The sequence below is a fragment of the Cinclus cinclus genome, chromosome 1, assembly GCF_963662255.1.
Source record: "Cinclus cinclus chromosome 1, bCinCin1.1, whole genome shotgun sequence".
NCBI lineage: Eukaryota > Metazoa > Chordata > Aves > Passeriformes > Cinclidae > Cinclus > Cinclus cinclus.
The window spans coordinates 47708760-47769707 of NC_085046.1; the positions used below are offsets into that span (position 1 = coordinate 47708760).

At 39.0% G+C, this 60948-nt stretch overlaps 2 protein-coding genes across 5 annotated transcripts; one reads left to right on the top strand and one right to left on the bottom strand.

The window, feature by feature from the left end:
- Positions 1 to 13094: 13094 nt before the first annotated feature.
- On the top strand, positions 13095 to 38036 carry STARD3NL (STARD3 N-terminal like). The gene is made up of 9 exons (XM_062497369.1): positions 13095 to 13277; positions 24618 to 24914; positions 27678 to 27755; positions 29561 to 29638; positions 31374 to 31427; positions 31519 to 31636; positions 33131 to 33229; positions 35928 to 35997; positions 37405 to 38036. The coding sequence occupies exons 2-8, from the start codon at positions 24690 to 24692 to the stop codon at positions 35978 to 35980; spliced, it is 705 nt and encodes a 234-aa protein (XP_062353353.1). The 5' UTR covers positions 13095 to 13277; positions 24618 to 24689; the 3' UTR covers positions 35981 to 35997; positions 37405 to 38036.
- A 3996-nt stretch (positions 38037 to 42032) lies between these two features.
- Positions 42033 to 60163, bottom strand: MLH1 (mutL homolog 1). 4 transcript variants are annotated; one of them, XM_062497382.1, is made up of 19 exons: positions 60057 to 60163; positions 58796 to 58886; positions 58568 to 58666; positions 56757 to 56830; positions 55612 to 55684; positions 55252 to 55343; positions 53907 to 53949; positions 53188 to 53276; positions 50854 to 50966; positions 50188 to 50281; positions 49501 to 49654; positions 48419 to 48777; positions 47498 to 47646; positions 45933 to 46041; positions 45153 to 45216; positions 44426 to 44590; positions 43424 to 43516; positions 42939 to 43052; positions 42033 to 42422 (listed from the first exon to the last, which is right to left on the bottom strand). In XM_062497382.1, the coding sequence occupies exons 1-19, from the start codon at positions 60161 to 60163 to the stop codon at positions 42255 to 42257; spliced, it is 2250 nt and encodes a 749-aa protein (XP_062353366.1). In that variant the 3' UTR covers positions 42033 to 42254. The 4 variants fall into 4 exon arrangements, with proteins under 4 accessions (XP_062353366.1, XP_062353383.1, XP_062353375.1 ...); XM_062497399.1 differs by lacking the exon at positions 44426 to 44590; XM_062497391.1 differs by lacking the exon at positions 43424 to 43516.
- Positions 60164 to 60948: the final 785 nt, after the last annotated feature.

The following is a 60948-nucleotide window of genomic DNA, read 5'->3' on the forward strand; positions in this document are numbered from 1 at the left end:
TTTTGCATTAATCACCTTGAACTGCCTTGCTGCCCCTGCCTCAGTCTCTGTCCCAGAGCTGCATAAAGTGTGATCTTTCCATTCTTCATATGTAGCTTTCAAATTTACAATTTTATTTGGTACAAGAGTAAGTTAAGTATTCTTCTCTTCAAATAATATCTCACTTGTTAAAACATTGTTTCAAGAAAAATCTGCCCTTGAAAATTCCTATTCCAGCCCTCCTAAAATCTAGCTATCGCCCTCAAACACAAGTAAATTTGTCTGTGTCTTAAGCAGCTCAGCACAGTGGTTTTTAAATCCTGTATCTTTGAGGAAGGTCATAGGAATGTTTTCTGTCAAAACAATGATTAAAAAAAAAGAGGTGAGGATGTTTTCCAAAGCTTCCCAAGACCTTAAATGAGCCAAGGATGGATGACCTTCCACACCTCTTCACCAACCAATGCATCTGCAGAACACTGTAGGCTTGGTAGTAACACACCCAGGTACCTACCACTTTTACAGGCAACATCTGCTGCCACATATGATCAGACCCCAGCTTTTGGAAGAGCTGCTGCCTGGTGTGAGAAAGGTTTAAGTTGTCAAAGTCATTGTGCAGTGGCAGGTGTCAGCTTGGAGCTGAATAACCACCAATTGCCTGCGTGTTTCTTTCCCTGAAGGATAATCACAGAAAGAGAACAAGGTGGTAATTCCCAGCAATGAAGTAAATGTGAACACACTTGGGAAATAATTGCAGCATGATCCTAATGTAAACAAGAGGAAAGAAGTCACTGAACTCAGGATGAAGAGGTCTTTTCTATCAGCCCTTGATCTGTGAGTGCCATGCCTCTCACATCTTCTCTGGCCCACAGGTGTGTGGCAGGATGTAACCCTGCCCAAGACAGAGGGCTTCAAGCAAAGTTTGATGAGGTGTTCCTGAGCAAAAGAGGCACTTGTGAATGAAACCACAATGCCAGCAACAACTCCAATTGTTAATAAGGTACAAGTGTAAAATCAAAGCATGTGCTCCCAAAAGCGATGCAGTTTTGTAGGCTCAACACCATGAGATGACAATTCAAGAGTTTTTCCTGTGTGCTGGAAAGGGAATCAGCTGTGTTTCCTGAATTAACTACCAGCCAAAACATACCTCAAAAATCAAATCCAGCTCCCACAGTCAATGACAAAGGTAACAGCCCACAGCTGCTTACACTGCTCTACACTCTTCACCTAACAGATGGGATTTTCCACTATAATGAGGACAGTTTTAGATTTTCATAACAGACAGAAAAAAAAAAAAGTATTTCCTTCCCCATTTCTGTAGTACAGAGCAGAGTTTGATACAACATAGAAGAGCACTCTGTCTTCCTTTTTAAGTAGCTCTACCAAGCACCTGGCTTTGCAATTGAAATAATTAGCTTTAACATAAAGCATCTCAAGCTGTCAATGCTTTATGTTTACAGTCTCTTTCAAGTGAGTGGAGCTTCTACGAATTTCACTCATCATGTTTAAGAATTCTTAGTTAAAAATTATTGTTATAAGTGTTTGTCACACACACTGACTCAGAGCCAATTGAACATCAACAAGGGGAATTTATTAAGCAAGTGGTAACAAGCAAAAGCAGCGCTGGGCGTCCGGGAGTTAGCACTCCACCAACGGCACGCACTTTTCTCTCTCAGTCCTTTGGGTTTTATACCCCTTGTTTCTGGTGTACGTGTCCCTTTTGCAATCGTGTCTGCGCTGGCACTGCCTGTTGATAGGGGTCGTACTTTGCTCTCCGGTGGTCGTTGGAATGAAGAAGACTCCTCTTCCCGGCAGAACCTCTGCCTTATCAGTAGATCCTTTTTACACGTTGAACAATGGATACTTAAGTATGGTTAATTAACTCAGCTCAAACTAATCAAGACATTCTTGTGGACTACGGGTGCATGACTTGTGCCCTCTCAGATCTGGTTCTATTCTTTGTTATTTTATTGAACTCTTGGTAGTCCTTCTATTTTAATGAACAATTTTTATGTTGTTTTTATTACAATTATTATCAAGATTTTCTTAAGCTATAGAAAACTTCATTATCTAGAGCTAAGATTAGAATTTTGAAGCTGATGATTTTGTTACCTCTTTAATTTACATTCCTTTATCTATGTGGGAACTATATAAATAGAGTTTTCTCTCTTGTATTATTATCAATATGTGCCAGTAAAAGATTATACAATATACATCACTATGAGAATCTGTATGATTTTAAAATTGCAGAACCATTTATTACAAATAAAATACAGTGGAATGTAACCTTAACATAAAAGGGAATAAAATGTGGTCTCTACTATTACATACAAAACATCTTTCTCTAATACATATGTGAAGAAAGATTATGCTCTCAATGACTGTTTAGTTAATATCTTTATCCAAATTAATCTACATGGGTACAAATTATTGTGAAATGCAATATGCTTTCACTAGCTTAAGAATTCTTTAATGTTTGTAATGCATGTGAATTTGACCTATTCCATACAGCCCTGTTTTCTGAAAATTCCAGTCCACTGTGACACAAATTATGAAAATGCCTCCTCTAACAAAAAGATGGCTGCTTAACACTAGGAGTTTCCCTTGCAGTGTGTTATTTCCTGGAAAAACTCCTGGACAAAAACCTGGAAATAATATTTCCTGTTGTTTTTATAAAGTCTCTACAAGAGGTTTTTGCTCAATTACAACTGTTGTGGGTCTGAAAATACTTTTTAAATTGTCATCGACTTCTTTTGCCTTCTCTTTATAGCTCTGTGTTTCAGGATTGCTAGACTGAACTCTAACAGCAAGAATAGCACAGTTTTTCATCTGGGATGACAACCAAACAAACTCTGACAAGGTATTTCACACATCTGAAGGCCTTTTGTCTGCACGTGCAGTTCTTATGCATCGTCATCTCACTTCCAGCATCCAGCTTCAGCATAAATGAATTTTTGAGTTTCATCCTTTCCAGGATACCTTTTGCTTGCCTTTATATGTGCTTATAAAGATATAACCTGTTTTTGGCAGGGATATATTTAATTTTTATCCTAGTAACTGGTACAGTGCTGCGTGTCTCCGCATACAGCGAGGATGTTTCGGGACCAGAGCCAATACGGCCGAAGGCCGAAATCCGTCTCTGCTTCCTGGGATGCGCTGAAGGGAGCAGGAGGTGCAGCACACCGGCATGCCCAGGAGAGGGGGCTGGCTACCCGACCAGCCAGCGCTTCCCGAACCTTTCCCGAGAGAGCGGAGCGACTGGAAACCTGAGCTGCACCCTACCGGCCGCGGCTCCTAGGCTCCCAGGCATGACGTTATATGCTGCGAAATATCCCTCTAGCCAGTTCGGGTCAGATGTCCTCGCCGGCCTCCCTCCCAGCAGCTCGTGCACCTGCTCCCTGGCAGAGCTGAAAAGTCCTTGGCTCAGTGTAAGCTCTGCTCAGCACCACCTAAAACATCAATCAGTGTGCTATCAATATCAACACTGCTCTCACACTGAATCCAAACCGCAGCACTGTACCAGTTACCAAGATGAAAATTAAGTCTGTGCCAGCCAAAAATAGCTTATGTGCTTTATATTCCACTCAAGCTGGAAGGGTCTTTACAGAGGACTAATCTGAAGACATAGGTGCTGTGCCAGGTCCTGAATGGTAGCTTCAAAAAGAGCATCTCATTTTGGAGTGGCTCACATAACAAGATCCAACTGATGCATCTGATATATCAAAGAAATCAATGTATATTATTTTAGAAAACAAACCTAAACTACATGGAGATTGCACAAGAAAATGCCATTGTAGGATCAATAAAGGAGGTAGTACATGATACCTTTCACGTGAGTTTAAAGAACAGAATACACTTCCAAAAATTTGATTACAGAAAAATCAAAAGATGGAATCTGCAGTTTACTCTGATGGTTTTGCACATATTATTTTGGCAGAAAAGCCTGTAGATATTTTAAAAATCTGGTACCAGTCTATGTGACCATGTGCTAAAGCATGGAAGAAAGCTAAAAATAAAGAACATAGTTTAGTAATTTCAAATGTTCAGTTTTCTTGCCACTTGCACAGTTCTCTTTGTCTCTTTTTTTTTTATTTGCATGATTTAGTATTTTTTTTCATCTATTCACTCAGAATTCCCCACCCATGTTTTTTTCAGAATAACATTTGTCATTAAGACAGGGACAATGTATTTTATAGTAGTGGTGACCTATTAGGTCACCTTTAAAACAACACAAAGAGGAGGAAAGGAAGAGGAAACAAGGATGAGAGGAGGAATGAGGGCTACTCATTCTAAAGCAATTTAAGATTAAAAGAGTGGACAGTAGATACTTCAGCATCACTTTAAATAGTTTCAAATGCTTATTGTCAACACACCCTTCAAAGTCGTACTTCTGGTGAAGCAATGTGTCAGCATTTTCATCCTTTCTATACCTGACACTGCTTTACACCTTATTTCCTTCCTTCCTTCAGTATGTTTAAGTTCAGAAAACGTTTTTGGACATAACTGAAAGCTGATAACTTTGAACTTATGCAATTTATCCATGAAACAGTTGGGGTTTTTTAGTGCCGCATCATTAACCACGTAAATCTAAAATCTGAAGCATTGACTCTGTACTGAGGTGATAATAGTTGTACTTACTGATAGTACCATAACTGCAAATCTGTTTATTGAAGGTTACAATGATACTTTGTTGGTTTGCTATCTCAGCTTTGCAGAATGAGCATTAAAAGTAAACTGGGAAAAGTCCAGTTTGATGTAAATATATTGCTTACTGTCCATTTCCATACAATAATCTAGACATAGTTCCTCCTCTAGCAGAATAAAATGTAACAAAGGGTCACACTTAAAATCTCTAGTCAAGAGTGGTAGGGTTTTTTCCTTTTCCTAGTTTTTACTTTTCATTTTTCACTCAAACATTTTCGTTTCAATAGATCCTGTCACATGAATGACAAAAAAAGGTCTCCCTTTTAAAGCTTCATGAAACTACCAGATGTTTATTTGGTCCTACAAGCACATAAACATATTCCTAAGGTTAACATTAGTAGATATATTTCCACACATGAAGAAATTTGTTTAGGTGGAAACCATGGACAATTAAACACAGAAATATATAAAAACAGATAAATGAAAATAAAGCATATAGTGTAGTTTATACACAAAAATATAGCTAAATATGGGGCAATTATTGATGTATATAAGGATTGCAAATAGAGATTTTTCAGGAAAGATGGGTAGTTTTAGCTACAGATAACGGGTTTGTCATCAGTTTCTAACAAAAAAGAAAATTTAAAAAGTTTCATTAAATGTTTCAAATTGCTTAATTTTTGCTCTCATTAAACTCTCAATGTGAGTGAAAGCACTTTTCCTGGGACAGAGGAACTTGTTATGAAACAAAAAAGAAGCACACTATGAAAAAGATGATGCACAGGTAATCTGTAGATGGAACAGAGAGGAAGTGATGAGGGAAAATGAATCAAAAATAACAATATTAATTAGAAAGATAAGGCAGTAGAGGTGGAAAAGAGAGTTTGCAGAGAGATAAATGAAAGTGTGATTGGCCAAAAAGTAAGAAATTGGCTCATAAATGGCCCAGAAGCATTCCGTGTGCTCAAAGCCCTTTTCAAAAGCCAACAGAAATTCAAAATGGTCTTTGGTTTAAAAGTAAAGAACAAGCATTGCTTTCTTCTTCCCAAGTGAATAAGCTTTTATCTCTAAGATAGAATTTGTCTTGCATTCATGACAGGGAAGAGCTCAAAGAAGAACATTTCTGTCACTGAGCTGACTAGAGAGCTGCTGTGTGTGCTGTGTGTCTAATAAAGTTCCAATTAACATCACAGGGAGTACGATTTTTGGACTGTTTCTTTTCCAGGGAAGGAGAAGTTCTCTTTAGACCGTAGGATCATAAAATAATTATTCATGTGCATTTTAGAAATTTGAAGACTTTTATAATTTGATAAAACACATGTAGGAGGGAGTTAGCTAATTTCATGGAACAAAAATAATACCTTCAAAAGCCACACATCATCCTGTTAATATGGTTACTATGGTTGTTATGAAATATGCTGAACAGTGCTGTTCAGCTGCTGCAGTGAATATTAAACAGCAATCACTGCTTGCACATTATCACATTATCCTGAAAAAAAAAAAGCCAACTCTAAAAAATAATGTTTTATTTCAATACCTGACAAATGTTTGGAGCTTGGCTGCTGGTTTCAGTTAGCCATTTTCTTGCTGCAGGGTAAGCTTAAATTTCCTGCACTGGGGGGTTAGTTCACTTAAACTGAACCATGTAATGGAAGAAAGAATTAACAACAGCTTTAACACTGGAGTGGGGCAGCTAAGTGCTGCCAACTTCACTCTTCTTGAAGGAGAAATAGACATTAAGAGTTTACAAACTAGAGAAGCTGAGGTATTAGCTCAGCTAGCCAGGAATGTCTTTGGCTGTTGGTTTGCAGCTTCAGGTTTGAGAACCACTCATGCACAGGAATATGGACCCCCATCACATTCTGACATGTATTTAACCAATTCCTTTGATGTCAAAGGGGTCTGGGGATGTAATATCTTTTGCACATCTTAGTGTCTATCTTTAGGCACTACATGTAACTACTGAAATGTATGTGTATTCAGTTGCAGAAACCAACATACTCATTTTGACTGTTTACCTCAGCATGAAAGGACAGGAAGAAATAATTGAGACAATTGTATCAGAAAGTGGCTCACCTTATATCCAGAGTCTTGATGTAATGAGTCATGCTAGAGGTAACTGTTGCAGTGCCCGCACTTCATCACCTTAGAGCAGTAGATGCTGTGAGAACAATCAGCTGATGTCCTAAAGCCAGTGAGACCACCAGAGACCTGTGACCTACCTCAAGTCGGAGACCTGTGACTCTGTGTTTAGACCTTCTCACTGCCCAGGTATGGGATCACACTGAAGCAATCACTTGCATTTCAGTGCTAGCACAGGAAGGAAGCTCTTACATCACAACCCATCCACTGGAAAAGCCAAGTAACAAGAAAGCCTTCTTGATCCTTCTCAAACTCTCCTTCACAGGTATTGCAGACTGGCACATCCTCTTTCCAAAGAACAGCATTAATAAGCTCTCATGCATATTTGCCTTCATTTGGCAGCCCTCTTGCCCTACTCCTGCCACAGTAGGAAGCTGAGGAGTCAATAGAAAGTAGTTTACATCATGTGGCATTATAAGATTTTACTTATTATCTGTCAAGTACCAATAGCATTTTTGAATAGGAAATTACATTTCCTTCAGCCTCAAAGAAGTACTCATATTCAAAGTGAAACCTGATGGTCTTTTTCCAGAAAGAAAGAATATAAACCTGAGCATAAGCATATTCAGAACAACACTGAAATATTAACCTGTACTGGTTGCTAACTACTTATTCTGTGAAAGAGCCTATTACTGACACACATTTTTACAGAGGCAGCAGAGCTAAAAAATACTAACTTAAATATAAGCAGCGGAAAACTAAATGAGGAAGGCTTTAGAATGTAAATTATGAGTACTGTTACTGTGCTTCTCTTTCTATTTTTCTTGCTCCAGGGGATTACAGGCAGTCTTTCCTTAATACCCTGTAATAGGCATATGTGAACACAGTCCAAGGTAACAATTTAAGTGGAATGTTGTCTGAAACCTAGGCACAACCTGCTCCACTCCTTTAGATGGTGGAGCAGACGCTCCATTATCTGCACATGAAACTCAACTGCTCACATTCAAACTTCAGCATCAGGACAGAGAGACATGTCTCTGCTAGGAAAGCAGTTGTGATGGTTTTGGCTGGGATAGAGTTAATTTTTATCTTAGTAGCTGTGGTTTGGATTTAATATGAGAATAATGTTGACAACAGGCTGATGTTTTGGCTATTGCCAAGCAGTGCTTACCTTGAGTAAAGGACTTTTCAGTGTCTCAGGTGCACAAGAAGCTAAGGGGAGAGCATGGCCAGGACAGATGACCTGAACTGTCCAAAGGGATGTTCCATATTCTAGAACATCATGGTAAATATTTAAATATGGTAAATATTTAAACTTGGGCAGTTAGATGAGAGCTGCCGATTGGTGCTTGATGATGGTCTGGGCATTGGCCAGAGGTGGTGAGCAAATGAATTAAACATCAGTTTTTTCTCTAGTTTTTTTTTATTTTTGCTTTTCCTTGTTCCTGTTATTAAACTGTCCTTGTCTCAGCCCATGGGTTTTACATTTTTCCAGTTCTCCTCCCCATCCCACTAGTTTGGAGGAGCTAGTGAAGAAGCAGCTGCATGGTACATAGTTGCCAGCTGGAGCATAACCACAACAGCAGTATTGAAGAAACTGCAGAGTCCTTCCTTGCATGACCTAACCTTGTCTGTCCTTCCCTGTGTTCAGATCCACTGACAGTTAGGGAAATACCTCTGCACAGTCTGGAAAAGATAGTCCATTAGTCCATGCTCAGCTCATTTTTTTCAAGTCTGCACTGCTAAATGTCCTCTCTTTGGACAGCATTACAAACACAAGATTACCTGTGCAAATTTCTTCAGGACTTTCAAAGCAAACTTCTACATAAATTAATCTGTCTGAAGTCATGTCGTGAGTGGTTACTGACTGTACATTCCCAAATCTCTCAAATCCCTATCCAAAAGCAGAAAAGATTATCAGCTCCCAAAATTAGGTTGTTGTTTAGCCCACTAATATGATCTGAAATTAGGGCACCCAGTAATAATACTCTGTGTGATACACAATGGTATATTTTGACTCAAATTTCTCAGTTGTAGAGGCCAATAGGCCTGCCACAGCTCTGCCCACAGCCGTGCCCTCGAGGGATGTCCTTTGAATGGACTGTGATTAGCTTATCTCAACCCTCCTGGAGAGATGCCCCTTAGGTGGGCACATTCTCAGTTATGAGTTATCCCAAAGGCTTCAGTTATCCCACAATGCCTTAGTACCCTTTCCCTCTTTGGTACCACCCTTGCTTTCCGCTATATAAACCCAGCCTCTGCCCTGTTCAGACAGGGAGTTGTCATCCCTGGCCCCCTTCACAGAGCCGCTGGATGATAAAGGCTGCCTCTGTGGAATTTGCCATAGGACGCTTCTGTCTCTCTGTTCCTGAGTCCGCCTGGGATGGCCTTGAAAGCAGAGATGAAATCACTGAGCTGAAACCACTGAGAGCTGATCACTTGTGGCCACAGGCTGCAGCTTGCTGAGGTTTATCTGGTGGCTAGGAAACCTGCCAGAAGACGCCCTTAGAAGGCTGTCCCTTGTGAGACCCTCTCTGTGGGAAAGTTGTGGCATTCCGGGTTGGGGCAACAGACCAGACCTCCACAGACCCCCCCTAGTCGCTACACAATAGCCTTAGCATATTGTGCTTTAATTACTTTGTTTGATTACTGTCTGGGTTTAGTACAGCTTAATAAAGCCTATTCAGCATATGCTACTTGAATATCCTTGATTAATGCAAGATGTGATGCCATTGCAGTAGGAACTGAAACAATTCTTCACTCATCAGGATCCCCCTCCATACACCCTGTAGAAAGGGAAAAGCAGAACACACACTTTTTTTCTTCTCACTGAGATTCTGTAAGATAGTATTTTGAAAAAGCTAGCAGAGGAGAGGAGATAGGACACCCAGGAGGGAGAGAGTAAAGCATTAATCTGAGCGATCTTAAAATATCAGTTCTTTATCTGAAGACAGATATTTTTCACCTCTGCTAGATTTGACCCAGGATCCCTTTTACCCCTCCCTTCCATAGTTTAATCATGCCTTTCCCTTAAAGACAATAGCTCCTCTCCCTAACATTCCACGATAGCTTAAACTCTCCCAGGTCTTACCAGTATTCTAGAAGGGCTATTAAGAGGACGAGAAGACTGAGGAGAGAGTCAAGTTGTAATAACAGATACAACTTATTTTTAAAAGGTGTTTTTTTCTATTTATTTCAGTGGTACTTTACTTCTGATGCTGAAAATGTTGTAATATTTGAAAGCAGCAATGTACTTGCTTGACATAATTGTTATGCTGTGAGTAAAACTTAAGCTGAATGCTATGGCTATGTTGTATATGTCACAGATGTATTGCAGTGAAACCTGGAGCTAACAATCTGAATGTTAGTAATAGTTAGAACAGACAAAGCTGGCAGCTTAATTATTATTTAAAAATTAGTAACCAGAGTGGACAGTCCCTAAATTATGGCATATAAATTGTAACTATTACAACATGGACTACAGAACTCGCTGAAACCCCCACCAAAACCAACCTAAGAGAATTAAAAAATTACCATATAGCAATCACTTGGTAAAAAAAACCAAAACAACAAAGGGTGGCAATACCACAGTTCCTAACATGGCTGCTGCTCCAGACTGTCACATGATGGATGGGGAGCTTGCATTATATATGTATTTGCCCAGGGATTTCTTTTTCCATGGTCCTTCTTTTCAGGGACTTGGCTGGAGCTACCAGGTATCATAATTGATTGGTGCCAATAAACCTATCTAATGGAGATCTCCAAAATTTCTACAACACCTAGACTTTAAGGAAATTAGGTTTGCGGATGTTTTGTTCTTCTAATCCTGTGTCTATTGTAGCATAACAACAGAATGGAATAGCTACAATCTATATGACTTTTGTTGCAATCAGCTCTCCATTCTCCCACTAACCAGCAAGCTGGCTGGCTCTGTGAGCATACATGGCTATTAGATTGGATAGCCACATTTTACTGAGATATGAATATCAGCTAGTTATAACAAATCTGTAGTATTTTTAAAATTGGATTCTAACAAACCATTCAGTCAGGAATATGCAGGAATACTGAGGGTTCTGCTTTCCTCATGATGTTAATGCTTACACACAACCTGCACAGCCTTTAGTTATATGAAATTCAACTTGTATTTATTAGCTAATACTTTCAAGACATAACACTCATCTTTTAATATAATTTCAGAACTACAGATGAGGCCTGAATAACAGTGGCTGTTCACATGTTATCACAAATTATGCTGCTAATCCACTCTAAATTTCAACCACATTTTATTCCAAGCTATATTTATCTCAAAACATGCTGTGACAGAGGATTGCTGCCTTTAGTTTGCAATGTGTTAAACAGCTTTTATCAAACCTATTTGGTGACAGGTAATTCAAATACAGACTACCAACTGAGATCCAAGTCTTTCTCTTTACATTTGCATGAAAAATAACAGTAATTAATAAAAACAGTTACCTTACTGAAAGCATGAGGTGATCTTTAGCACAGTAACTGCAAAAAGCACAACAAAACCAAACATAGATAATAAAAATAACCACGAGTAAAAAGCACAAAAGTGCATAAAAAGTGATTGTATTTACAAAGTTATATTAAGAAAAAATGATTAGCCAAAAAAAATATCTTGCAAGGTATTCCTCACACCTACAGAAATTCCTCTTCCTTCCCATTCATGAGAGGTAATACTGGAGAGAACACTGTATTGTGATTTCTAGGTTTGTGAAACAAAGATTAAGCAATTCACCTCAGCTATAATTTACCATAATGTCTTTTTAAATAGTAAATTATTAGAGTATTTGTTTCCAACAGTGTTCTAACTCCCAGCACCACCTTGCTGTAGCTATGCTGCAGGGATATCCATGAAGACGCTGGGCTCTACTGAAGTGAGGAAAGCAGGGTGGAGCATGTGATCTTTATCTTGATATTTCCTGGACCTAGTTGTTTTCACCTTTCTTTTACTGTACCCCTGCAACACCTGTTTCTTGTCAAAAGAGGTGGATCTAGCCTGCAGCACTGAATTGCAGACAACCCTTACATCATATGCAAGCATTTGACAAGCTCTGGGCTTCAATAAGGTTGGAGACCATGTTTCCCAAAGGAATTAATGGTTTCCTTCAGTGGCTGGTTGATTGATTTTCTGTTGTATTTTCACAATGACAGCAATCATGCCTAGATCCTTTCTCTGTTGTGACCAGTGGCAAGACGCAAGAGAATGGCCTGAAGTTGTGTTAGAGGAGGTTTAGGTTAGATATAAGAAAAAGCTTCTTTATCCAGAGTGTAGGTTTTGGGTGCTGGCTCTCCAGGGAGGTGGTCACAGCACCAAACCTGACAGAGTTCAAGAAGCATTTGACAATGCTCTCGGGCACGTGGTTTGACTCTTGGTGCAGAGCCAGGAGTTGGACTCAATGATCCTTAAGGGTCCTTTCCAACCTATAAGTCTCTGTGATTCTGTGTTTTTCTGGTACTAATCCCTGCAAAAATAAGGACTGTGCTATGACAAGACGCAAGTGGAATTCGGCGAACGACAGCTAACCAGTCCCTGTGCTCGTTCCGACGGCTCCACTCCATTTTGGGGGTGTTGATGCTCAAAGAGATTTACATATGGGCCGCCCCCTCTGGCGCTCTGCCCCCAGCGCTTCCTGTCCCCTGAGCCCTCGCACCACACGCGAGTAGGATGGAGACACCAGCCAGTCCCATGCCATTCCGCGCTCCATGAGGGACAAGGAGGCTGAGCCAGGGCCGCCCCCTGCCTCTGGGCCCCGCCCCGCCCCGCCCCGCCTGTCTTTGCGGCCTGCATCGCTGCGCGGTGCGGTAGGGCCGTCTTTGCAGAGGTCGGAGCGACGCGCCGGGGTGAGCTCTCTGCCCCCTCTCCCAGAGCGAGGGGCGAGGGGAACGCGCGGGGGAATAGGCCGAGAGGGATGCGGGGCGTGTTGCTAGCAGAGAGGCGGCGGGGCTGTCGGTGCGGCCCGACCCGACCCGGCCTGGCCCTCCCTCCCTTTCCCTTCCTTCCCTTCCTTTCCCCACTTCCTCTGCCAGTGCCGCCGCTTTCTTCGGGGAGGGCGCAGGTTTGTCCCGCTCGGTACGCAACCCGCTGCCCTGCTGGGGTGAGGGGGGGGGGGCAGGGAGAAGAATAGGAGGAAGGAGGAGAATGACGATCATGTGCCGGCAGGCGGGCGGGGCGTGGTGGGTGTCCGTTTCTGGGAAGGGGAGCCCTCTCCGGGAAGGGGGTACCTGCGGCGCTCGGGGGATGCTCAGCGGGCAGGGCCGCCTCTCCCGCATGCCCGGCGCCTCTCCTGCTGGGGAGCCCGGAGGAGGTTTGCTGTTCCTCTTCTTGCCATCCCAGTCCAGCAAATCCATCCTCACGCAGATACGGCGACCTGTTTGTCCTGCTGGTAACGATGTGAGCGAGCCGGGACCTGCGAACACTCGGCTTCCATCGCGGGAAAATGCTGTGCTGAGGGTTAATTTTAACATCGGACTGAATTTAGGGAGCTTCGGAGAGACACTGTCTGCCTTCAGCATCCGAATTGCTGAAGTGCAGCGTTTCTAATTTGTTGAGGGTGAGGCTCGTACGTGTGCAGAGAGAGCTGGTTAAGCCCGCAACAGTTGGTCTCCAGAAGCAGTTCACGTTACTCATTAATAGAGTGCTAACACTCAGCAGTTCTCAATTCACTGTAGTCAGGTGTAAGTAGACACAGTGGTCGACTTTAACCTGGAAAATATTCACCAGAAATACTAAACTTGTTTAAAGAAGTTATGTGGTTGTTTTTAAATCGTGTTAATATGCTTAAAGGCGTAAGACCATCACTGTATTTTTGCACAACATTGTCAATACATTTTACTGTGCACATTTGTCGTCTTGGTTTATATAATATTTACATATTATGTGTATTGTGTTGAGTATTAATTGCTGTGAAAGTTGTCATTTTGTGCTGGAAATCATAGTGTTTTGGGGCATTCTTAGTGAATCCAAAGTTGTGAGAAGGCTCATTTTTATTTATAAGTCTGTAGTGGTGCTACTATTTTTAGCAGGTGTTTTTCATCAGCTTTGCAGTTTTAAGTAGGCCAGATGCAGAGTGATTTGGGTTTTGTTTGTTCTTGGTGTTCGGGGCCAGTTGTTTTGCATACAGTGCACCAGTGATCCTATTGTTGTGGTACAAATTCATAATTTTAAGTGGTTTTTTGTTATTCATGTGTTAGACTTTTTCAGGATAAATGTTGCTTTCTATAGACTTGGTATATTGAGAAAGAAATATGACCTTTTAACAACGCTGGAATTTGTGAAATCCTAAACTCAGTTCAGATGGATTAGACATTCTTTTTGGTGCATATGGGCTTGAGTGTGGTTGTCTTGATGCAATGTGGTCTAATTTTCATAAATTCTCAAGTGTTTAGCCATTATTTTTTTCAAAGTGGGTTTAGCACAATTGTTCTAGGCCTTCATTCATGAAAAAGAATGTATTTAGACTTTAACATTTTGAACTTTGTCAGAGCATCCTAGCTAAACATACAGTTATTAAAACATCTTTGTTAAAATGTTTTACAGGGCCAAACATAATTTCTAGTAAGCACAACTAATGGATTTCACTCAGTGCATTAAGTCAGCATGCACAATATTGCCAGTGATTTTGCAGAAGGTATTGATGACATGGTAATGGTAAATCACGTTTGTGACAGCAGGGACTGTGATTTCTCATTGTTAGGCAACAGCATGCAGCAACTCAGATGAGTCATTTTTGAAGGATCACAGATTTGTTGCTTGTTAAACCTTCTGTAATTTAACTCTGTGTGCTAAATATCTGTTATTGGAATCATTAGCAGCTGTGTTAAAAGACAACTTGTACATTGCCTCCCTGATTTGCTGTCTTAAATTTAGCTAGGAGTAGAATTAAAAATTAAAAATTGAAAAAAATGGTCTTAGAACCAACTGAGGTATCTTCTAATGGTGTTAAAATTTTTGTACTAAGTTCAGCTACTCATTTATCAGCTGAAGCTCTAAATTAGCATAACTTCAGACATCAGGAGTTAATTTGTATCTTGTGCTGATAGAAAAATTAGATCAATTATGTGGAGGTGTATTAAAATAAGTATTTTCTTCTGAAGGTTCAGGTGTAGGTCTTTGCTGGAACTTGCTGCTTGGACTAGGTAATTGTTTCCTTACAATGTCCTTTAAGAAGAAAAATAGAGCTAAATGTAAAACTTGAAACTTCCTTTTATTTTGAACCACCTTCAAGAGCTGTAAAAGAGGAGTTAAGAGTGAAAAATTCTTACAGAAGTTCATCCTGTTCTGAAATCGATGTCAGTTTCTTGAAATGCTGTTTTCTTGAAGAGCGCTGAAGAATTTTCAGGGGTTGTTTGCCTGGAATAAACTTTCGCACTGTTTTGTGGAATAGTTTTTGAGGGACTGACAGAATCATCAGTATTTCATACTAATACATAAAATGCCTGAGCTATTTCAGGAAGAGTCCTGCCATTCTGTGCTAGCAAAAGAATAGCTTTTCTTGTCCAACCAGTATCTGGCTAGGAGACTTGGGGAATATTTTTATTGTTGATTTGGGAAAAAACCCAAACAAACATATAGGGGTAGTCAGTGTTATAATCCAGTATCATGCTTGATGTTTGAGGCAATCAGGGAGGTGTTTGACATTAATGATCTTTAAAAAGTTGTGTTTTGTACTTAGAGAAATGCAGATGTCATAAAATAGGTATGGTTTTGATGTCTAAATGGTTTCCTTTGCCGACAGTTAACTCTGAGAAACTGAATGGATATTAAGCTTTTATTGCTTATTTAGTGTTTAATGGAGACAGTATGCCAAGAAATCTTCATTTCTGTGGGCTGACATCGGGTGAGCTACAAAGTCAACTTCAGAGAGAAGGTAACAGATATGAAGAGTTAGTACCAGATTCTTTGGAGTATTTTTAACTGTCTTTCTCTTAGTTTTGTATCTCTTCCCCTTTATGCCCACCTTTCCCTCATTTCTTTTACAATAAATCATTAGCAATTTTTTTTCTTTATGTTTCTTATTGCATGTAGGTATTGCTTGTGACTGGAATGTGCTTGCATATATAAAACATACAAAAATACTGTATACATGTGTTAATATAACTGGGGAGCTGTTTTAACTGTTTTAAACCTTAAAATCCTGATGTAGTTTCAGGTCTTTGGCAAGATTAGTCCAGAACATTTAAACTAAAAGAAAGGGTTATGTTATTTTTAAGAAAAATATAGTTTTGATAAGTTTGATAATTCATTAAATAAGAGTTGGGACTGGATGATTTTCAAGGTCCATTCTAATCCATAGCATTCTCTGATTTTATGAAGTGAATACTATCAGTTGCAAGGGATAGGTTGTAAATGGGATGGTATGTTGTCAGTTCTATAACTGGAATACTTTCTCTCTCTGTGTTCTAAGGACCTTACAGTGAAAATGTGCACAGAATTCAGTTTTGTAGTTTGCAGTGCTGAAGTATGTTAAGGGCGGCTGAGATCTGAGGCAGACCTTTGGAACGTGTTATGGTGCGTCCTTTTTGTTAGATTTTAGTATTTTCTTAAAATAGAATATAATTGCATATTAGCTCAGTTGTTTAGAGCATGGTTCTAATTACGCTAGGGCACAGGTTTGATCCCCATGTATGGGCCATTCATTCTGGTTTGAGCTCATTTTAAAAGTCTGGGATATGCTGTTAAGAAGGAGTCCAGAGGGGAAGAGTTGATGGAGATGAAAGGAAGGAAGGACAATGCTGATGCCAAATTTACCAGCCGTTTACTATGCCATTTTTCTCAGCTCTTACAGAATAAGAAATGAAATGTTTCAAAAAGGACAGTAGTGTTTTGCAGGACATGGCTCAGTAACAGGGATTCTTCTGCTGCAGGGAAAACTAGTCCAAGGTTGGTGCACTTTGATTTGACTTTCTGAATCTATGAGTCTCACTCTTGGGATGGAGAAAGGTGACCCTGCTGTTTCCTTGGATGCTCTACTAACCTAAAAAAAATGTATTTCCTTTTTTTTTCTTTCTCTTTTTCACCTTCTTTCAGTGGTCTGAGAAAAACATAATTCACTACAAATGTGTGCACTTGCCATGTCACTTTTGCTAGGTCACCATTGGAGCATAGGAGATTGGGGAAACATTTTTCTCAAGGAAACTGGTGGTTTGTTGTTTTGGTTTTGTTTTTACAGGGACAAGTTACCTATAGTCAGAGCTGCTACTTCAGGGTAAAGAGGAGCTACTCTAGTTCTGAACACTCAGCTAAAGCCAAACTCTTTGTAAGGAGCTTCCTCTTGTGTACTGCTAAATATTGCACTGCCCCTCCAGTGGGAAACCTTCCCCATCTTTAAATGTGTTACTTATTTTAACTTGTAATACCTGCTGTGTTGCCTAATTGAAAAGCTGGAGTATTGCCAAAGCATTCTACAGTATCTTCTGCTTATGTTTGGGGAGTTTTGTGGGTGTACATCAGTTTAAATTTTTCAGTCTTGCTTTGATTAAAGTATCTGGCCCAGGTTTCAGATTTTTTGTTGGTGTTTTGGGATTTTTAAAATATCCTTTCATGTTCATTAAGGAACATTTGTTTTGAACAGAACAGTGCTTCAGGGGGTGTTTTTAAAGGCATTGAAACATTAAAATGTTTCTGAGGCAATGATGTGTTACAGCCAGAATGAGTACAGCTTGGAAGGGATTTAAGTTCTCCGTCAGGAACAGGGACTATCAGGAAGTAATTAATAATGTGTCTGCTAAAAGCAGATTTCAGGAAAATTAGTTCTTGCGGTTATATAAACAGAAGAGGGATGGAGTATGTCAGCAGAGTGGGTTGTTGTTCATTTATAGTGGAAAACTCTAAAAAAAATGTGTCCAGGTAAGCTTTGGAGGCAGTCTCCAGCTCTCTGGGATTTTTTTTCTCCCCTGATTTATAATCAGCATTGCTTCATAGGTATTGGCTTTATCTCTGTTGGCTCTTAATCAGGCTGTGTGCTGGTACTGTCAGAAAACACCCTGAGAGTATTCTGCAAATACTCCTGCAGGTTAATACAGCTTCATACCAGAAACTCTCAGATTATTTGACTTCCAATATGAAGTCTTTATAGATAATTGTATATTCTGTCCAAGGTGTTGACTAGGGCAACTTGTGTCTATGCCTAGATAAAGAATGAAGTTGACTTCATGATGGTGACAGAACAATGATTTGAGACCATTTTCCTTTAGGTGTGTTATAGTGCCTGAAAGTATCTTTAAGTATAACTTAAATATTTGAGTGTTAGTGTTACAATACCAATTACTGTATTAAGCAATGTTTTTATGAGAAATTTTTGGTTTATCTGTATCATGTTGTGTGGTCTTACAGAAGAGCAGCTAGTGTAAGCAGCAATGTCAGCCCTTTTACCAGAAAACAGCTCCTCTGGTAAAGAACTGTAAAGAACTTGCATGTTTTACCTGTCTCCCTATGAGGAAAGTTTTTAGCATTTTAGGAAATGATGGGGTTTTTTGGGGTTTTTTTTTGAGGGGGGGAGGGTTGGGTTGTTTTGTTTTTTTGTTATGAGTAAAAATTGCTGCTCTTTCAGTGTCAGCTTTTCTAGTACACTGTAGTTTTCACAATACTTGAGTGTCTTGTCTGCTATATTGGCCATGTCATCCTATTTTGCTTATTGGAAAGAAGAAATATTTTCAGGTTTTTTTAACATTCACAGAAAAGCTGTTTATGGTGGGAATTTTTGGGCCATATTTAGTGTTGTCAGGACACATATTCTAAGTATTCTAGGTGTTAAGTATGTTTCAACAGCAGTTGACATGTTACATTGTGTGCCTAATTGCTTTATGCAAATGCTTCAAACCAATATGCAAGGACAAAAAACTGGAAGAATAGGGGTAGAAGGATAGAAAAGAAATGTAGCATTCTGATGCTGCATCTCTAAGATATGTGTGTGCAGTGTGTGCCATCTGCTTCTGCCAATATGACTGAAAATAATAACGTTAATTGTAAATGCAGCTTGAAATCATGGACAAGCTCTCACCATGTATTGCTAAAGTCTTTATTAGACTTGGAGGGCAGGGAAGGACTGCAGTCCTAAGCTTGATAATTTTAATTCCTTTACTTTTCACTTACTGTACTAGTTAATTATATTGATAAGTGTAAAATCTGTATTTCACTAGAAAGTTTGAGAATTTAATTTACTGTTTGGAAGCTTGAGTTATGGCCAGAATGATTAGGTGTTTAAAAATAAAAAAGGCAAAACACACCTTTAATTTAAATAGGTAAAAAGTTTGGGGGCTTTCTTTCCAGGAAAAATATGCCACTGTTGTCTATAACTTTGAAGAGGTCAGCACAGAAAACTTACTTAGCTAAGTATTTTAGTGGTAGTTGAGCAAATGTATGCAGTTATAAAGAAAACAAACAAAAAACAACTCCATTAAAATCTTTCATCTTTTGAAATGAGGGGGTAGGAGAAGAAGGTATATCACAGATATACTAATGTGGATTCTTATTTCAGAAGTTTTATTCCCCTCTGAAATGTTTTGACACTTCAATAAGCTTGTAGATTCTGTCATTTCACCTGCCTAATACTTTGCCTGGATTTTATTACGGCATTTGATACTGTACTTCCCAGCATCCTTCTGAAAATTCTGACTGTGAAGTGAGCAGATAGATGGTGTGGTGGAAGAACTGGCTAAAGGACAGGGCTCAAAGGGTTGTAGAGGATGGGGCTACACCTGGCTGGAGACCAGTCACCAGTGATGTTCCTCAGGGCTCAATCCTGAGGCCAGTTCTGCTCAAAGTTTATATTGGTGATCTGGAGGCAAGAGTCAAATGCACTATTAGCAAGTTTGCTGATGGTGCTAGAGTGAGAGGTGCTGTTGACACATTATTAAGGGACAAGAACATGAAACTGAACAAGAAGGAATGCCCGACTCTGCACCTGGGATAGAGCAGCACCTTCCACAAGTACAAATTTCAAGAGGAGTGGCTGGGAGCAGCACCACAGAAATGGGTCTGGGGATGCTGGCTTGACAGCAGGCTCAAAGTCAGTAGTGGCAAGCCTTCAAATACAACACAACCAGCTGGTCAAAATGAGTGATTATCCGACTCTATTTAGTGCTGCTGCAGCTTCATTTTGCATACTCTGTACACTTCTGGGCCCCAAAGTTTTAAAGGTATGTGAAGGTCGTTAAATAATGTGCAAGTGGAGGGCACTGAAGCTGGTTGAACAGCTAGAAGTAATGCCCTGTGAGAAGCAGCTGAAGACACAGGGTTCATCTAGTTTGGAGAGAAGGAGGCTGAGGGGTGACCACACTGTTCTTGGCAGCATCCTGAGGTGGTGGAGAGGGAAGTTGCTGATCTGTTCTCAGTAATACCCAGTAGCAGGGCATGTGGGAATGGCTGAAAGCTGCATCCATCAGAGCAGGTTCAGACTTGACATGAGGAAACATTTCTTCACCAAGAGTGTTGTCAAAACATGGAAGAGGTTTCTTTGAGGAGGAGTTGATGCCCCAAACCTATCAGTGTTTAAAACTTTTGTTCAGCACTGAAGTGGTCAGGCAGTTGGATTAGGTGACTGTTTTCTGTCCCTTTCAACTGAATATTCTATTCTATTCTATTCTCATGATGAGTCAAATAAGACTGTTATTTGCCTGAAATGCCAGGGATTTTTTAGCTTTGAAAACACTTTTAAAAACACATAACACAAGTGATATACTGGAAACAGGATTTTTGACTCTTTCAGAACAGGTGTTCACAAGCATTATCACCATGTACAGGTGTAGCCAGGAGCAGGTTAATGCAATCCTCACTTTAGCTTGAAAAATCACCACTTGGACTCTGGCAAAGGAAAATCAGAGAGCTACAAATATTGCAAATCCCCTACATCTTATAGAGAGCCATTTGCTAGTGGGACTGTGTGGGGAAAACAGATTTTTGTCTCACTCGCATGTCTCTTATTGCAAGAAGTTAATGGCAGTTTGTATCCAACAAGTTGCTATGAACTCCACCTCTCCAGGCAAGTTTGCCCACATAATTTCTTGGAATATTCTGAATTATGGGCTGACATTCCTGATGAGTGTCCTGCACCCAGGCTCTGTAGAAAATGAACTTGCTGGTCTCTAAAACGTCACTTCTTCATAGGATGTGTTTGTTTTGACCACATATCCATCCTGAACCCTGCTGTATAGAATAGCCCAAACAATGGAACTGCCTGGAGCCAAAAGAAGTGGTGCCAGTAGAACCCAGTCTCCTTCAAATCAGAGGCAGATATTGGGTCAAGTCACAGATGATAAGCAGTCTTGAAAATATGTTACTGATGTTGTAAAACCACCCTAAAAATTATCTAAAATAATAACCTTTACCAGAAACAGGAAAGTTGATAACTGACTGATGCACTAAGAAGAGTCTTTCTAGGAAAAAACCCTCAAATGTTGTAAGAATGTGACTTTCTCTCTGTTTGATAATGACTATTTTTATGGCTGAATTTACGTTTTGGCTCTCAAAAATCCAAACCCCAAAACACTCTCCCACTCAGTTTATTATTTTTTTTCTCTGATTCTAAGTTATTTTGATTTTTAGAAAGAACAATAACCAATGTCATGTATCACTTTGGACACAAAAACTCAAGTAATGTGGCAGCATGCATTCAGGCCAAGCAGTCCTTGCTTCCTGAAGAAGAATAAGGATCAGTAACAGTCACATGCAAAAGATTTGTGTGGTATTGTCAAAAGTGTGACGTGTCTCAATGACAAACACACCTTTTTTGCCTTCCTAAACTTGTTCCACCACTGAGTTTCTTGGCCAGAGATGCATGAAAAGTACTCCCGTGCCTGTGTGGTACTTGTGTTGCCTAAATGGAGTGTTGAGAAGTGGCAGCTCTTCATGGGGCTGCAAGTCTGGAGCCCTTCCAAGCAAGAACCTCTGGAGAAATGAAGCCAAGGGAAGAACAGAGCTCACTCCCCGTGCAAACTTGTAAAGGGTGAGAGAGATGGGGCATGATTGGTGCTGTGGAAGTGCAAGTGGGGAGAAATGTTGTTGCTGGTAATGCTGAGATGGGTAGGAAAGTGGCTGGCCAAGTCACCATCCAGCACTAAATGGGTAAAAGGGAAGTGCTGTTTTTTAGTAGTCCCCACATGCCTGTAAAACAGCTGCCAAGAAGGATTTCAGATTTTTTTTGTGCGCTCACCTGAAACCGTTTGAGAACATTGGTGTGATGAAATGACTGATTATGTCATTCAGGTACAAATGAACTTTTGTTTTAATTAATGGAAGAAACTATGGGAAACAATCTTTAGCACACACTTGGTAATTAATCAGTTTGCAGAGCTGTTGCAATGACTGCAGAAAGCTGCCAGGTTTATTGGTGAGAGTTTGTTGCTCTCATGTCACATCTTTTTATTTTAAAAAGCAGCAGGTTTATTGCTCCCACGTTTCATCTTCTTGTGGGGATTTTTTCCTTTTCCTGAATGAAGCAGAGAGATGGGACTTCTGAGTTGCTTTAGAAAGTGTGGTTTATTTTTCTTCTACATAGGCAGAAAGGGTGAGTTCGTTTTACAGATGTTCACAGAATGGCTCAGAAGCCACAAGACTTATGGTTACAAGGTCTTTTAATGATTTATTAACCAATGAAACACTGCCAACAAAGATATTTACGTTATTAAACCAATACTAAGAAATTTTGTCTAATTACAGTGTAGAAAGCCATTACAGTGGCTTTCTTAGCCAATCCTGTTCTGACACACAAACTTACATTGCTGCACTCTTAAAACGTCTTGTTACCTTTATTTTTGCTATATCTTAAATTTTAAAGCTAAACATATCTCTACTTAACTGTGTTTAATTTTAAGCTTTGGCTTACAAGCCCAGTGTTCTGAGGATTTCTTATGTTTTGAATTCCAACACTGCCAAGCTGTGTCTGTTCAGTTAAAGAATCACAACATTTTGATGCTTAGTGTGATGAAAGAGGCCCTGCCATATGTCCAAACGTGGATCTAATGAATGAACAGGCAGAACGAGACTAGGGACAAATTCCCATACTGTGACTATCCCCTGTCTAGAGGGCTTGAGGCATAAAATAGTCTGTCAGTAGCAAGGATTTCAGAGTGCATGGAATTTATAAGCTGAATCTGATGTTTTGAGTCATGCTCGAAAACAAACTGTAGCCAGTGCATTTTAAGACTATGCTTTTCTCCTTGCAGAGAGCCCCACAAGGCAAATAGATGCTGAGCTAATGCATTCTGAAACAATTAATTCTGGCTGTACTAATTGCATTCCCATATTGTGCTGTATCTAGCACTAATCAACTGGAAGTAACAGCTTCCTATATAATTGGCACTGAGTGCCCCATCAAAACAAAATAAATATATTAGCCAACGCAGATGGAATTTTTTTTTGAGGTTTAGGTTTATTTTTATTTTGAAGTATGGCCGTTGATGATGGCCTGATGTAAGGTTTAGATCTCATCCCAAACACTTTCCTATGGGCTGCTGTTATATATAAAAGCACTTTAGCATGAGGGTTTTCAGTACAAAGCCAGTGCTATTTACAACACGAGTGCAGCAATTCTGCTCATGCCCCTGGGTTCAGGTGGTCCAAAGTTCCCTGCAGTGCTCAAGGCATCTGACCAAACACACCATGTGTGTCTCCTTCCTTTACAGCCATTTACTAGCCATGTTTCAGGCATCTGCTATATAAACAGAAGATTTAAAGGTGCATTGTGTTTGTCCACCCCTGCATGGTGCTTTGAATTCCCTAAAGGCTGGTCCGTCTGACTTGACCTAGGCATTGGTCGTCCCTGGCCGCCTGTGTCTTCCTCAGCTATGATGTGTGCACTCTGGCAGCTCCCTGCACCACCTTTACTCTTCCCTTGTGCCCTTGTTATCCTCCCTTGTGTTTGCTTAGTATTACAGGTCCCCTGCTGGGCTTTCATTGACTGTGTTCTTGCAGCCTTGGAGTAGAAAGGAATGGGAAGAATTTCTCTCTCTCTTGCCATTTACTGAAAGACAATCCACCTAGGAGGAGGCCAAGTTTTGTTCTTGAATTTCAAAAAGCTATTCCCCCAGCGTTACAAAAATGTGTATGATGTGGTTTTTACTGCAGGATGTACAGCTTAATCATCTGAGCATTTTACACAAAAATAAATTTTCTGCGTGTTTCCATGAAACTTGTGACCTTTTGAGTCCATCCTTTCTAGAGGCTTTAATTGGGCAAATATTCTCATGGAGGATTTGAGTGAATCATGCATCAAACTGCTCCAGTTTTATAGGAAATTCAACTTGAAAATTCTTTTAAAAGCCTTGTAGTCAGAATAGACTTAGGGTAATTGTAACTAGTGGTTAAAGGTAATGCACACACTTTTTCATGGAGAAACTGTCTGGCAGTGTAAGTTGCTATAGCAGCTAAATTTACAGTGCAAATAGCAGTGTATATGCTTTATAGAATGATTACTGCACTATTCAGGGATTTTAGTGGACTTTTAATCTTTTGTTTGTATCAGCTCTGGATGTGCTATTAACTAACACTGCCATTTTTCAGGAACTGGATATGGAAGTTTCTTTAAGTTGTCCTCCTTTTTATTGAAAGCATTTGAATCAGTATTGAAAACCTTAAAGAATGCACAGCATCATGCTTTTTATTAATTTAATGATCTCACTCTAACAGCATGGAGAAATGACCCTTTTAAATCTGGACAGTGCTTCCTTATTTCAAATGGCCTAATTGAACATTAATTCTCTTGCTTCACAAATCCTCTGAGAGATGAAGAGGAATTTGATAATGTGTTAGAAGCAATTTCTAGGGCCTACTTGCCTAATTCTCTTGGTCATCAGTTTAGCAAAAAGAGAACTGACATTGTAAGATGGAAATATCACTTGAAATTATGGGGTGTTTGTGACTAATGTGATTTGGTTTTGTTTATTTGTTTGTTTAGAAATTCTTCCTGTATGGATCCGCCTTCTAGTGATGGTGAAACTGGAAGAAGACCACTCTAAGCAACCACAGGATGAATCAGGTCCCAGCTGATGCAGAAAATGCTCACAGTAGCAGTGTGGAATCTTGTCCTTCCTTGCGGGATGTCCACTCTATCAACCCAGCGCAGCTGATAGCAAGGATTGAGTCATATGAAGGCAGGGAGAAGAAAGGCATATCAGATGTCAGAAGGACTTTCTGTTTGTTTGTTACATTTGATCTCTTATTCATAACCTTACTGTGGATAATAGAATTAAATGTGAGTTGTCTTTTCAGTACCTACCCTTAGACGTTATATTAAGTATTTATTAACTTCAGAGATGGTTAATAAGTTGCTTCCTTCTATCCAAAATTATGTTATTTGTATCTATTGAAGCTTAAGCAGCTTCTTACTTTAAGCTTCCATGAACACTGTACCTACTCAGCTGCATCTACTTTTATTCATTAGGATACATGTTTATCTTCTTATTATGAAATCTTTAGACGTTCCTGTAGTCTGTGAACCATGCTGAAAAAAAATCAGAAATCCAGTGTAGTCTTCAGGCATCAAATAAACAAAAATGTTACTGTATGTCTTTGAATTTAGCAAGAAGTATGAATTTTAACAGCCTTTGAGACTCTGCCATCTGGGTAGCTTTAAGTCAGTGATGTTTCACTGAGGTCTTAGTCCCTGAAAAGACTTCTACTGGCCAAAACTTTTATTTTGTTGTGATGTATTTTCTTTGGTCTAAACTTGGTGTGTTATACATTATAGATAGTAGAGTATATTTAAACAACATAAACTCCCACAGTTGCCAGCTTTTAACTCCAGCATTTGTAATCTGGAAAATGAGGCTGTTCTCCTAGAATTTCCAGAAAGCAAAAGGATAGCTCGTTTGTTGTTATTTTATAAGTAGCATCCTAGTTCTTGAGCTGGATTTTAAGCTATAGTCTAGTTTACATTTAAGAACAGACACACTAGGGAGGAATCCCTTTTCTAAAAGGAAAGATCTTGAGTAAATACTTTTTATCAGCATTTCTTTACTAGATAAATAGCCTTGGTTATTAATTTCCATTATGAAGCTTCAGGACCTGACAGTTCAATAGTGCGTTGATACGGTGAGAAATACTCATTCTGATTTAATTTGAGAAAGCAGATTTTGCTTGCCTGAATGATGTAATTTTGGGACTAGACTTTCTGTTTTCTCTCTAGGTAGAAAAATGGTTGCAGCAGTATTCTGATGCAGTTTTTTCTTTAGGCCAGTTTCTCAACAGCTTGTAGACTTAGAGGAACAGGGAGGATTTATATCTCTTGTTGAGATTTCAGAGTACAGATTCTCACATTAGAGCTCTCAGGACATTGAAGACTTTGAACAGAAAATGCTACCAACTCATGATTTTTCATTATGAATGCTACAGCATCAAGGGACTTCAAGATCACAGCAGTTTTCTTTGTAAAATGCTGTATTTTCAGGACAACATATTATGAACTGGTGTCCTATACTGCCACATGTCAGCAAGAATAAAAACCAGGTTTTTGTCATTAGAAATCAATGATTTTGGAAGCTAAAATTTGCTGTCTGGGATCTGACATGTGCTTAGGTTTTTTGTTCTGTTTTTCTTTGAATCACTTTGTTTGCTGGGAAGTAAAATAGCATTGTGTTAGGACTGTATATTATTGGTGCATACATAATGGGTCAGAATTGCTATGAGATTTACTGTAAACATTGTTTTCACTTTGTTGCCATTATGTAGTTTCCTTTGGTGTTGTGTCATTTATCATTAAATGCTTCGGGGAGTAGCTCCATCGCATTCTGAGCAAAAATCAAGGCTTCCATTGTTCTGTGTCTATCCTTATGTCAACATTGCGGTGCTCACACAGCCACACAGTGATGAGCAGCTGGAGTGGGGGAAGTGGATCTTCCTTATTTATGCTGGAAACAAATAATCACACTTGATGCAGTAGAGCAACCAAGGGAAAACTGTATTTAGTAAGTGTTTTGTTAGGTAGCCATAGAGGAGAGGGAGAGAAGAAGAAATAGAACAAATTCTGAGTTGAGTTACTAGTCTCAGGAAAACACTGTCCAGTACTATAGGTGGAAACATGTGGAAGTGTGTAGGCTGCATTGCTTTGAGATAGAGAACATATGTTGTTGGCTTGCTTTGGTAATACCTTTCCTTATGAAGATGACAGTAGTCAAACTCAATATTAAAGCCTTCTGTTGGTGTTGCTTTACGTAACTATTTCACGCAGTGCTTAATTATGGAAGTTTGTATCAAAAGCAATAAGAAATGGACACTGAGGTTTTTCATTTTCAACTAAGATAGATACTCCTCTCATTCTCTGTGACAACACATTTTAAATTATTTTCTTACAAGGCCGGTTTGAACAGTAGAATCCTTCCACTGGGAAGAAGCATGGTAGTGGCTAAGGAAGATGTAATTTTGAATCTCATCAGCAAATGGAAGAATTAAACTTGAATGTTAGTTATTTGTGTGAGATTAGTCTAATAGTTGCAGCTTCTGCTTTTTTACTGTGGATCTTTTGGCTCAGCTTTCTTAACAAATCATGTGAGGACTGATAAGAAAGAGATCTGAAGTATGGATTCAGTTTCTGTTCTATTTCCTGTTTGCTAGCATGTGACTAACTAGAACTGGGTTATGGTTGGCTTTTTGGTCAGCTGTTTTGATCCTCCTTATAAGAAGTAAAATGCTTTGTGAGTTTGTGTAACAGACCTTAGCATATGATCATTTATTCTTCCCTCAATAACTTGTTTGCTTTAATTTTGAGAAAGCCTGAAATGTAGCTTGCCTTGGGCAAATGATAATCCTAGATGTTTTCACTTTGAAAAGTCTATGCAATCTTGAAAAACAAAGAACAACAGTAGTCTTGATATTATCATTCTTGCTGGACAGCTCTTCTGTATTTAGTTCAATTATCTTTTTCTGTATCAGCAGGGAATTATTAGTTTTAATAATAATTCTCTTCATATTTGAGTGTATCTTGTTTTCTGAAGCTGTGTATGTTGTTGTTCCTTTGTAGGTAAAAGGAGGCATTGAGACTACCTTAGAAAAAGAAGTCCTACATTATGACTACTCTTCTTCATATTTTGATATATTTGTAAGTGTTCTTAAAAAAAGAAAAAGGAACAGCAAAAGTATAGTTTTCCCAATCCTCCTTCCCCAGATGTTTCCTAGTTTGAGTCTTTTGAAAGCATTGATTTTTTTCTTGGTAATTTAAACCAGAAGGGCCAAGTTTCACCCATCTGGGAGTTGTCTAGTCCTGCTCTGGCAGCAGGCTTATGGGGCCTGTGTATGGAAATGCTTAGGGCAAATTGATTTGCATCCTTACCTTTGGGGTGCATGAAAAAGCCGATCGAAAACTAATACAAAACTTTGATGTGACATAAGGTAATTCATCAGGAGGACAAGACCCATAGCTCTCCAGCTCTAAAATCATTTTGATTAAACCAACATTTTTGTCCCTCCTTGGGCATAAGGTGGCTGCAGTGAAGAGAGACTTGTTCTCAGGGTGGCCTGCACAGGGCAGGTTTCTCAGAGTTCTGTATTTTATAACTCAAACAGTAAAAAGAGCTGACTTGGAGTATGATTCTCCTTTAGTATGTATAAGTATCTTAGATACATAAGAGGAACTTTGTTGCATTAGGAAATTTCTTTAAGCAGAGCTCTAGCTCTGTAATTGCAATGCATTTTGCACTGCATGGGCCAAGTAAAAGCTGTTTCTTTACATTTCTTCTAAAGGGCAAGACTGTTAATTCTACTAGATCTTGTTTGCCTTGCAGATATGACTTGGTTTGGTATCAGTCATTTTATAATGGTGACCTTGTCCAGTATCTCCCTTTGAAACTGGTATAAAACCCCATACTTACTTCTGCATTGGACATTTGCTGTGTCAAATTAACTTATATACTGAATTCAATAATTTTATAAGCTATGTTCCTTCTCCCTTTCTCATTGTTTTTCTGGCAGGTTCTTCATGATTTACCATACTGCAGAAGGCAAAAAAATGTTATCTGTAACAAACTCTGGAAATTACATTATCCTGTAGGTGAACCAAGGGCTAAAAACATGTAACGCAAAATAATAGACTTTTATTCCCTGAAAAGGGACTATGACTTTAAATTTTGCAAAATTATTTGTGGGTTTTTACAGGATTTCTTCTGTTTTTACTATGCATTTGCATAAGAGTAAATGGATTTATCATTCCTCTGGCCATGGCTGTCTTTGATTTCTCTTCATTTTTAAGCATTCATTTCACACTTTTTTGATTCTGAACACATCTTTTAAAACAAGTTGGAAACAATCTACTATCAAAAAATAAACAGGGAAGTTGAAGCTCAGGGTCCCTGATTCAGAGATCTTGTCTGTCTGCTACTGATTTAATTTTCTGGCCTACAAATACAGTAACTTACTTTTTTCTACTGCCAAACAGAATGACTTGCTGTTATAGGCAGCTATATAGAGAATAATTGATTGTTACAATGTTAATATTTCACAAAATACTAGAACTATAGTAGTACATTGCTAAGATCAGTGAGATGCACTGTGATATTCAAGGCATTTACTGGATTAACTGCATCCAGATTTAACTGTTTAGATTCCAGTCAGGTAAAATGATCATGAACACACTTTGGATAGCTTTCTGATGTTTCTAACTTATTTGTGGAATGGCACGTGCTTGCACATTTGAGTCTGTGTAGGCATGTTGATATTGCCATTTGCTTTACAAATGGGAAATTACCTTCTATTTCTGTTTTATAAGAGCACATTCAAAGTTGTTTCTTGGTAACAGAACTTAGACTGTCCTATTTTAAGTTTGTAAGTAGTTAGTATTTTCGGTGAGCTAAGAATATTGTGGTTCTGTGTTCTGAATTAACCAACCAATATTTTTTCCTTTCTCTATAGCTACTGGCAGTCTTTCGGTTTAAGGTGTTAATACTTGCATATGCAATGTGCAGACTGCGCCATTGGTGGGCAATAGCTGTGAGTAGTAGCCAAGCATAATGGAGTTTTTCCTAGAATGGATCAAGCAGACAAAATTTAGATGTCTCTTAACGCTTGTATATTAAGAATCATCTTGATGGTGTATATATACAAATTTGTTGTACAGTAACAAATTAAAAACTTGTTTTCTGGAAGATTTTCAACCTAAAGGCAAGAATTTTATAGTACAGTGGGGGTGGTTCTTATTAGGTATCGTGTTAATGCAAATGGAAGATTTATTTTTAATCCAGTATGGATGGCTAATTTTAACTGCTTGTTACCTCTGGGACTTGTTAATTAATGTTGGAAATATATTTGCATTTGTAATAGTGGACCTTCTTCAAAAACAAGAATTGGCATTATTTTGCCAGAGATCTAGGTATCCATTAAGTCCCACATTCTTACTTTATAAAGTTTTTGGTGTCATCCATTGGACAGGACTTGTATTGCTTCATGCTCCAATATTTAATGTTAAATACACATCCCTTCTTTAAAAGGAAGTTCTCAAGAACTGTAGGCACCCACATTTGGATTCGAGTGGATTGGAAGCAGTATCTTTAATGCAGCTGTATGGTGTGGATGACAAAGAATGCAAAAACTCATGCTTTCACCACTCGGTACTGTAGGTTGTAATAGTGCTTTATAAATCAGAGTTTTTGGGTTTTTTTTCCTCCCTTACACTGTGGTAGGTGCATGTATAATATGTTTATTTGTAACTTTCCTCAAGTGAATAGCAAGCAGGTTGCTTAGTACTCTGAGACTATATGCCATGATTTTCAAAGATTGTGTTACTAGTGTGGCACAAACACATACATGATGGTAGCCACTGCTCTGATTTTGTATATATTTAAATGCATGCCTCTTACAAGTCCTTGCTCTTAGTTGTGTAGCTTTGGATTATTTGTTAACCCACCAACTTGATGCCTTTGTTTGTGAGATGGTGAGAGTGAACACATCATGATAATAAGTAATTAGATACATAAAGCTTCACTGAAGGTTTTGCCAAAGCCTTGTATGTTAACATCCAACCTGTGATTGACAGAAGTTGGTTCTGATGTTTTTTAGAGAATTGCTGGATCCAAATGCGCTAGAAGATATAGAGGCCTTGCTTATGTGAACAGTACTTGTTCACTGCTTTTTTTGGTTTTTTTTTGGGGGGGGGGGGTGTGATTTAGATATTTTATCCAGCATGCCAATTTTAAAAATATATCAGGGAATACCAAGTCTTCAAAAAATAAATTTTTCAATATGCCATTTCATGAATTAAAGTATTTATTCCAATTTAATCCCACAAAGATATTTTGTTGTTTGAAATGGATATTTTGACTTGGATGGTAGTGAAAAGCATGTGGAATGACTGCTATTTGCTTTTTTTCCCAAATATGTAAATAATTGGGGTTTTTTTTAAGGGACTTGATGAATAAAGTACACTATCTTCATTATACAGTGCGATCACAATTTACCTAACTCAGGCAGTTTAACAATTTACATAACTCAGGCAGTTTAGATTCTACACAAATGCTATGTGGAAATCAATGTTTGGAGATGTTTGTATTAAAAGTTATCTTTTGTGAGGTTATTTTTAATAACACTTTAAGTTAATTGTATTATGCTTGTTACATTTTATTAATCTATGTGATCTTGCTGTTGTCAGTAAATATTTAAAGTTGCAACTCAGATAATGGCAGAAATAAACTAAATCCATTTATTAGTTTATCTGTTCTGTCTCTTTCAGTTTACAACAGCAGTGACCAGTGCCTTTTTATTAGCAAAAGTAATTATTTCACAGGTATATATTCTAATCAAATGTTTGTTTTACTGTGTTTTCTTAAAAACAAGATTCTTCACAGCAATTTTTGTAATGGTTTCTTTCTTTTTAGCTGTTCTCACAGGGTGCTTTTGGCTATGTGCTGCCCATCATATCCTTCATACTTGCCTGGATTGAAACTTGGTTCTTGGACTTTAAAGTGTTACCACAAGAAGCTGAAGAAGAAAATAGTAAGCTTGTGATATTTCCTGCAGTTGGCAACATTTGATCCCATATTAACTGGCAGAAGAATGCTTCTTTCAACTTCTCAAAATTTGAAGAGCTGTGGAAAGAATTATATCAAATGGCATGTTTTTTCCTCTTTGGGAAAGGAACATATGCTTTCAAAGAAGTGAGGTTTTAATTAATTTAGGGAGGCAAAGTTAAAAGCTGGAAGGGTCAGATCAGCAATTTGTCAAGCACTTGGGAATGTGTTTAATTTTGTATGCTTGAGATATGAAAATTTAACTGACTTGGGCTTGTAGAACTTTATTTTTTGGATAATGCATAAAGTGTCTGGCTCCTCTTTTAGGAAGAGTAGACACAATAACTAATTCAATGTCACTAACTCTTCTTTTGAGGTGGAAAGGGAAAAATAAAACAAAGAAGTGTTGTGGAGAGTCTGTTTCATGCACAGGCAGAATGAGACCAGGACAAGTATGAATTTCAACCTTTGAGATGAAGCACCAGGTCATCTGACATTCAATATATTCAACTAAATGGAGGAAATCCACTGTTTCAGTGGAAAGAAAATACTGCTTGAGTGGTGAGGGAAAGAAAACTTACAGATGCTTGTGAGTTTCAACAGCAGGAAAGTAATTATACAGCCAACCTGTTATTTATGCATCCTTACCTGAAATAAGGTCTGAAACTCTGTTGGAAGGACATGTTTATCTGTTAGGTAAATAAAAAAAAACTTTACATAGGCATGGATGTCTCCATTTTCATGTGCTCTGAATGCAGTCTTTCTACTTTGATCCCTTCCCTCTTTTTTACTAGTCTGAGAAAGAAGTTGGTTAAATGAAAACAGTGGGGTTTGCCTGGAGAAAAAGAAACTTAGTAACATTTTTTATCTTATGAGGTAATGAGGAAATATATCTGCATCACAATGTTATCTAAAGAGATAAGAAATCTAACCAGTTCAGAGACTTCTGAATCCTTTCATATTGAGTATTCATAGACAAAATATTCTATATGTACACAGGCAAATAGTTAATGAAAGTTTCAGAAACTGAATATGTTGTGACAGATAGGTGAAAGCAAGCTGTTAGTGAAGGGTAATAGTGGCAAAGAGAGAAAATAATTTTTTAGTTATACATGGCACCTCACTGATCATTAAAAATGCATTTAAGAAGTTTTAGTTAGCCAGTGAATATTAATGAATTTACGTATGGCAACCTAATTATGTAATTGCACATAGTAGAAGGAAAGATTCCTTAATTCGTGTGTGCAATATGTCTGTTTTGCTAGTCTGTGTCACTTTAGCTGCCAGCATTTAAATAGAAGACATAAATGTTAAATTAATTGTTGATGCTTTTTAAAATTATATTTATTTAAAGAAATAACTAGTTAGGAATGCTAATGTAATGCATCAGTCTTCAAGAGTCTTCATCAGTATTTGATCTTTAAGATTTTATTTGTTAGCACTGAGGAATTATTTTCTGGTGTTTTTTTTTTTCTTTTAGGATTTTTGATAGCACAGGATACTTCAGAACGAGCAGCTCTTCTTCGCCCAGGAGTCCTCTCTGATGGGCAGTTCTATTCTCCTCCTGAGTCTGTAGCAGGTAGTTACGTTTGCTTAGTGAAAGATTTTTCATATTTACTTTACACTCCTGCATATTTCACGCCCTTCAAGATGGGAAGGGGAAAAAGATACTTTTTGTTTTCAAATGAGAACTATTTATCATCCTAAAATGCAAGATTCTTGTTTGTTCAGTAACTCAGTTTAGTTACTACCCACCAGATGATCTACAATACGTGTGATTAGTTTATTTTAAGTCCCATTCTGACTAAAAAGTAAGGTAAGTTTGAAAGAAAATGGTACCACAACTGAAAGGAGGTAGTTATGGTTTGCTTTGGCCATTGGTTATCCTTTTGGGTCCCTTCCAACTTGAGGTGTTCTGTGACTCTGTGATCTCTTATCTGCCAGCAACAGCATTTATGCAGCAATGCACTATTTAATCCAGCCTAAACTTTATAGTGTCTTAGGATAGACAATGAAACTGGAACTGCTATAAGGCAGACTGAAATTTCAGAGCTCCTTTTCTTTTCTCATAACAAAAAGGAAAAGCCTTCTCTCTATAAAAAGGCTCACCTGTCTGGGTAAATCAAATCAGCGGGTAATGATAAGTACATCTTAACTCTGCATATCATGTGCTTTGTCTAGCTGAGATATGAGTTGATTAAGTATAAAGTAAATGTAAATACTGCAAGATTCAAGAATGTGTCTTAAGCATTTCAAGGAAATAAGTAATTTCTTAATGGAGCAAATAAATCTGAGTTACCTGAAAATGCAGTGGGAACCCCCAAATCCTGTATCTTTTTCCCCTAAAACGTAAACCACCTCTGCAAAGCTGTGCTGTATAATGCAATGTAATTAAAATAATATTTGCCAATTGCTACAGATGAGTTTGCCTATCTTGCATTATAGAATTATACATGTTGGTGATATTTTTCGTTTTAATGTCTATCTCTGGTTTCTCTGTGCTGAGCATCTTGGCTTAGTCAATGACTGTGCTCCATCTAGGGGTCAGAGAGCATTAGTGTCAAGTATAACCAATGATTCAAGGTGGAAATTGATTTTAGCTAAAGCTATGGGTCTGTTTGAGGAATAATGGAAGTGTTGTACTGGACTCAGCTGTTCAACATGGGTTTTGTGGGGTTATTTTAGCAACAGAATACAGAGTGTGAGAGGAAGTGTAACTGGACCTAACGTTTTTCTAGACATTGTGGCTGGGTTGGTGTTGCTTGTGCAGTGAGGTGTTGTGCATGCCTGTGTTGACTGTAGGTGTGCCATTACTTTCAGCTTGACAAGTGGGATTCATTGACAGCTCAGGTGCTTTCTCCAGGTCTGCCATGACTGCCAAGTACATTTTAAGCATCCCTTTATGGGTATGAGGTACAAAAGAAATGGATTAATATATTTGAATTAACACACTCCAGTAGTCACCAAGTGAAACTGCTGTAAAATGTAGAGTAAAAATAGCTCATAATTAAAATTTTTCTTCAAAAATCTGCATTTCTTTATGAGAAGACAAACTATGGATTGTTCTAAGAGCAATTTTTTGGTCAATTTGCCAGACATTGATTTGACAAGTGTTTAGAGAGAGTTTATCTCCTATGCTCATGCAGCAGGGAATAAACCTGCTCTGCTTATATGGCAACATTTATTAAAACAAATCTTTGCTTTTAGGAGGTGACATTTAAAATCAGCTTGGTTTGACTTTTCAGCATATTTGTCTCCTTTTGTCTTTCTTGGAGCTACACCTCTCTGAGGACATAGCCTGGAGCTACTTCTTTATATGGGGTGTCTTGGTTTGAAAGACAGGTGTTTGCTAAGGAAAGCAGAAGCTTCCCTTTGGACTGAAAAAAAACGTGATTCTTCCGATTATTATAATTTTGGAATTAAGAGAGCTCTCAGGCAAAGATATGGGGGTAGGAATAACAGTTCTTTACTAGTGTATCTAACACGACAAACAAGAACAACAACAGCTATGAAATTACCCACAAACAGAACAGTAACTCAGTCCCAGTCCTTTTTGGCTGCAGGCACCTTTTCCCTGAGCTGCAGTTCCCGGTGCTGGGGGTGGGCAGGTCCCGCAGAGCCGCAGGAGGGCTGGGGGTGATGGCAGTGCTGTCCCAGGGGGAGAGAGGGAGATGGAGAGAGAGAGCTCTCCGCTCACGGTGTGGGTCCTGGTGCACAGCAGAATGCTGGATGGTGGTAGTTCACAGCGAGAAGACAGCAGGGCAGGGTCCGATAGTGGTTTCCCGACGCTGGGATGGGACAGAGAGGCAGGAGGCGGCGATCGTCCTTCTCGTCCGAACTCCGCAGGGGAAATGGGCCGAGACCCAGCCTTCCACTTCCTCTTCTGGCTGTTTGAATCTCGCGGGGCTTACCTCTTCCCTCCCGTCCCCTCCCCCTTGTCACCAGGGCCCAGTCAACAGGTATCTTAGCATGACAATGGGGAAAATTCCACAGAGGGAAAAAAAAGAAAGGGAGAGAACTAACCCTCAACATGGGGTAACCCTTCAACTTTGACATTGGTTACTTGGTAACCAAATCTGTTCTGGAGGTAGCAAGTGGAAGATCAGCCTGGAAAGAGTAAATGTATTCAGTTTCTCTACAATTTAAGCTTCAAAACGTAGCTGATAAGATATTCCAAGAAATTAAACACATTCAGACTAATTTGTCAAAAAAAAGCTTAATGCTTTTGTGTCTTTTAACTCCTCTCTGATCTACAGCATTCTTGTCTTCCTTTTCAGGTTCTGATGAAGACTTGGAAGAAAAACAAGACAGTGAAAAACCGATTATATAGCAAATAATAAGAAGCAGGTAGGTTCCTTGACAGAGAACCTGAATATTCCAAAGCTATTTTTTCTAGTTCTGTTCCAAAAAAATTATATAGTGTGTTAATGCTTAAGAGTTCATAATTGTTGAATTCAGTCTGTCTCTCATAGCAGCCTTAAAGTAGGAAATCCTGCCAAGCTATTGAGAGCTTGGAGTTGGGCTCCTCTGCATTTATTTCTTGGCTCTCCTGGAAAGGACAGTGGTGGACCAGATGTGTAAAAGCTCCTTTTTTGGCAGTGAAGATACATACGTCCGTCCTAGTTTGAAAGACAGGTGTTTGCTAAGAAAGGCAGAAGCCTCCCTTTGAAAATGAAAAGTGTGATTCCTCCTCCCTACAAATTATTACAATTTTGGAATTAAGGGAGCTCTCAGGCAAAGATATGAGATAGGAATAACAGTTCTTTACTAATATATCAAACAAGACAAAGAAAAACAATAACAGCTCTGAAATTAGCACCAAAGAGAACAGTAACTGAGTCCCAATTTTTTTTGGCTGCAGGCACCTTTTCCCTGAGCTGCATCTCCCAGTGCTGGGGGGTCCCGCAGAGCTGCAGGAGGGCTGGGGGTCATGGCAGGCAGCACTGTCCCATGTGGGAGAGAGAGATGGAGAGACTCCTCTGCTCATGGTGATGGTCACAGTGCTCAGCAGAGTGCTGGATGATGGCAGGTTAAAGCGAGAAGGCAGCAGTGCAGGGTCTGACAGCAGTGAGAATGGCTCCCAGCACTGGGATGGCAGGGATGGGACAGAGGCGGCGATCGTCATTCTCATCCGAACTCCGCGGGCGAAATGGGCCGAGTCAGTGCCTTTAGTCTCCCCTGGATGTTTGAATCTCGCGGGGTTTCCCTCCTTTCCTCCCCTCCCCCCTGCCAAGGCCCTAATCAACAGGTATCTTAGCATGGCAGTGGGGAAAATTCCACAGAGGGAAAAGGGAAAGAACCAGCCCCCAACACCGTCTTTGGAGATGAAAGCACAACAACATTAGGAAGAGATTTTCTTTGGTTTAAATCTAGGATAAGTATGCCTGAAGACTTCAGGGCAAACCTGCTTCAATATTTCCCCTCCTCAGTCTGTTTAATACTACAAGTGGGTAACACTGTTGCAGCCTCATCTTAAGATTTTTGTAGTCTACTTTGTTTAAATATGAGATTACTTCCTTATTTTGGAAATGACTTCTGGAATTATCATGCCCCATGCTTTCACTTCACCTCTCACAGCAAAACTTAAGCTAGGGCAGGTATTAAATGTTCTTGAGAAGCTGAAACATCTGATTTGAAGCCTTCTAGTGCTCATCTGGAAGAGTTGATGACCTTTTCTTTTCAGCCTCCCTGTTTATAATATCTGTTTACTTTATTCCCATCTTCATTCATCCTGACTTGTGTGATCTGTTGCAGAAAGAAAATCTCTGCAGGAAGTTGTTGGGGTTTGGAAACTGGCAACAGCATCTGTGGCTGACTTGCTGGCAGAGCTGCTGGCAGGAGAATTTATTCGTTAGAAAGTAAAGGGAATGGTTCCCATGTACTGTAATACCTCATGAAGATGTACCTTGTTGACATATGTATATTAGGTTGCCTCCCAGGTAGTATGAAAGTATTTGTCTACAATGTATTTTATTATTCAGTGATTCCTGAAGTTGGTCTTGTAATGACTAGGTGATTACTTCTCTGTGGTGAAAGTATATTTAATAATTGTTGGGTCTCACTAGATAAAATTATTTTATGTTATTGCAGTTTTTCATTCATTTGTTTACCTTTTTTTTAACGCCAAGCATTTTCTTTTTTTTATGGATATGTTCACTTTCTAAAATAAAAGCATTAAAACATGAATAATGCATTATGATATTTCATTGCTTTGTCATCGGAAAAATCTGCATTTGCCACTCCTGTATATGAGGGCCAATAAGGACTCCAGTTTGCAAAGATTTCGTGCAAAATGTATTATAGTACTGTTTACCTGTAGGGAGGCCAAGTTAGTGGTGGTGGCACATGACTTCTTTGTTGCACTGGCTTCAGTATGCTCTTCCTGAAGTTCCCTTCTGTAACTGCTGAAGGAAAATACAAGCCAGGACCAAATATCCTCCAAATATCCTTTACATTGTTTCAAAATAGCCATGATCTGTTTGAAAGCATGCAGGTAAGAATAAACTATTAGAAGAGAAATTCAAACCCTGTCATTTAACAATGTTGGAATGTTCCTAACCAAGGATCTGTAGTATCTCTTCTGAGGAGAGACTGCAGGAGTTGGGCCTGTTTAGTCTTGGGAAGAGAAGACTGAGAGGGAGTATCATTGATGCAGAAAAATATCTCTCAGGCAGGTGCCAAGAGAATGGTGCTAGACTCTTTTTGTGGTGTCCAGCAACAAGACAAGGAGTAATGACTATAAACTAAAACATCAGAAGTTTCACTTCAGTGGGAGGAAGAACTTCTTTACATTGAGGGTGGCAGAGCACTGGAACAGGCTGCCCAGGGAGTTCATGGAGTCTCCCTCGGGAGCCATTCCAAACCCACCTGGATTCATTTGTGTCACCTGCCCTAGGTGACCCTGCCTTGGCAGGGGAGTTGGACCAGATGATCTCCAGATGTCCAATCCAACCCTACAATTCTGATTAAATTCAGTGAGAAAAACACTTCTGGGATAGGAGGTAAAAGGTTCCATTAAACCTATGAACTTCATCTAGGTGCACAACTCATGACTTTACTTGACCATCTGCAATATGAAATACCTCTGCATATCTAAGAAATTCAGCCTATTCTCAGTGCCTGCTTTCTCCTGCAGTTCAGTACTTGTAAAAAAAGTAATAAACTGCAAAGCAGAACAAGCCATATGCAGTGGTGACAGAAAATCCTTGGGGTGGGTGGTAGTTTGTTACACCAGACATGAATAGTTATATTTTGCAGCTGTCAGGTAAAGATTTTGCTAGCCTCTCCTAAATAAGCATCTTTCTTCCTGTGGTGTATGGTCTGGTGTATGGTGGATGTTCTGCTTAGTGAGTTAACTGAGATGCCATGTTTTCATACATGGGTAGTTTGCCAAGGAAGTTATTCCCTTTGGTGCATCCCCAAACAGTTCCAGTTGCTGCCATGAGAAGGTGCATCTCCTGTAAATCTAAAATGCATTGTATGGTATAGAAAGGAGTTAAAATACGTAATCTGGAATAATTTTGTTCAATCCTCTCCACCTACCTGTAAAACCTGCAAAGTTGACACAAAAACCACAGCGAAATCCTGCCTTCTGGGGGATGTTTCTGCTCTCCTTGGGTAGCCCCAGCTACATCTCCAGAAGAAATTTCCACCAATCTTTCCTGAAAAAAGCTGTTTGCTTTAGATTCTAATACATGTGAGGCGATTGTTCATGTGCAGGCCCGTGGTAATGGACTGAATTGTTTGACATGACTATGACAGCAATGTGACTGTGTGTTCTTTGTAATGTGTTGGGTTTTCTTTTTGTTGGGCTTGAAAATGAGATTGAAGACATTTTATTTCAAGAAGCAGTTTTGAATCAAGGATTTAAAAGGAAAAATAACCCAAGGAAGCTGTTAACCAAAGTAATACCGTTACCTGCTTATCATGTATCTGTGACAGGAATGTTTTGATTGATGATTTATTGCCATGTTAACTTCAAAATAAACTCTGCAAGAAAGGCTTCCTGCATTTTTTTTTATGCAAAGAAAGTCAGTTAAGATGTATCAGATTACTTTGAACTCTGAAATACATATGGATTAGAAGAAAACCCTATTTTGAACTTCATTATGAGTATTTTTCATTTAGTGACAGAAACTTGGCACTATGTAATCAGGTTTCATTAAATGCCAAAAGGAGGAAAAGGAGGAAAAGCACCAAAAGCAGAAGAAAATGAGCATAACTCAGAATATACTTATGATTTTGGGGGTTGTTAATTTTGTGGGGTGTTCAGGATCCCACACAGCAGTATGATGAGCTGGCATTTGTTACACAGCTTGAGAGTGTGCACCAGACTATCATGCCACACTCAACATACAATGTAAGCATGCTTGTGGTAGTCTAGAGATATTTCTGACGTGTACATGTCAGAGTCCAGGTTCTTTTGGATGTTCTACAGGTGGAGCTTTTCATGTTCGATATCAAATTTACTTACTCTATATAATAGGCATTACATGTGAGGAGTGATACAATGATATCCTGAAATCACAAGACAAACACACTAACAAGGGCAAGACACAACAGAATCACAATACAAATACAATTTCCATTAGTAATTCTTATATTCTCCACAATTTCCCCGCCTCCTCATTGCCAGAAGTCATGTGGGCTGAGGCCAGCTGAAGCCAATTTTTCACTTCAGATTTCATTTGCTGGGCTGGCTGGCTCAGGAAGACATGATGCTCCAGTAGTTATCCCATTGCCAAGACTGTCATCAAAGAGGGGAAGCAGAAGGAGGATGCTTTCTGGAACAATGTGGTTTTCTACTGAGAAACTCCCACTCTTTTGAAGCTGGCATGTCACAGGTAAGAAGGTCAGCATCTGCACTTGGCACCCCTGAAATATATTAGGTTACACATCCCCCTGTGTTATACTTTACTTGACGCCAGCAGATGCCCATCTTGAGAGGACTTGTCTCTTTGGATTCTGTCCTGGTTTGAAAAGCCAGGTATCTGCTATGGAAGGCAGGAGCCTCTCTTGAAATGAAAAATGTAAACTCCTTCTCTCTGAATTATTATAATTTTGAAATCTAGGATCTCTCAGGCAAAGATATGGGAATAGGAGTAACAGTTCTTTACTAGGAAAATTAAAATAAAAATGCAGTAATGCAAAAAAAACCCACCGACAGAGTCAGAATACAACCTGTTGGTCAGGGTGTTGTTAGCAGTCTGAGTAAATGGTGGCTGCAGCCCTCCTGGAGTGACTGATGTGGTTCTGTTGAAGCAATGATCCTCAGAAGGATGTGTTTTCCTCTCAAGGTCTAGTCGTGGTGTAGATGGACTTGGTCTTCCTCTGGGAATCCAGTGGAAAAAGGCTGCCTTGGTGTTCTAAATCTCAGATTTTTACCTAGGTAGGAAATATTTGGCTCCTCCCCCTGGGTGGAGCATCTCACAATGGGATGATGTAATTTTATCAGTCATGCAGTAAGACTTAGTGGCCCATTAACAGAAGATATCCCCCTGGGCAGAGGACTGGTCCTGGAAGAGATAAAGAAAACTGCCCTACTTGGTTTTAACAGCTGGCCTGTTAACAGAGGATATTTCCCCTGGACTTAGTGAGGAATGGATCATGGAAGAGATAAAGAACTCTACCTGGTTTCAACAGATGGTGTTAGAATACATACTTCTGGTTACATCTTGCATTGCAGCCTAAGACAGACTCCTATCAAACTCCTGCCTTTCATGAGTATTTCTCAATAAGAAATAAGGCAGGGTTCAGGACCTCAGCAATACAAGAGGATTAATGCTTCTGCTTGTACCAGCTGCTTTCAAGTGGAACAGAAATCTTTATAGTGCATAAATGAAGCTTGCTTTCCTTTTTGATTTGGATGTTTGATGCCTCTTGGACTTAAAAAATGTTTTCCCTGTTGGGACACAGCCTTGAAAGTACCGGATCTCTCAAGCCCTACTCATTAAATCAGAGACAATGAATATTATGTGTGCATGCTCATTTAATAACATTTAATGCCAGAACATTCCCATTTCTATTCTCTGACTCCTTGGTTAAAAGAGAAGGGGTTTGTCTTATTTCAGGAAGGGCCCTGAAATATTACAAGACTAACTCCTGCAGTAACAGATGATTTAAAGTGCTTTGCATGTGCACTCACATTGCAGGTACTGTCAAGACAACCATCACACTTAAAAATGCAGGTAAATCACACAAAAAATGCAGGTAATCTAGTTTGATTTCCAGAGGCAAGCGAAGCTAAAGCATTCACATTTCAACTAAAGTGAGCTCTGTCTTCTTCCACAATCACTTAACACAGAATATTTTCTTCAGTAGAAGTGTATTCTGTTAGCAGTTTGGTTAATAGGGAAACTCAGAGTGTAAATGGAGATTTTATTTTAGGGATTTTCATTTGGTTTAGACACAGCAAAAATGATTTTTTTAATACTTTGATGAACAGAAAGAAAATAGACAATTCACTGTCATGTTAGCAGTTTAGTAGCATACTAAATCCCCTCTTTCTTTCCTCCATCATTATTTCACTTTATCCTCTACTAAGTAAAACTGAAGGTAACATGAATGATGTCTATCTTGAAAAACAGTCTTTAATAACTACTTGCTCAACATCTTTCAAAAACTTTATACAGGTCAGGCAGGTTAGCAAGTTGCAAAATGTTGCCATCTTCTGCAAAGTGTTTAGGAGGTAAAAGATGAGTCCTAAAAGCTTTGTAAAGCACATGTTCCACAGTCCATTTCCATGTTGTTGAACCAGACTCAGAATCTTCATTCTGAAATACAGTAAAACAATGACAAACAAACAGAGATTCTGTTTAACTAGAGGAGAGCACCTCCCAAACTTTACTATGCAAGACTACAGCAATTGTAAAATTCTGCTGGAATTAGGAAAGTTCATTCTATACATTTAATTCTAAGGTCTGTAAAGTCACTTGCAGAATGGTTGAGCTTAACTGATCAATTAGGCAGATATTTAGACACAAACAGGTTGTACTTTTAATTTATATGCATCCTTATTCTTCTACAGCATAAAAATTCATTCCCAACTCAGAGGCCATGGAGGCTTGTAATAACATTAAGTACAATGTCCAAAGTTAAAAGGTTCCCTCAATACCTATAGCACTTCAGAAAATTTAAGCCACTTTCTTTCAGAATCTTGCCACACTGCTACTTGATTCAGTTCCCTGAAAGAGCTGGGATTAGAAGTCTGTATCAGAAAGACCAGAAGTTTCCTGTTTCTGTATGTTGTTAGTTACCCACTCACAGGACTAGTTACAGTATTCTCAAACCTGAGAGTTTGTTGAGTTGGATTCCTCTATTATATACTGCCTTCTGATGGAGTAGAATATGGCTAGTTCTTTACTCAGGCTTTCAAAACACTCCTTTTCTTCATCCCAGTTTACCTGTTACAAAAAAAAAAAAACGAACAAAAAAAAGTAATTTTATAGAATCTGGGTCAGAGCAGTCAGAGACTTTAGATAGAGTCTTAATATGGACAATTTATATTAATGTATTGGCCATTTTTGTCCTGCTAAAGTAAAAGCATAGAATGAAAAAAGAGGATAGGAATTCAGGCTTTTAAATCAAAACAGACAGTCAGTCAGCCAGTAGTTACAAATATAGAGGCAAAGCATAAGTAATCAGCAACCACAGAACACCATCTGGAACACAGTACATTTAAGCTGCGTCAGAAACTGCAAAGTAGGCTGGAATTGCTTAATGCAAAAAAAAAAAAAAGTAATTGTGCATTAATAAAATCATTGAGAGAATATACCTCTGTGGCCAAGCGCAGGATAAACATAGGCAGTCCTTCCAATGGTGGGACATAGTTGTCTATCAGAAATGGTAACCCAGTAAGATTTCCTTCCTGCAAGGCAACATTGCTGCTTCAGTTAAAAAAAAAGCTGCAAATGCACAAAAACTCTTATTTTGACTCTTACTCATATTTTGATTCTTACCAAACTCAGTGAGCCTTACAAGTTTTTAAACCCAATGCCAGGCAGACATTGAACAAAGAGAGTTATTAGTGGTGTTTAATTTCACAAGACATGGATTAAGCCACTCAGCTCAGGGAGTGGCTGAATTCAACCTTCTCCTCTAGCTCTAGGTTACACAGATACCACTTCCCAGGCAAATATCCAAATGGTGTACCTGGGCTTGATGAAGCTGCTCACTTTTGTATAAAGGGATGTCTTAAGCCACACAAAAAAAGGCACATTGAAAGCCACAGTGGTGCTGCAGCCCTGTCTGACCTGAGAGCTGGATAAGATGCATACTTTGTTGATTAAGAGATCTGCACTCTAGTTATGGAAGCAATGACTAAATCATAGATTGCCCAGAGAGAGGTGTGGAGTTCCCCTCACTGGAGATATTCAAGATCCATCTCCATCTGGATAGAATCCTGTGCTCCATGGATGACCCTGCCTGAGCAAGGAGGCTGGAACAGATGACTCACTGTGGACCCTGGCAACCCAACCCATTCTGTGACTTGGTAACTAATTAAACAGAAACTTCATGTAGCACCCTTCTCAAAGGCAGTGTAAATCCTGAGCATTTTAAATGAAAGAGTTATGCCACCTAAAATCTTACTGGAACTAGTACTTAGTGATGGTAAGCACTGCAAGCAAACTACTGCAGTTATCTGCAGTATGTCACCAAAACATAGAATTATGGAATCATTTAGATTGGAAAAGACCTTTATGATCCTATCCAACCATAAACCTAACACTGCCAAGTCCACCATTCATTTACTGTCAGAATTAAGAGCTGCAGTCACCTCATCAATTTCAAGAGAGAAATAATCTTTCAACATTTCAGTTTTCTTTTTCAAAAACTCCACAATGTACTCAGCAAGCCCTTCTTTTGGGCCATCTTCTTCTGTCCAGCCACTTTCAGGATCCTCTAAAGCAAGCATTGAAAGCTCATATAAAGGAGCTGGCTCCTAAAAATGAAAAAGGAAAACTTTCGTTAATGATCAGCATACTATTGGAAATCTGTGACTTCTTCCTTCACATACTAATTAATTGTAATACACTATGGCCTGCAGAACTAACAGTTCTGTTTATCATAACCAAGCTAAAAACATATTAATTTCTTTCTTCTTTTTCTACAGTCCACAATCCCACTGAGCACTGTGATATTTTACAGAATAAACACTGGCAATCAACACTGTATTTCTGCAGAGGGTATATTCAAAGTAATTATTTGTCGCAATGTAATGAGCAACAGCAAAACTTGGTGAGTAACTACAACTGATACTAATAACAAGCAGCCAAGATGACAATCTAACAGTAACAGCTACAAAATTACTACAATTAAAAAAAAACCCAGCTACAAAATTTTCTACATTCTGGTCTTACTGATAAACAAAACAACATTCCTGTAGTGGACAAAAGCCTGACTATGCAACCAAAACTATACATTTGTCTGAAAGGACAGATATATTGTATATACATTTTTTAAAAAATATTTTCCTACAGGATATACTGTAAAATTATACTTACAGACAACCTTAAGACTCCAAAGTTTGCGAAGTCATAAATAAGTATTTGGTAGAAGAGTTCTTGACTAAATTGAAGCACAACAATTAATTATATAGACAGGACTGCATATCTCCAAGTTACCATAATTAAAAGGGGAAAGTAAGGATCATCCTGGAAACATCAAATATACATATCCAGTCCTATTAATAAAGATCTTACATACTCAAGTATCAACTAGCTATAAATTTATTGCCTGATAATTTATATTTCAACTTTTTTACTCCTTTACTGCACTGTAAGAAATGCAAAGGAATTGGGAAATTAATAGACATGTCTATCTCAAGTCTATTCTCTGATTTGTTACAAAAATTTATGTAGCTGGCCCTAGGGCCAGCTGTAGGGCACAACCATGTTCTGCAGATACTCTTAACTAAACTGGATACAATGTTCTCCAGTACTTTTCTGAAGCCTCTGCTTTATACAATGTGCTATAGATGATCCTGCAGCGAATCATGATGATCATAGATCATCTAGATCATCATGAAGCAAGAAGTGTTTCCCTTCCCACTGTCTGTGAGCACACAGTACAGTAGTTGGCATTTTAATTACAGAGATTCCCTGCAACTTTTCCCAAGTGTGCCAGACACACTTGTTTCCACAGTTCTGATTGGACTCCTTAATCTTTAGTCTTACGACTTTTCACATGCAACAGGAGAAAAATATTGTTTTCCCTGTCATTTCCTTCCAATTAGCTTCACAACTGGTACTTACTTCAGCTGCCAACAGGTCTAACTCTTTTACCTGAGTTTTGTTGTATTGAGAAGGTACAGTTTTGTCTGGTGTTGGGCCAGAGCCCACTGAGGACTGACACAACCAACAAATGAGTGCTCATGTAGCATCTCTTGAAGTTCTGAAACAACAGAGAGGTGGGGAAGAAACAAAAAAACTTTATTTCATAGTTATAACCCTGCCCTAATTTATTTAGTTGAGTGGTTTGTGTTTTTGTAGTATGAATGTCTCAGATTACTGTTCAGTCACTCTTAAGACCCCTGCTTCTTCTTATATATCCTTGTATGGCCAATTATTCACAAATTTTGAATTATTAATAACTTTTGTGCAAACTCATACTATTAAAGTGTAAGGGAGAATAGTTATTTAACATTTAAACTACAAATGCAAATTAGATAAAAATAAAATTCAAGTCCCTGTGTTTGAATAGCCTTCCAAAATTAATTTCCAGCCACAGGAGATCGGTGAGGAACACACACATACTTCAAAAACTGCAGGTGGTTTGCAAAAAAAACAGCTTTCCAACACAATCTAGGTATTATTAAACAAAATTCTGGAAGTGTGATAGAATAGGTCCATAATATTTTTTTTCATAATTTCTTCACTTTTCTCTCACAAAGTAACTTTAAAAAAAAAAAATATATATATATATATATATCTATATATCTATATCTATATATCTATATATATGAGTGAGAAAGCTGGGAAAGGTATGAGAAGTAAGAGTTCATTTTAGGCATTCCACAAAAAAAAATTCACTAGCTGCCATCCTTGGGAGCAGCTTTGTTACAGTTGCTTGGCACTGCAGTCACAGCATATTACAAAGCACTATGGTCCCTTAATTCCACTATTATATTTTCTAAAGTAATATAACAGACTAAGAAAAGATTTCTCTCTTTCCAAAGTCTCTTTAAGGTATTTCTTATAGATGTGAAGATGAGACACAATATTAGGCAGCTTCACAAGTTTTATCCTGCATTTTGAAACATTTTTTAATATTTTAAGGTTCAGGGACAACTCTTTGATTTCAGTATTTAAACAGTGACAATCAGATATGGAATTACTGAGTCAGAAATACCAGTCTTAACCAAAATGTTTACTGGAGCACAAGTAAAGTGAAAGTTCATGCTTTCTGAAGTTTAAGATTCTTATCAATTTATAGAAAAGTTATTTATTGCAGATGTCTGTGTGGAGAGTTCCCAATTCTTACAACCAGAAAAATCAAAATAAATCCAACAAAAGCCCCAGAATGTGAGATTCCTAGCATTTAGACATATGAGTCAGTGCAAGCTGCCTTCAGAGGCAACTGACTTGATGTAAACACCCTAAAAGAATCACAAATCTTTTACCTTTGTCTAAAACAACTCTTAACAAAAAAAGAGAGTGTTTTACAAGTCTCACCATTTCATGTAAGTGGGACAGATGCAAATAAAAATGAAAAGCAAAAGCTTTTGTTAAAAACTTGCTTAGCATGACAGTAAGTTCACTGGACCTCCTTTTAAATACTTTTTCTGATTTCAAACAGTCATATTTAGTTGGTGGAATAACAGTCATTTTAAGAAACAAGTCTTGATTACTTGCATGTGCCTGGTTACTAATTTCCTCCTGGAGAGTCAACACACTGGTCAAGTTGATAATTCTTCTTCTAGGGGTACAGGCAGCAGTCATGTTCTTTCTGGTGTAATTTTTCTCCAATTCTACATCCATGTCTTCCCATGGTCTCTTCCTGCAATACCAAAACAAAAGGAATTATGTTCAATTCTATCACTTAGGCCAACACAGCAACAGATGAAATCTCAATTCACATGCTCTATGTTAACACAGGAAATGCAGATAGTTTCCCAGAAAGACAATTTTATTTCGCTTCTGAGGAATAATTTGTTAGGAAAGGCTAGTTGAGAACTTTAAGAGACTTTGTGACACTAATATCAATCACATCAGGCAACCCTTGCTTAAGCACCTAGCAAATTTGGCTCTAAAGAACACATCAAAAATGTTGATATTTTCAATTATTTTCTTTTCCATGCCCATTTTTCTGTAATACTGGGGAGAGGGAATCAGATTCCCTCAGAAGACTTTGGCATCTTGTAACAGCTCCTGCAGGAGCTATAAAACTTTATAGCACTTTAGTCTTTACTAGAGTAATGTAATCAAATTCAGTGATGTAGTTTCTATCCTGCACAAAATGGAGGCTTCCAGAACAAAACAGACTGGTATGATCTCCATAAACTAATGCTGTTATTTATACTGCTTCCTGGCTTTCAGCATGCATAGAAATCCTATTCCAGTCACAAAATTTATCACAAGTTATGTAGTTTACAGTTCACAGACCAGGATTAATTTCTCAATAAAATGTCATGAAAAGTTATTCTAGAGAATTTTTCCCTTCTCGAAAAGCAGAAGTCCAAAGAGATCAGAAAAATTCATAGTTTCAGGGCCATGCCATGCCACGAAATAAATAGGTAGCCTCACACCAGTTCAGGAAAGGTGGGACTTACCGAGAAGGCAAAGTCTGAGGAGAAAAGTGTTCACTCTCACTCAGCCCCCCAGGCTTCACTGTATCCTCCTGAACATCAGCTATTTCAACCAGGTCACTGAGGTCTTGCATTTCAGTATCCTGGGGCCTGCCTGAACTCTCTGGAGGTCTTGCATTAACCTCTGTTATCACTTCAGTGGGGCCTGCACTTAGGGGATTGTTCACTGCCTGAAGAAAAGCATCCAGTTTCTGCTCTCGGGAATCAGTGCGGACCATCTGATGCGCATAAACTTTATCACTGGTTCCCTTGGTAATCACAGAAGAGTTTGCTGCTGATTGTACAACCCCACTGGAAGAGCAGTCAACCCCTGGAAGCAATGTCTTCACTCAGACACCAGAAAGCAAAGAGAAGAGATTGAACAAGAAAAAAACAATCAGGAAGGTAAGTCACACTTCTCATAGTATCTTACTGCTCAGAGGCAAATGTGAAACCCCCAGCAACATAGTGTCAACTGCTTAAAAGGCCAACAGCTTTGCACTTGCTATCCACATAGAGTGAATGTCATCATCTTAGCAGTTAAAATCATTAGTTACCATTCCTTTTTCTCAACAGAAAAAATCTTAAAGGTCAAAAAAACACAAGGAAATTAGTTTGTAAAAAAATTATAGTAATTCTTATGCTATGCTTTACATAAAGAGAGAGTATCTTATGGAGTTTCTTCTGGTAAGATTAAATCCAAAGTGTTATCAAATATACAGAACAGTTTCCTCAATCACATCTTCACATAAACCAGGGCAGAATAAAACAATTATTTTCCACATGTGAAGGCTAACAAACTTATAAAATCAAGACAATTTATCAGGTACTTGACAGAAATGTACTTAAAATGTTCTCACACTTTTTTTCTCTTTTCCCATATTGTTAAAACTGGTATATTTAAGTACCAATATATTAAAGTGCTCTGGAAAGAGAGCAAGGATCTAAAGGTAGCAGTACAACACTGATAAATGCCATATCAATGAAGATTTTACTACTGAACAGAGTATATTATCCTTGATCATTAAAATAATGCAGAACTGCCATCACCTCATAGATGTTCTCACCTGAGTGAAATACATCCTTGAGGAATTAGAGCCCAATAACTTGCTCTCTACATGTTGTTGCACACGCTCCAGAATACTGTCTTCATGAAGAAAATGGACTTCGTGTTTTGTAGGATGCACATTCACATCTACATTCTGGGGGGCTATTTCCAGGCTGGAAAACATTTTAAAAGAAGTTAACCTAAAATATCCCAGGAATGGCAGAGAAAGCAAAAACTGTTTACAAGGTGACAAAATTAGTCAGGCTTGGGGATGTTATTCCATACAAAGAAGTCAAAAAGATCCTGAAACATGCTGAAGTGATGTTACAGTCAGACTTACTTAGAAAATTAAAAAATGATCCAAAATCACTCACCAAAATGAGCTTACATAGGTATGCTTAAACCAACCTCTCCATTTTACAACTACAAAAACACACTTTTAGAGATATCTTTTACTTGCAGTGTCTCACGAATTAATAGGAAAGGACTTCAGCTGAAATTACAGGTACTCACTGCTTCTAAAAATAAGGCCTGTCTTCTTATAGATTTCATTAATGTTATTTAATTATCTCCTGCCTGGAGATTAATTACCTCAAATGCAATGCTTAACACTATCATGAGGAACAGAAATGTCCTTCTAAACCTACTCACCCTAGTTATAGTCTACAAGACAGTATTAAAAGGCTACTTCTTCCTATTACTTTACCTTAAGTATAGAAATGGGTGCATGCTTTTTGGCAAATAAGCAGTGTACACAGTTTCTATGGCTTTGCGCATAGCAGCTGATTCTACCAACCGATCTGAAACACAGAACATAGCAATGTTTCCAAAGAGCCCAGCTACAACACACTGCACAGTGTCCATCTACTCCTTCAGACAAACATAATGCTTTGTGTCCTCAATGGGAATGTGTTATACCCATGTCCCTCCAAGACCTATTTATTCTTCATATAAAATCAGGACTAGACAGTACTTTCTCAGCATGTTTTACACTTAGAAGTATTTTTTCACACAAATACTGAAATAACCAGACTACCTTTTCATTATTTCATACAGTCAGGGTTTGTGGCAACCCATGCCAGTGCTGCTACAGAATGGAGAGATCAGTCTGTGTAAGCTAGCAGGACACGGCCATAACCTTGATACTCCAAAGTTTCTTTAGGTCCAGTCTTAGCTGTTTTCCACTAAATACAGTGCCAAGTGTGATGCACATTACAAATCAAAAAACATTTTAAGATTTACAATTAACTGTAGTATGTAGTCTTAAAAATGTTTTTAAGAATGCTCATGCACTTTGAAGGTCTTAAGAAAGTTTTGTTCTTATTATGTATGCAACATATGACTGTACAAAATGCCTTTTTTTTTAACTTACGGTTTATGAAGAGTAAAAATATACATTTCTTCACAGAGTAGTTTGCATTCGTGATGTAACCTTTCATTTTAAAGGCCAGATTTGCATCTTCACAGCCCACTTCTATGAGTTCCCTATTAAGTTTGACAGAAACACAAACAAAAAAATAATTCTTCTGTTGATATAAATTTTGAACAGTACTCAAAAGCAGTGATATTGTGTTTTGACAGTTGGCAGGGTCAGCACAAAAGACACAGACACCAACTTTAAGGGAGGAGTGTAATTATAGTTCACAACAGCAGAGAAATACAAAAGGATAATATAAGTAATGTACTTAATCATTACTACAAAAGATTGCTTACAGTGATTAAGAAAACACATCACTCCAACACTTTACCCTGACACTTTACCATCATCCAGATCCACACATGAGCTGGGGAGGCCTGGTCACAGTGAAGGACTGGAACCATTCCTAGTAACTGGGAAATCCTACATAGTGTGTGCACACATAGGTGAAGACTACACCTTCACTGGGAGATGTTCCAGCTTTTATATTGTTGAATAAAAAAGCTCACATAACTCTAATGCAGAAACATCTGGTTTCATTCTCCTCTTGGGTTCCACCCAAAGCCTGGCTGGGCTAAGGAGGAACCAAGGGAGTTGGCTTTGACCTCCAAACAAGGTCAGATGTCTGTTTTCTTAGCCTTTTCCATCCTCTAAATATGGAAAGATAAATATGTTCTTATAATACTACATATTTTGTTAATGATCATGTATATTTTTCTAATGAGTAGATACAAATATCATATAACATAAGGTTGGAAGGTTCATCTAAGCGTCAACTTTGGCTTAGGGCCTATTGCTCAAATCTCACTACTTCATATACTGATCTATCTTCTATCACAGTTAATGAAAATATTAGAATTATTTGAGAGCTCAAACATTGATTGCTGGGACACAGTAATTATTTAATCAGAACTGCATAATTTCCTCTTCTTAAGTGTAAAATGGTAATGTTGTATGATTGGAATCTGTAAAATTATCCCCATTATCCTTTTAATACTGTATCATATCACAGTATCCATAGCATTATAATCGATTGATAATTCTAATATGCAATTCATTGTTTAAGTCATTGAAGGAGATTGACAAGAGCACTTCAAAATTGTCTGCAGCCAGGGAAGAACAAACACATTTTTTCTTGGACTACTTTGTCCACTTTTGTCAATATGTCTTGGTGGTCTGTTAAGAAGTCATTGAAATGTAAAAAACTTCTCTCTTGCTCATGCACATAAATTGTAACATTAACTATTTTCATAACAGTTTAAATAATTTTCATAATTCATTAGTCAAGGAAAATCCACTTCGGTAGTTAGTGAGCACAGTTCTTCTCTATGAAGTGTTATGCCAATTTCTAAAGTTAACACAGAACAGACTTAAGGGCTACTTATTTCCAATTCAACCTCAATATAAACCAAATGCCATTTTTATTTGTGTTCAGTTTTAACACCATCTTGAACTGGGTTTATTGTTTGAAAAGAAATTACCAAAACATTACTTTGAAATGGACAATTTATTCTGAACTGTACAAAGGAAAAACTCTTATCAAAGGAGCATCCGTAATAGAAATAAACAAATGCACAGCAAAGAAATACATAGAATACTGCAAACCTCATTACTTAGTAGCCTCTCTATTTTGCTGTGCTTCCTAAAGGTATTTTCATGAATTAGAAGTTACATTCATTAAATGTGAAACTTGACTTCAGTCAGTAACAGAATGAATCAAAGAGACATCCAGCTATTCACAGGACAAATTCATACAATGAATTCTTCACAGCTGAAAGTCTGATAAAGAGAATTTTTCCTAAAATGGCAGATACATCTTCAAAAGATTTTTTTTTTCATTTTTCTATTTGATTTACACAGCTTCAGCTAATGTAGCTTTTGTCAAAATAAGAAACCATAAGATTTCAGAAAAAAATGAGTAACTTAAAAATCTATCAGGTAGCAAACAGTAAGAAGAGATAAGATTTTCATGGTACAAGTAAAGGCAATGAACTTGTAGAGAACACAGGTTCAGGTTGCTGTTTTCACACACAGAAAGTTACAAGCAGGGGGCTCCTATTCAGTGCATTACAGGAATAACTTTGTAACTTTCCTCTTCACTATGGTGCATAAGAAAAGTCACACATTCTGAAAAGAAGGGAGAGCTCTCAAACTGCAGCACTCACTCTTCTCTGAAATTAACTGTGAAAGAAGTAATAAAAGTTATTATAGCCCTTGGTCTTTAAAAAGAAAAGGGAGGGTGATTCACTGGAAAGCTTCATATCAAAAGGAAACTTGACATTAATGTACCTGCTAACAGCATTTCCAAATATGGCCCTAATGTTGTCCACTGTTGAGGCGTTGGATAAGGTTCTAACATCTGACACGGTGTCACCTTGCTAAAGAGAGCAGGAATGAGTATCAATCAAATCACCTTTCTGGAAGAAATTTTAGAAATGCTTTAAACAACAGCATTTCTAAAAAAAACTGCAGGGAATGACATAACATCATTATATTGTTTTGAATTCTTATTTACTTATGTTCAAAAATACATGGATGGTAAATGGCACATGCTCACAAGATCAGCTAGAGTACATCAGACCCACTGAGGCTAGTAACTCCATCCCTGGAAAATGAGGAACACACTAAGTTCAGTAAATAATTCCCTAGAATGGCACAGAACAAAGATAATCTACCCCTGCCTCTTTCATATAGCACTTAGTAACCAAGCTCTCCAGAGAAGCTGAAACAACACATAAAGGTAATCCAAATACAGCACTGACCACATAGAATCCTCCAAACTCCTGACAAATATACTTTCGTCCTGTTCACTTCTAACTGATGTGCTTTCTATCCAAACTGTACCAACATACCCTTCAACATTTCAGTATAAGGGAAGGCTCTCTGTGCTGTTCCTGTTGCAAAAGATGCAGTGCATATTTTCTGGCATTTTCAGATATACACATTATGTATATACATACAGGCACAAACAGACACACAGTGAAGTTACAAAGACTTTATTTACACACCTTTTTAACTGAAAAGCTAATGCCTGAGTTATGGATGGCATACCTGAAAAACAGATAAATGTAAGTCTGCAGTATGTGGAACAAAAGGCAATTGTTTCCTCTGGTTGCTGAAAAGGGGAAGGTTGCTGTAATGGGGGCAAGGAACTTTACTTCCTGTTAGACAGTAATGCAATTTGAGCCAAGTTGTGCTTTTGCAGACTGAACACCTAAAAAAATCCAACAGTGTGTCCTATTTATAACTCAACTGTAAACATAAATTCAAGGACCGACTTCTACAGGCCTGTTTTTTCAGTTTCACTTTACAGGTTTAACTAAAAAACCCATCAAAACATCCTCAGTATAACAAAATCAAGTCTCAACTACTATGGAAAAGCATCTGAATGATGGCTGGCCCGCCCTTCTAACGTCCCCTACCCAGACAGTTCAGCTATCTGTAATCCCACAGCCACAAAATCTTGGCTCAAAATTCTAGGGAAATTACTGCACTGAGAGATAAAACACACCACAGAACCTTGCAAGATGAGAAATGTAAAAACACAGACAAAGATTAGACTGCTGTGACTGTGAACTCAAAAATCAAGAGGAAAAAAACCCCCAAAATTAAGTAATAGAAAAATCCCAATGAAAAAAGATGAACTGGAGGGCCATAACTCAGCAAGATTTCAGATCACCCTGTTCAACAGAGCAGCAGGATCTGACCCTCCACCTCCTGGCTGACGTCTGCCTAACCCATTAAAGACTCTCAAATAGTTTATTTGGGGAATAGGCTAAAAACCTTGGTATACTGTCTTGCTACTCTTTGCTACGTTTTATGTCTTCTGAAAGTGCAAAGCAATTATTTTGCTTAAATTGTGCAGACCCTGCTTGCAAAACCTCTGCACACTATGGAAGACTACAGCAGTGGCAAAAGATGCAACCAAGTGGCCCAAGAAGGGAACGTGCAACAGCTAAAGTGATATTACTCCTTTCTGGGGATGTTAAGTTGCCATTCAACTTTTCTGTATTCAGCCAAATCTTAATGCTCCTGAGCAGTTTTTACATTAATTCTATTCAGCCCAGGTACATTAAAAAGTTCACTCGTTCAAGTCCATCACCATTTCTTTGCTGGAATTCTTACAAATAATTAATAGTCACAGATAGAACACACTACTTCCTATCTGGATTTTTCACATCAAATTGGAGGGACTGTTTATCTGACACTGAACACTAACAAACAGTTTAAAAAACTGTAACAAAATCACCACCAACAACAAAATGACACCAAACACAGTTGCCAGTCTCTCTAAAAAACCCCAGTAATCCCCACGGCAGTATATAAAATTGGGAGCCTCCTATTTTAGTTTACCTGCTAACAACTTCTAGTATTTTTGCATATTCTTCGTTTGGATTCTTTAAAGCCTTCCTCCTCGTATTTACATTGTAAAAGAGATCTTCAACCTACAGAGAAGAGGTTCATAATAAAAAGAAATTTAAAAATTCTCTCTTACTATAGAATTAATCTCAATCCATCTTGTCAATTTTTATTTTATAGATAAAATTACTGAGAATACTTTGGTTCTGAAAACCAACATTCAGTTTATTCCTTAACTCCCTAGGTACACCTACCAAACTGCAACTTCAGAGATGATACTTTTATGTACCTTACAATGTAATTGGTGCAAGGGGAACAGAAAAGGAACAAGAGAGTACAGGCACAAAAACCTACCATGATCTGAGTTCCTTGGTTTCCAGCACAGGGCTTTGGAGGGGCTTTGATTTTTCCATCACTGTAAGTAGCTCTAGGCAGAAAATAAAAAGTTATCAAGCATCCAGATTTAGATGTGGAGGGGAAACATGGACAGAAGAAAACAAAGGATGAAAACAAAAGAAATCTCATCATTGCCACACTCCTCCCAAAGAATTTGGGACACTAAGAATTAGCTTCCTCTACCTTTCTGCTAGACTACAACTATCTTCATTGATTGTAAAAGCCAGAGGGGGAGGGAATAATAACAGAGAAAAGGAGGCAGATCATGGCATATGCGTTTTGAAATCATATTACTGTGACTTTTTCTCTAAAGGCAGGATTACTGCATTTTTTTCTTTTTTAATAGCTGATATGGCCTAATAACAACTCTCCCACTAACCTTTACACTTCAGTTATGCTAACAAGAAATTCTTGACTTTAGTCTAAGATCTGTTTCCCATGACACTAACAGGATTTTGAGCATAGGAGATTTCTGACCCACGTAGGTCTTTCAGCAAGTTATAGAGAAGCATATATTCAAAGGACAGACTTTTCTTTCCCTCTAACATACCCTATATATTTAATGCAAGAAAGACCATAATCACACAATATTTTGAAAAACCAAGATTCAGAACATCTCTCCCACTCCCTTTTCCTAAAAGTAGTTAAGAAATTAATGGAAAAGCTTGTAATTTAGATTAAGTTTTCAAAAGAATATTCAAAACTCTTTTTGGATAAGATAAAACACCTATCATATTGTAAAGACACAATAACAAACTAAGCTATAAGTTCCTGTGCTGAGACTTGTGAAATTTGCTAGACATGATGCCCATAATATATATACAATTTTTTATCCTGAAATGGAGGAAAAGACAAAGGTTTAAGCTACATTAGCTATTAGAAATAGAAGTTCTTTCACGATTTCCTGCCCACCTCCACCAATTTTAAAATACATTACTAAGCTAAACCTTACCTTTACAATTTGAAAAAATGTATTTTCTCACATTCCAAGTCTTTTTGATACCTGCCCTTACCATACCCTCCTCCATAATAGGAGTTCTGAAATTGATACATCTGTTTGTTACTGCATGCAGCAGAAGACACCTGGATAATAGGGAGCATACCTGAATGCACACTTTGCATCAGCTGTTTTAGTTGTTACTGTAACATGGGCAACATGACTGATGCTAGCCAAGGCCTAGGAAAAGAGAAAGCATCTTTGTAAACCTTGCTCTGGAGAACGCTGAGGCATGTCCACACTTTCAAGACCATAATTAAATTTCAGTATACCACTTGCAAGTAATAAATAAAAATCCTTAAAAAGAAATCGCAGGTCAGTAAAGCTTGAACAAATTTTTGTATATATAATACTAAACAGCCGGTAATTTTATCCAGGAGATCCTTCTTGTTCCCTAATATTTTGTTATCTCTGATTATGCAAGTGGCTAACCATGTAGTGTAACTAAAAGAAATTTGCAAAATTATTACAGTTCTGTCTGTCCTGGGGTGACTTAATCATCTTGAATTGTATCCCCATGCATCTGTTTAGCCCAGAAATAAGTTTTGTACCTTTAAGGCTGGATTTGAGAGTGAAGGGGGAGGGAAGGAGAAGTGGTGGAATGTCTGAGGCGGCTGTTTGCACAACACAGAGATAGGAGTTTCATTGCTTCTTCTCCTGGACTGTGTCACTGTGGTGGACCATGGGAGAGAGCTCTCCTTTGCTTTTAATTAGTTTTTGACTAACTGAAGCAGAGAAGTTCCCCGGACAGTTTTTTTTTCCTTTTTTACTGGAATTATTGAACCTGCTCTGGACTGGGGACCTGGGGGAGCACCGGGAGCTTGCACCTGCAGCCCACCGGGGCCTGGCCTAGCCAGCAGCATTTTCCAGCGCCAGAGGGACTGATAACAGATGGAACCAAGCTACCACCCACAGGAGAGAGACTTTCTGAATGTGTCATCTCTTCAGTGTGGTGAGAGGTTTTGTTGTTCAGTATTGGTCATTTTTCACGCTGGGTAGTGCTTTGCCTGTTGAATAAACAAGATTTTTCTACTTCTCTCTGAGGAAACTTCTTCCAGAACCGGCTGGGGAAGAGGCTCCTTGGGTTCGCTTCCTGGGGGGGGACCCTAAACCAGAACAGTGCCTTTTTCTTTTTCATGTTAACTAGAAAGCAGCTGGAAGGTTTTAGCTGTTACTCTCTCACTCCTGGCAAGTCTCTCTTTTGACTGTAAGTAATATTACAAAGTTAGGTCACAATGGTTTTCCTGAAAAACTCAATGGACATGTCTACACTGATGAAACCAGCCTCAGGACCAGACTCCACTGGCTGTGGAGATGATTATGTTGAAAGTGTGTGAGGAGAGGATCCAAGCAGTCTGCTCTCTGGGGCATGTGAGGATCTATGTATCAGAGCACAGGACGCACCTATACCTTTGTAATCCAGAGGGGAAAACTAAACTCATCCTTGACTGTTCTTCCAGAGTTTAGATACAGTCTATAAGAGTATGAAGAACCAGGATATCTAAGGGGTCAGAGATACCAACTTTGTCTAACAGCAAAAATAAATCAAGAACTTTGTACATTTTGTACATTTAGTTTTAAGTGTGCTATTTAGACAAAAGTCTGACATCAAAGATTCACCTTCCACTCAAATCTTCCACAGTCTTTTACCTGTAGGTTCCTGAACCATCATTTGACAGGCTTTGTTTCAATTAAAAAAAAATCTTATTCCAGAAAGCAAAAAGAATATATACCTCCCTATAGGCATCCACCTAAGCTTGAAAGACACTGAAATATATTTTGAACTATATTCACACAGCAGACTCTCTCAGAAAACAGAAGCTTCTGTAGAGAGTACCAGTAATGTGACACTATGTACAACCCACTACAGTAGAGTAACAACAATGAATAGTTTCAAAACCTTGATGAAGAGCTTACCTCGCCCCTAAAACCATATGTAGAAATACTAGCCAAGTCTTCAAATTTTTGCAGTTTACTTGTAGTAAATCTCTCACATACAATGTTGAGATCTTCTTTCTGTGTGAAAGGGACAAGGAACACACATTTCCAAAGTTTTTTCAAGATTAGAAACACTTATAAATTGAAATAATTTTTAAAAAGGTAGTATTAAACAGCAGCATACACCTGATAATTTTGTTTACTTACTCTGATACCACAGCCATTATCTTGAACCTGGATGAACTTCAGACCACCTTCTTTAACTATTACCTGGATACTTGTAGATTTAGCATCCAAACTGCAGAAACCAAGAAAACAATTTCAATCCCAGAGCTCTGTTTAGTATTTTTATGACCTGGATGAGGGGATTGAGCGTAGTCTTATTCAATTTGCAGATGACATCAAGTTGGGCAGAAGCACTGATCTGCTGGAGGGTAGGAAGGCTCAGCAGAGGGATCTAGACAGGCTAGATTGATGGGCTGAGGCCAATGGTATGAAGGGTAACAAGATGAAGTGGCAGGTCCTGCCCTTGGGTGACAACAACCCCATGTAGCGCTACAGGCTGAGGGAAGAGTTGCTGGAAAGCTGCCATGTGGAAAATGATCTGGGGGTGCAGCTCTAACATGGGCATGTGCCCAGGTGGCCAAAAAAGCCAATGACATCCTAGCTTGTATCAACAACAGTGTGGCCAGCAGGACCAGGGCAGTGATTGTCCCCCTGTATTCAGCAGTGGAGAGGCCACACCTCAAATTTCATGCTCAGTTTTGGGCCCCTCTCTACAAGAGAGACGTTGTGGTGCTGGAGCATGTCCAGAGAAGGGCAAAGGAGCTGGTGAAGGGTCTGGAGCACAAAGCTGCTGAGGAGAGGCTGAGGGAGCTGGGTGTGTTTAGCCTGGATAAAAGGAGGCTCAGGGGTGACCTTATTGCTCTCAACTCCCTGAAAGGAGGTTGTATCAAGGTGGGGGTTGGCCTCTTCTCCGAAGGAACAGCTCAAGAGGAAATGGCCAGAAAGGGTGGTCAAGCATAGAATAGACTGTCCAAGGAAGTGTTTGAGTCGCTAACCCTGGAGGTATTGAAAATACCAGAAGATATGGTGCTTAGGGACATGGGTTAGAGGTAGATTGGGAGTGGTAGGTTAATGGTTGGACTTAACGTTATCTTGGAGGTCTTTTCCAACCTAAATGATTCTATGAATTATTAACCTGGCACCGAAAGCGAACAATTCATAAGTTTCTCAAACAACAACAGCACAAGCCGGAACACAAACGCAGACAGGAACACGGCTTTCCAAGCGGAGCGTCCTCCCGTGCGTTCCGTACGAGCATACACAGGTACCGCCCCTCCTCGGCACCCGGGCTCCCGCTCGCCCCTCGCTGCACGCCGGGGCCGAGACGCGGTGTCAACCCCGGCAGAGCCCCCCCGCCCCACGCAGTGCGGCTGGGCTGCGGGAGGGGCGGACCCCGCGTTACCAGTTTTCGATCATCTCCTTGATGACGTTGGCCGGCCTCTGGATCACCTCGCCGGCGGCGATGCGGTTGACCACGGCTTCATCCAGCCGCCGGATCACGCTGTCCATGGGCGCCGCCCGAGAGAGAGGCCGCGCTTTCGCCGTGGCCGGGCGGGAAGCAGGGCGGAAGGGGAGGGGCGCGCCCCCTGGCGGCGGGAGGCCGCGATGCGGAGCTGCAGAAGCGCCGCGGAGGTCGGGACGCGCCGCGGAGGTCGGGACGCGCCGCGGAGGTCGGTGTCCGCCCCGGACTTCCTGGGGCACAACAGGCTGTGCCTGAGCCAGCAGGGCCCTTGGGACCTAGAAGCCCGGTGATATCCTGGAGTACACTGCCAGCCGGTCGAGGGAGGTGACCCTGCCCCTCTACTCTGTTCTGGTGAGGCCATATCGGGAGTGCCATGTCCAGTTCTGGGCTTCTCAGTACGAAAGAGGCATGGAGCTCCTGCAGCAGATCTAGCAGAGGGCAACAAGGTTGACTGAGGGACTGGAGCATCTTTCTTACAAGGACAGGCTGAAGAAACTGAGCCTGTTCAGCCATGAGATGATGAGATGAGATGAGATGAGATGAGATGAGATGAGATGAGATGAGATGATGAGATGAGATGAGATGAGATGAGATGAGATGAGATGAGATGAGATGAGATGAGATGAGATGAGATGACTGCAATTGGACCTCATTAATGTGTATAAATGCCTAAAGGGTGGGTGCCAAGGAGATGGAGCCAGGTTCTTCTTGGTGCAGCCAAGCAATAGGATGAGAAAGGCAATGGGCACAAACTGATGCACAGGAAATTCCACTTGAATATGAGGAAGAACTTCTTTACTATGTGGATGACCAAGTACTGGAACAGTCTGCC

What these genes read in the sequence shown, in the direction of transcription:
- STARD3NL (XM_062497369.1), top strand. Translation starts at nt 24,690, where the DNA reads ATGAATCAGGTCCCAGCTGATGCAGAAAATGCTCACAGTAGCAGTGTG. An exon ending in CTTCATATTTTGATATATTT is followed by an intron (nt 27,756 to 29,560) that starts GTAAGTGTTCTT and finishes CTTTCTCTATAG; the next exon opens with CTACTGGCAGTCTTTCGGTT. An exon ending in CAAAAGTAATTATTTCACAG is followed by an intron (nt 31,428 to 31,518) that starts GTATATATTCTA and finishes CTTTCTTTTTAG; the next exon opens with CTGTTCTCACAGGGTGCTTT.
- MLH1 (XM_062497382.1), bottom strand. Translation starts at nt 60,163, where the DNA reads ATGGACAGCGTGATCCGGCGGCTGGATGAAGCCGTGGTCAACCGCATC. An exon ending in CCTCAGACTTTGCCTTCTCG is followed by an intron (nt 47,647 to 48,418) that starts GTAAGTCCCACC and finishes TTGGTATTGCAG; the next exon opens with GAAGAGACCATGGGAAGACA. An exon ending in CCAACTCAACAAACTCTCAG is followed by an intron (nt 42,423 to 42,938) that starts GTTTGAGAATAC and finishes ACTGTATTTCAG; the next exon opens with AATGAAGATTCTGAGTCTGG.